This window comes from Oryza sativa, chromosome 1 (assembly GCF_034140825.1).
Source record: "Oryza sativa Japonica Group chromosome 1, ASM3414082v1".
NCBI lineage: Eukaryota > Viridiplantae > Streptophyta > Magnoliopsida > Poales > Poaceae > Oryza > Oryza sativa.
The window spans coordinates 26,195,376-26,266,978 of NC_089035.1; the positions used below are offsets into that span (position 1 = coordinate 26,195,376).

At 44.9% G+C, this 71,603-nt stretch overlaps 5 protein-coding genes across 5 annotated transcripts; 4 read left to right on the forward strand and 1 right to left on the reverse strand.

Moving 5' to 3' along the window:
- The first annotated feature begins 1,810 nt into the window (after positions 1 to 1,810).
- Positions 1,811 to 3,635, forward strand: LOC4326579 (scopoletin glucosyltransferase). The gene has a single exon (XM_015776594.3). It carries the CDS (start codon positions 1,926 to 1,928, stop codon positions 3,414 to 3,416), a length of 1,491 nt encoding a protein of 496 aa, XP_015632080.1. The 5' UTR covers positions 1,811 to 1,925; the 3' UTR covers positions 3,417 to 3,635.
- Positions 3,636 to 13,232: 9,597 nt separating this feature from the next.
- On the forward strand, positions 13,233 to 14,252 carry LOC107277790 (uncharacterized). Its single transcript, XM_015783301.3, has one exon. It carries the CDS (start codon positions 13,321 to 13,323, stop codon positions 13,933 to 13,935), a length of 615 nt encoding a protein of 204 aa, XP_015638787.1. The 5' UTR covers positions 13,233 to 13,320; the 3' UTR covers positions 13,936 to 14,252.
- An 8,768-nt stretch (positions 14,253 to 23,020) lies between these two features.
- Positions 23,021 to 26,548, forward strand: EIF4A3A (eukaryotic initiation factor 4A-III homolog A-like). The gene is made up of 8 exons (NM_001398037.1): positions 23,021 to 23,378; positions 23,663 to 23,903; positions 23,984 to 24,064; positions 24,464 to 24,571; positions 24,684 to 24,803; positions 25,161 to 25,328; positions 25,419 to 25,505; positions 26,157 to 26,548. The coding sequence occupies exons 1-8, from the start codon at positions 23,083 to 23,085 to the stop codon at positions 26,268 to 26,270; spliced, it is 1,215 nt and encodes a 404-aa protein (NP_001384966.1). The 5' UTR covers positions 23,021 to 23,082; the 3' UTR covers positions 26,271 to 26,548.
- A 233-nt stretch (positions 26,549 to 26,781) lies between these two features.
- On the reverse strand, positions 26,782 to 33,738 carry SNL6 (cinnamoyl-CoA reductase-like SNL6). Its single transcript, NM_001398038.1, has 5 exons — positions 33,056 to 33,738; positions 30,618 to 30,793; positions 27,760 to 27,960; positions 27,439 to 27,592; positions 26,782 to 27,331 (listed from the first exon to the last, which is right to left on the reverse strand). The coding sequence occupies exons 1-5, from the start codon at positions 33,333 to 33,335 to the stop codon at positions 27,003 to 27,005; spliced, it is 1,140 nt and encodes a 379-aa protein (NP_001384967.1). The 5' UTR covers positions 33,336 to 33,738; the 3' UTR covers positions 26,782 to 27,002.
- Positions 33,739 to 67,632: 33,894 nt separating this feature from the next.
- Positions 67,633 to 68,975, forward strand: LOC4326582 (uncharacterized). The gene has a single exon (XM_015770529.3). The coding sequence runs from the start codon at positions 67,754 to 67,756 to the stop codon at positions 68,498 to 68,500; it is 747 nt and encodes a 248-aa protein (XP_015626015.1). The 5' UTR covers positions 67,633 to 67,753; the 3' UTR covers positions 68,501 to 68,975.
- The last annotated feature ends 2,628 nt before the right edge of the window (positions 68,976 to 71,603 follow it).

Below are 71,603 nucleotides of genomic sequence, written 5' to 3' on the forward strand. Positions count from 1 at the left end.
GCAGCGGCCAGTGGGATCACCTAGATACAATTATCAAATCACAGCCGAGCTAGTTGCACATATATAAGTTGCACACAGTGATGATAGATAAAATTTAGAATAGAAAATAAAATGAATTCTGATAATTGGAAAAATAAAAATAAAAGTTCAAGTAGGAATATAATTTATAAATAAAAAATGAGAATGAAAAATATTGAATGTTGAAAGAACCATCAGTATAAAACACAATGGTAGTAAATGAAAATAAAGTGGAGAGAAGCAGCGAGCTCATAAAGGAGCAGGCGAGTAGGGTGGCAGTGGTTGATGGGATATCTAAAATTATAAATAAAACCTCAAAAAGATTATATTTGATTTTTAGAATACCTATGATGAATAAGAGGAGGATAACAAACATGTCGTTGAGAACCTCAGTCACGGTGGTTGGCGTCACGGTGGTTGGCGGGACTTTTAGAAGTAAAAAATATAACCAATGATAATCATTTCGATTTTTAAAATCCCACTAACATTAAAGAGCGGAGGAAACGGGTGGGCATTAAAGGAGTATATTTGAGACATTTGATAGGACTTCTAAAAATTATAAAAACGAAACCCGATGAGATAATGAACTCTATAAACTAAAAGGTCCAATTTTTAAATGTTATAAGGAGAAGGAATATAAATCGTGGTAGGTTAGGGAAACAAATAAATAAAGGAGTAAGGGTAGTCACTGTGACTTTTAAAAAACTATAAAATTAGAGACTCTAGGATGACAAGATCTCATAAAGTCATAAGACAACACGATGGCTATTTTACATTTTTGAAGTAAAATCATGTGAATAAATAGATAATTTAGTGGTTGCTAGCTGCGCAATTGTGCGGCCCACCTAGCTAGAAAGTAAAAAATGAATTCCAACAATAGTTATGTTCGATTTTTATAATCCTAATGACAATAAGAGTAGGCGGCAGACGGGTCATAGAGGAGAATAGTGGCAGCGTTTGACAGGATTTATAAAAATTATAAAAAAACCTAATGAGACAATGAACTCTAAAAACTATAAAGTCCAATTTTTAAAGGTTCGGGCTTATAAAAAGTAAAAAAATAAACTCCAATGATGATCATGTTTGATTTTAAAATCTCAATGGCAATAAAGAAGGCAGCAGCGGGCGAGTCGTAGAGAAGTATAGTGACAAAGTTGCTGACGTTTTGGCGGAACTTCTAGAAAGTAAAAAAAATGAACCTAAATGATAATTATATTCAATTTTTAAAATATCAATGACTATAAAGAGAATATTCAACGGATGGCTATAGAGGAGTATAATGATAGCGTTTGTCGGGACTTCTAGAAATTATAAAAACAAAACCGAACAGGACAATAAACTCTAAAAACTATAAGATCCAATTTTTAAAGGTTTCAAGGAGAATGAATAGAAAATGGTAGATTAAACAAGTAAATAAAGAAGGATATGACAGAAGTAACGGGCAGCAACTGGTGTGACTTTTAAAAACTATTAAATTAGAAATACGAGGATGGTAAGGTTTGGTCTTTCAAAGTCTTAAGACAACGAGATAACTATTTAATAAATTTTAAGTAAAACATATATAAAATATATAATTTTATATGGGTACTAGCCGTGCAATTGCGCGGGCCACCCCAGCTAGTTATAGATTAATTAGGCTTAAAAATTGTCTCGCGAATTTGCTCTCATTTATACGATTAGTTTTATTATTAATCTATATTTAATATTTCGAATTAGTGTCAAACATCCGATATAACATAAAATTTAATCCTTGATCCAAATACCACCTGAGAAGGCTTTATAGTCTCCGATGTGCAGTCCAATCCAGCGTGTACCCCGCAGGGTCGCAGAGAACACAAGCTGCCGGTAGATCTAGTAACTCTATGTTGGCCAAAAGATCAGCAGCACGGGCACGCAGCTAGCCAACCATGGCTGTCGGCGAGGGGGAGCAGCAGCCGTTGCACATCCTCTTCTTCCCGTTTATCGCGCACGGCCACCTCATCCCGGTGGCCGACATGGCCGCGCTTTTCGCCGCCCGCGGCGTTCGGTGTACCATCCTCACCACCCCCGTCAACGCCGCCGTCATCCGTTCAGCCGTGGACCGTGCCAACGATGCCTCCCGTGGCACCGGCTCACCGGAGATCAGCATCACGCTCTTCCCCTTCCCCGACGTCGGGCTCCCGCCGGGCGTCGAGAGCGTTCCGGGCATCTCCTCCAAAGCCGAACAAGAGAAGATAGCCGAAGCGTTCCTGCGGTTTCGCGAGCCGTTCGACCGGTTCTTGGCCGAGCACCACACCGACGCCGTCGTGGTCGACAGCTTCTTCCACTGGTCCTCGGACGCCGCCGCGGACCACGGTGTCCCGCGCCTGGCGTTCCTCGGCAGCAGCCTGTTCGCGCGGGCCTGCAGCGACAGCATGCTGCGCCACAACCCGGTGGAGGCCTCCCCCGACGACCCCGACGCCGTCGTGTCCCTGCCGGACCTGCCGCACCGCGTCGAGCTGAGGCGGAGCCAGATGATGGACCCCAGGGAGCGGGAGGGCGAGTGGGCCTTCCTCCAGCTCGTGAACGCCGCGGACCAGAGGAGCTTCGGCGAGCTGTTCAACAGCTTCCGCGAGATGGAGCCGGACTACGTCGAGCACTACCACACGAAGCTCGGTCGCCGCGCGTGGCTCCTCGGGCCGGTGGCGCTCGCCGCCGGCAAGGGCATGGCGGAGAGGCAGGACACGGACACCGACTCCGGCCGCCTCTCGCCCGACGAGGAACGCTGCCTGCGGTGGCTCGACGGGAAGGCGGCCGGCTCTGTCGTCTACATCTCCTTCGGCACGATCGCCCGTCTATTGGCGGCGGAGCTGACGGAGATCGCCCGCGCCCTGCAACTCTCCGGCAAGAACTTCCTGTGGATCATCACCCGCGAGGACACCGACGCATCGGAGTGGATGCCCGAAGGCTTCGCCGATCTGATGGCGCGCGGCGAGCGCGGCCTCGTCGTCCGGGGCTGGGCGCCGCAGGTGCTCGTCCTGAACCACCCCGCCGTCGGCGGGTTCGTCACGCACTGCGGGTGGAACTCCGTGCTGGAAGCCGTGAGCGCTGGCGTGCCGATGGTGGCGTGGCCGCGTTACACCGACCAGTTCTACAACGAGAAGCTCATCGTTGAGATGCTTAAGGTCGGCGTCGGGGTCGGCGCCAGGGAGTTCGCGTCGTTCATTGACCATCGGAGCCAGGTGATTGCCGGCGAGGTGATCGCGGAAGCCATCGGGAGAGTGATGGGTGAAGGCGAGGAAGGCGAGGCGATGAGGAAAAAGGTCAAGGAGCTCCGCGAGAAGGCGAGGAGCGCGGTGAAGGAGGGCGGCTCTTCCTACGACGATGCCGGACGGCTGTTGGATGAGCTGATGGCTCGCCGGAGCTCCGGCACGTCGTGAGATTGCATCCGGGCGGTCGCCGGTCGATACATGATATAATGAAATAATGACCGGACAGCTCTGATGGTTAGTTGGTTACTGAGGCGATTTCATCGTCTTAGGCCTAACAGCATGTATTTTCTCCCGTACAATACATTTGTCATTTGGTGATGGGCATGTTAATGATGGCTTAGACTATACTATACTATACTACTCTGAAGCAAATTCTCTAGTACGTTGTGACTTTGAGAGCCTCATCTTTTCACTCATGCTTATGTTTATTTGAAAATTTTTGAATTTTTAACTTTAAATTTAGAGCTGAGAACACGTATATAAAAGTTTTATTTTTGATTTAAATTTTAATTTTAAGGTTTTTTTCATCGAAGTTTATTTTTCAGCCTTTACTTTTAGATCGCTAAGAACACGTATATAAAAGTTTTATTCATAAATTATTTTTCGTTTGCAAATATGTTGTTTCGCTTATTCCGTGATTACGTGAGTTATTGAGATGTTGACCTACTTTATAGCGGATCCATGTATCACCGTCAGTAAGTAAATTAGAGAATCTCAATCCCACTTTATAATATATGAGAATTTTAATGTTAGACATGACATCTAATAATTTGTCATTGAAAAAACTTAATTTGTCAGCATCGTTTATTTTATTATGATATATTTTATCACTAGAGTTAATTTAAATTAGACTAGCAACTTTGCATATTTACATCAAATTTTCTAATGAGTGGTTAAACTTATATAGAAAAATCAACACATCATTTTTTTAAGAAAACATAATATATAACATTATGTGGACTTTGGATCACTCTTTCGCTGTCATGCATCTCAAAATAAATATAACCCGTACTAGTTTGATGATGGACTAGATTATGACGCGTCTCTTTAAAACCTCGGTGTTTTTAGTAGACTTCATACCACCTTTTGCTGTAATTTTCTTTAAAAAAAACACTACCGAACACTTCGTCATACTCTGTACACTATATTTCTAGGAACGTTGTATCCGTAGTGATGGAAAAAATTCCTAAGAGTTTTATTTCAAAAATATGACATCACACAAAAGTGGTATGATGTATCACAGTATCAGCTACGTCAAAACTGACAGGCTAGGCAAAAGTTAGGGTGTGTTTAGTTTGTGAAAAGAAAAGGTTTGGTTGTCACATCGGATATTTGACCGGATGTCAAAAATGGTTTTCAGACACGACTGTAGCACTTATGGCTAATCATGTAATAATTAGGCTCAAAAGATTCGTCTCGCGATTTTCATGCAAACTGTGCAATTAGTTTTTATTTTTATCTATATTTAATGCTCCATGCATGTGTCCAAAGATTCGATATGATGTCTTTGAGAAAAAAATTTGGGAACTAAACCAGGCCTTAATGAGCCTTGCGTCCACCATTGCTCCAATGCACATCGTTTTCAACTATATATCTACTAATCTAAAGTGTATGGCTGGTCCCTAGATTTGTTTATAGTTTCCCGTACTTTTAAAATGCGCATCTAAGTCAATCTATTAAAGTGTCATTCTGGCCCAACATTGCCACAACCCATCTGGGATTTTACGTGATGCTAATATGGATACCATCTCCTCTCTCTAGTCATCTTCTTCCTCCTTCCTCCTCTCTCTCCCACTCGGCAAGGGCAACTCTTGCACGGTAGCGAGGATGCAACAGTAGCAAATGATGTCGAGCAGAGGAAGATGTTGGGATACGCGCACGCTACGATAGCATAAATCAAAATTTTCTAGCGTATAAACCATGAACTATGCAAGTATTAGATCATAGATCGTTACCACTCGACGCGCCACGCAGCGGAAGAAAGCGCTAATTATATAAGAAGACGAAGAAACCCTCATGAAGTAGTGCGCCTCGATGTAGAGGAAGTAGTTGATCACACTGGCTCGACCTTCTCCTCCTCGTGCGTTCTCCTCGCATACTCTCACGCCGATCAGCACCACAAAGCAGTGGCGTCTCTACCGGTATCCACACGTACAGAGACGGAACGACATGCGCAGATGTGCTAGCACCCGCGCGCGGCTAGGGTTTTGCTCGGGGAGGGGAGTGGCGGCTAGGGTTTCTCACGTGATGCAATACATCTACCGGTCACATCCCTCATGAATATATATGATCCATGACTCGGGCCTCCAAGGCCCGTAGGACTCCTATTCAGATCCCTATCCGAATTAAACTCATATTGGATCTCCATCCATCCCCTTATTCTGGCCCATTAAGCGTGCGACCCAGTAGGTTCATATACACTCGGTTGTAACCCGAAAACTCCTTTTCGGTCCACGTGTCAATAGTGGTCTCTAGCAGAACGTATTGACCCATCGGGCATAGACAAAGATCATATCGGCTGAGCCTCTAGTGTATACTTGTATAAACCCCTTTGCCTCGCGATATCGATTAAGCTCAAGGCTAGATATGTGCCATCCTCTAATATCTCAATCATTCACTCGAACATGTGATAGATTATATAAGTTGTGATAGACTCCTCAATCACCTTTGGCATGGCCATGCACTTTCATAATCTATAACATCGAGGGGCCCAGAGATATCTCTCCATAGAAGGGGGAAATCCCATATTGATTATTCATATCACACTACATGTTTCATAGCATACTCGAAAACTACTTTTATAACTACCCAATTACGGAGTAGCGTTTAGCAGCCCTAAGTAAGCTACTACACATGTTGGGAACCATGATAATCTCAGATCTAAGGGATTGGGCCTATGTGCTGATGGCCCGGCCCAAGCACATGACGGCTCGACAGGGGTTGGGCCCATGCCGGTCCGGCCCGACCGCCGGGCCGTGCCTGGCCTCCCCCCCACCGACACGTTGGGCCGGCCTGGCACGACCGGGCCGGCACGGCATGATGGGCCAGCAGCTAGGCCCGTCACACAAAGAAAAGGGAGTAAAAATGGATATATTATATGCCACGGTCCAAAGAATAGGGATGTAAAATAGACTTATTTTAGCTATATATATGTCAGCCCAAAGAGGAGGGAGAGAAAATAGACTTATTTTAGCTATATATTTGTCATAGTCCAAAGAGGAGGGAGGGAAAATAGACTTATTTAAAAAAAGCAAGATGTGGACCCCCGTTTTTATAACAGGAATCATTCGTGTAATCAGTACCATTTCCCTGGATCAAGTAGTTTGGTACACACGAACTCATAGCTGAAATATCAAGTGCACATACACGAAAGTCTAGTACGAATTATTACATCATAAGCCCGCAGGCACAGTCTTAAATCATCGGACCGAGCGGTCCGAAATACTTCCAAAAGCAGAAATAGATAAGGCAGCGGAATTCAGGCAGCGGCATGCCATTGCCACAGGCAACGACCGTACTAAGACCTACTGAGCGCCATCGTCTTCATCTCCCTCCTGGTAGTAGGCATAGGGATCCTCCGAAGCTTCATCTCCCGCCTCTGATTAATTTTATAGTTGCAAGGGTGAGTACCAACCGTACTCAGCAGGCCACCACAGCAATGATGCACATGACAGAGGAATTCAAAGGATGACTATAGTTCTTTTGCGTAAAGCCAGTTTTATAATTCTTTTCACAAGCCTAAGACCTAGCATAGACTGATCAAGTTTTAATATCAGTGTTCATATTAAACAATGACGGTTCTGTCCACCATCCATTGTGATCCCAAGGATAGCTTCCCGCCATTAAGTCGTCATGGTTTTCTGAGGACGTCCACATTCCCGCCTCTCAGGAAGTGGCTCCATCAGCATAAAAATCATCATGCAATATCCCATCCCACACAAGTTAAAGAATTTAGAGTCTAGCCAAGTGTAACACATGTCCCGGTGCTCAATAACCGCGAGCACGGCTATTCGAATAGATTTGGTTTACTCACACTGCAGTGGATGTACACTTTACCCGCACTCCGCGACTGCCCAACATATGAGCCTCGTCCCAACACATGAGACGCGTCACGGCAAAGCTTTTCGATAACCTCGCATTGGCAGTACCCGCTCCATGAACTTAAATCCTCATGCACTCTAGGCGTCCATGTTTCTAGCAGTGTGAGGTGTTCTGGCGCTCCCGGGAAAGAGAAGTCTCACACATATTAAATTATGGTTCAAGTTAAGTTCTCTCTCACACACACTCATGGCAGTCCTACCAATGGCGACACCGATGTAGGGCACGCCTCTCGGCCCTACCTCAACGGCTGTCCCACCGTAGCGCACCTGCCTCACTCAGGGGTGAACCATCTATGCAGGGATACTGCCTCCGCTCGGCTATCTAATCCGCTAGGTCTATACCCATTCAAGAAGTACGGTTGTACGGGGGTCGTTTCATGCTTAACTTCATGGCTCGGTCCTTAATTGACCGGGGACGGTACTAGCCTTTTCCAGATACCACCCAAATCCTCCGTCCGCCCCAGTCGAAAACAGTTGTTTAATTTTATTTCTCCTTTCACAAATCATGTCATCAACATCATGGCAATGTGGCGCTCATGTCTCTACATGCCGCATCTCAATTACCTTCCCAAAGGTAATTGCCCAAGCATATAGCATTTGATAAATATGAGTATGCATGATTCTAGAATAGCATTTCTAAGCAATTGTCATAGTTGACTAGGGACTCATACGTAAACATGGTTACAAAGATTTAAGGGTAAACAATAATCAAGGCATGGCATGATCACAAGTAGGATGTTCATCATTGCATGCAATTTTATTTGTAAACAAAACAATTTCGCAATTGGGATCAACATGTTCAAGGAATATTGATGACTTGCCTTGCTCAATGTCTTGCGGGTCTTGACCTTCGCTTGGATCCGCAACTCCCTCGGGCTCTATAGTTACGTGCGAAAATTGATTTGAATTCGGTTAGAATTCAAATAAAAATCCAAATGAATCCAAATGAAAGTCGAATGCGAAAGTCGATTTCTTTATATTAACTTTATTATTCGCGAACTAAGGCAAACCCAATTTCGATTCAAACTATTTTGCGGGTATAAATATTTTGTTGTCATAAATTTTTAATTTAATCTACCCGAGCATTATATCCATATAATAGGTTAGAAATTTCTATCGCGAGCTAAATATCGGACGGAATCCTAGAAATATTATACGATTTAGTTTAGTCTATGACTAAATGATTAAATATAATACACGGGTAAAATCCCTAGTAGTTAAACCCAAATTTCTACCGTGAATCGATTACTTATAGGGATTACCCATAAATAATCTATAATAATCCATAAGAATTCATCTATTTGTTTAGTTATTAACTACATCTAAATTATTACCGCGAATTGATTTCTTATAGAAATTGCCAAGAATAATCCATAATTTATATTAAAATTTTCAATTCTACGACTATAATTAATCTATAATTAAATTCCAATTATTTTAAATTTTCTAAACTTCCCTAATCTCCCTCTAATTTCCTATTTATTTCCTTTTTCTTTTTCTCCCTTTCTTTTTCTTTTCTTTTTTCTCCCGGCTCCTTCCTCCTTTCCTCTCTTTCTTTTTCTCTCTCTTCTCTCCTCCCGGCTCCTTTCTTTCTTTTCCTTCTCTTCCTCTATTCTCTTTCGGCTCCTTCTCCCTCCCTCTCTCGTCCTGCCTACCGAGACCGGCTGAGGAAAAGGAAAAAAGGCGGCGGCGGCACGGCTTACTGGCGGCAACGGCAATGGCGGCAGCGCACGGTGGCTGCGACAGCGGCGGTGCACGGCGGCGGGGAACGTGGCACGGCCAAGGCGCGGCGTGGCGCGGCGGCTTCGTGGCGGCGGCGCGGCGGCTCTATGCGACGACGCGGCGGCGTGGAGGCGGCGGCGTGGTGGAGTGGGTAGAGGAGAGGAGGTGAGGATGGAGGGAAAGAGTGGGAATAGTGGGGTTTATATAGGAGCGGGGAAGAGCTCAGGGGGCGTGGGGAGAGGGGAGACGCGACGGCGGCGTGGGGCGCGAGGTGGGGGCGCGCGGCGCGAGGCGACGCGACGGCGGCGTGGCGCGAGCGACGCGATGGGCGAGCGGCAGCGGCGGCGCGCGGCGCAGCGCGGGGCGCATGGCGACGCGACAGCGACGGCGACGCGCGAGTGCTGGCGACGGCGCGCGGCGATGTGACGGCGATGACGACGGCGCGCGGCGCGGCAGGCGGCAGCGGCGCGGCGCGGGGCGCGAGGCGCGGCAGGCGGTAACGGCGCGGCACGGGGCGCGAGACGACGGGACGGCGCGGCAGGCGTATGGCGCGGCGGGGCGCGGGGCGCGAGATGGCGACGGTGACGGCAAAGGGGAGGCGGAGCGGCGCGCGGCGCGCGGGGACGGGACGTCGATGGCGACGGCGACAGCGGAGAGGAGGCAGAGCGGCACGCGGCGCGCGGGGCGCGAGGCAGTTGGCAGAGGAGGGGCTAGGGCTAGGGAGACCACGTCGAACACTTTAGGTGCAATGAACAGTGCCGTTTTCTAATTAACCCGATTTTGGCCCATTTATTATTTAAATTTGATTCTTTAATTCCCAAATTTTGCATAAATGAAGTATACTCAATATTTGTGCCATTCCAATCCATGGATTCATTCTAAATTAATTTATTCCATGTTTTATATATTATTATTGTAATTTACTTGAACTTAATTAGAGTTAATTCTCATTCCATTGCTTTTAAATTTGATGGATATAAATATGGTCGTAATAATATTTTACTCATTTCTATCCTTACCAAATCTTATTTTAAATTGCACTTTAATTATTTACTTTGTCCATTTACTTTTTAGGGTTTATTCCTAACCAATTATCCATTATTCGCGATTTATAAACTCCGAACCCAAACTCCAATAAAATAATCGAATAAAATCGGCATGATGCAATTTATTAAAAAAAGTTTTTGAAAATCCGCATTTTTAGAGTTTTGATTTTTGTCGGTCGAATTTTCAGGGTGTTACACAAGATGGGCCACCTGAGCCTTCGGGCTGGCACGGCCCTGCACGAAGTGCCCCGATCGCTGGTGGGCCGTGCCTAGCAGTGCCTGGGCTGGGCCGTACCGGGCGGGTCTTATGGCCATCTATAGTCTCCATTGTTTTAGCACGTGCTAATACTTAATATGGCATATTCATGGCCACTGATATGTATATATGTCATAGTATATACTCGGTGCTGCTATAATTATATCAACACATTTTCTTGGTAATCACAGTCGATTTTCAGTTCAATTGATCTCGCTTGAGATTCGTGCTATGATTGAAATACCAGTGCACTGAATGTCGTCTTTGCGTGTTGCGTGTGCAGCGTGAAGCCAAAAAATATTAAATTTAAATTTACAATGTAAATACTCCCTCCGTCCCAAAAAAAGGCAAACCGTGGGTTTTCGTGCCAATATTTGACTGTCCGTCTTATATGAAAATTTTTTATAATTAGTATTTTTATTGTTGTTAGATGATAAAACATGATTAATGTTTTATGCGTGACTTATCTTTTTAATTTTTTTCATAATTTTTTCAAATAAGACGGACGGTCAAATGTTGGACACGAAAATCAGGGTTTGTCTTTTTTGGACAGAGCGAGTACATACTAACTATTTATTGTGAAAAATATGACATCATAAATATAGCTACTCTCGTTCTTTTAACATAAAGTTAGAGGGACGTAGGTCAGTGATATACGAGGCCCATTCACATGTTAGAGCGACACGTCCCTTCTATATATACGTGAGATGCGTATCATCGTGTGTGTAACTATTCTTTCTTACATTACATGTAATCGAAAATATTACATGTATTTTAAAACTGTATTAATATTACAAGGACATGTTTTCTAAACCTAAAGGATATATGAGCGCGGAATATATATTTATTAAATAATATAAGTATACTCAGACCGACAGAACATAACCCTATCCGTATCATTCTCCAGCCAAGCTTTAAACCCTTCTCCATTTCCAGTTTCCTCATGGTCTACTCGTCGTGCGGTACACCATTCTATTTTCTATCCCCTTGCGCCTAGCGACCAGCCATTAGTTCAAAGACATTTTGCTTGTATCTGCTCTTCCTCTCCCGCGAAAATCAAGCACCGAGGTGAGCGCCCTCCACTACATCGCTGCGGAGAAGAGAAGGGCGTCGTGAGTGGCAGGTTTCGCCTCCAGGTACTGTACGTATTATTTTCTACTTCTATTCTTCTATCATGGTGTACGTTTGCGCCTCCAGTTTTCTTCCAAATAGTGGGAGATCGGTATGCTTTCGTGCATGTCCTGGCCTTCCTTGGACAGAGACACAGAGTATTGCCGTAAGCCGCGGATGTATCATCTCTTCGATTTGATCGATTTGCCGCCCCGGCCTTTGTTTTGTCGCTGCTTGTTCTGAGGAGATGATGTGTCTTCCATGAAGATGAATGGGGCAACAACAGGACGTGCCTGCCATATTCGTAGGATCATCAGATCATCCTAATGTAAACTAGCACTCTGTTTTTCTCTTTTCATCATCTATCTCTCTCCTGACAGAAAATATCATGTGCTAAGAGTTCTTTGCCATGACAGTGTAAATTTTACACAAGTATACAAAGCCGAACATGCAGAGAATTTCGCTTGTTGAAAATGCAAAAGGTTGATTACACGTATGCTTTTCTTTTCGAAGTATCAACAATTTCAGATTCTGATGTAGGAAGGCGAAGACTATTTGTGTATATAGAAAAATGAAGAATGCTTGTTACATAACCAAGCTTCAACACCATGCCCAGTCTACAAAAATAGAAAGGAATATCAAGGCGATGCGATATTAACTATACTTAATCAAATTAACTGCTCCAGCTCATTGATAGTGAAATTTGAAGACCATGTTCAATGCTCATTCCTCTCTGACCTAACTCATACCATCTATTCCTTTTCAAAAATATAAATCTCGACCAAGTCTTTGGCATCGATCTACGTGCATTGTCAGTGCAAAAAATATATATTAAGAAGGTAATGGAAGTGAAATACTGAAATATCAATATAATTCCATCTAAAAACAGGAGGAGATAATGGCCAGTGAGCACAATACTCCCTATGGTCATAAATATTTGAAATTTAGAATAAGATTACATCAAATGTCAAATGCTTATGACCAGGGGGAGTAATATTTAGTTTGAAGTATGAAAATGAGACATAAATTTATGCTGCTAATAAACTACTATAGAATATTGGTTTGTTAGAACTGTGATATTTTGATGAAAAATGTGCATTGGAATTTGCATTTTAGAGGTGTCTCAATTGACCGGTGTGATACTCCCTCCATTTTTCAAATATTTGTCCGTGTTAATTATTATTGTTTGAACTTTTATTATGGTCAATTTTTGAATGGATAGATTATGATGAATATGGTTAAATTTAGGATGCAATCCACTTTGATAATGTAAGTATATATTTAAGTTATATACTCCATCCATTTCATATTAAAAGATGATTTGACTATTTCCCCAATTAAACTTCTTTAAGTTTGATCAAATATATAGAAAAAAATAGCAACATATACAACTCCAAATTAGCTTCATTTAATCTAGCATTGAATATATTTTGATGGTATGTTTTTTTTTGTTAAAAATATTGCCATGTTTTTCTATAAATTGGATCAAATTTAATAAGTTTGATTAAGAAGACAAAATCAAAGCATAAATATGAAACGATATTTAGAAAATAAGAATGAACAAATTTTAAATACGAAAGTATCTAGTGATGTTTATTTGGACTTTGCAAACAGATGAAGCAGTACCGGTTTGTGGCATGCATTATGATTGTTTCCTCCTGGGCGTCCTTATCTTAGAAAGAAATTAAACCATTAATTTTGGTCTCATCCTGTTACATTACACGCTCTGGCTTATTCTTGGTTGCAGACAAGCTATAGCTCTGCGCCCATCGGTCATTGCCCGTGGAGCCTATACTATATCGCGACATTCCGCACTCTCGGCCGTGCACAAGGTGTCGATGGCGTCGGCGCGGCCGTACCGGTTCCCCGTTCCGGCGGAGGGCGGCGAGCCGACGCGACGCCGCTCCGCCGCCCAGTCGTGCGGGACGTGCGGCGCGTCGGCGGTGGCGAGCTGCGTGGCGCTGTGCTGCTGCCCGTGCGCCGTGGTGGGCTGCCTCACGCTGGCCCTCGTCAAGGCGCCGTACGCGGCGGGCCGGCGGTGCGTGGCCAGGCTCGCCGCCGGCAAGCGGCGGCGGATGATCAGGCCAGGCGTCGCGACGACGCCGCGGAAGACGAACCGCGTCTGGGACCTGGACGACGGCCAGCTGCAGGAGTGGCGCCCCGCCGGCGCCGACGGCGCGGTGCGGGCAGAGCGCAAGCAGGATCGGCGCGAGCCTGGCCGCACCGGTGGTGCAGCCTCGGCAGCGCCGCCGGGCGATGCCAGCGTCGACGCGATCAGTGCCGTCGGCGAGGGCAGCGGCAGGGCGAGGCCGCGGGTGGACACGGCGGAGAAGACGTGGGTGGAGATCTACCAGCTCGGGCACTGGGGGTTCGGCCGGCTGTCCTTCTCACAGCCCCAGGTGATCAGAGGTGACACCTGCGGCAACGACGGCGTCGCTGCTTCCCGGCAGTGATCCGGCCATGGCAGTGTTCATTGGTCTGCATTTGCCAAGATTGAGAGCGAGTTGACTTTGCGGGTTTGTGGCACACGACTCGGTTCACCAGACGGCTGACGTGTGCGCACGTATTTGTGCATGCATATGGTTCGTCCAATGTGCGGCCAAGCAAGGCCAGGTGTAAATTTGAACATTTTTGTTTTTGATTTTTAGGCCTCAATTTTGGTATCCGAGATATCCGAACTGTGGAGGCGATCGCTCTTGCATTGTTGATGATGTTCTTTCTTTTTTATATACTAGCAAAAATGCCCGTGCGTTGCAACGGGTGAAGACTATTTTAATCTTATTATTGTTATATGGTTTAGTTAAGATGAAATTCACTGTATTAAATTCACTTGGATATATATATTTGGTTAGAAAATCATGAGTTGCAATTAGGAGTCCGATCGTCTCAAATTAGCATACGGGTTTTAAAGAGATTTCTTATATGATTCCTTCTGTATTTTTAAAAGTGAACAAACTTAAAAAAATGACTCAAATACGGATTTATATTTCCAAAAGCGAACGAATTTAAAAACCGACCCATACACCGATACACGGATGACGTACCAAAGTACTGGCAAAAACATCTTCAATTTTTATATATATATTTTTTAAAAAGTAGTATAAGTAGAAGAGAAGATTACTGACGAGAAGTCTTTTTCGAGAGAGTCGGACATTTTTTTCTTTTTTTATGGTAGAAGTTTTTTGTTTTTTTTTCTCGGCTTTTTTTTCTCCACAGGGAGTCCGACTTTTTCTTTTAAGTCGGACGTTATTTTTTTTGCGATTGAAGTTTTTTTTTCTCTTTTTTTTGTTTTTTCTCTCTTTTTTTTTACCGCTGGATGAGTCGGACCTTTTTTTTTTCCGAGTGAAGTTTTTCTCCCTTTTTTTTGTTTTTTGTCGCTCTTTTTTTTCCCAACGGACAACGGAAACATGTTTTACTTTTTTAAGTAGTAGTAGATATATACATGTCTCGTGTAAATTGCTATCTGCAGAGTCTTCCATTTGAAGATGTTTATACCGTGTGCACTTGCTAAATGGTATCACACTACTTAGAAAACTGTGTCGATTTAAAAACCAGGCGCGTTTTACACTAAAATGGAACTTTGACCATGGATTTGTGACAATATAAGCCATTGTTGACATAAATTTGCACACACAATCTTGACATAACCATTCTAAACATTTAAATATATAATATGACCAACATTTGAAAATTTGAACTTATGTATATCCGTATGACATTATCCACACGAAAAGACTAGCACCATTCAGAGTGACAGCCATGGCACATTCAAAAAAAAAAAAATCAAGCGTCACGAGAGAGTCCCAGGCCTAGGCCCAAGTTGAATATAAAGCAAAGGCATGGGCCGGCCCATTCCATGTCAGCAATGAGGTTGGAATTTTTTTCATTTATAGATTTTTTTTAATATTTACAGAAATAATCTATCGGCCAAAAAAATTGCAAAAATAGACCCTGCCGCCCCAGAGGTGGGCGGCAAGCTGACGTGGCAGATGGCGGGTTGACCGCGCCGTTTGCCGCCGTCGGCCAAAATTGCAATTAGCCCCTTGCCGCCCATACAAAGGGCGGCAAGAGGCTAATTGCAATTTTGGCCGCCCATAAAGAGGTTGCGCTCGTACTTTTTTCATTTAGGCCCCTTGCCGCCCCAGTAGAGGGCGTCAAGGGACCCAGATGCAAAAAGTACCGCCAAACGATTTTTCTATGTTATGTTAATAATAAATAAAGAAGTATTTATTGGTAAAACTTGTTAATATTGTTATAAAAATGTATTGAAGTTGGTTGTTTCGCAATTTCATATGTTAAGGTATTATTTTGTAACTTATTCGACGTATTAGTACTCGGATAATTAATATAGGCCTATCGCAGTCTCGGTCGTAGAAACATTATATGGACTTAAACAAGGAGAATTAGTAACATGAAGAAATAGTAGTACAATTTGAACATGATACAACTATTTCCATTGCGGTTACATAGATGATATTAGATTCGAACTAGGAGGGAGGTAGTGCAATAGTTGAACACAACGACGATGTAGTAATGGGACAAGGAAGCATGACAGTAGAAATTTCAATATGCCAAGTTGTCCGATAATAGCTAACCGCTACGTGAGGATCCCTCTCCTCTCTCAAACCGCGCTTTAGTAACCCTGTATTGCTCTGGTAGTTCAAGCTGCACAACACGGCTAGGTGGAGTTAGAACCCTTCTGGTGTCTATCCATTCTCTGTATTGACATCTCCTTGGTGGTTCCTGGGAGGAAAGAATAGATGTAAAGCGAGCAAAGTTAGTAAATGTTGTGAGAAAATAAGGATTCATGTAATCAAAATATTCTTACCATGAAATCGTCGTCAAGAATATTTGGACAAACAAAGAACCTTCGACCCAATATTGTAGGCTTTATGGAACGAAGAACCTAACAACGATCACCACACCTGCATCTTGGACGGGCTTCCCATGGAGGGAGTGCCATAGTTAGCACCCGCCAGTCATTCTGTTGTTCACGACATTGTCGTTCATAAGCCGCTTTTCTCTGTAAGTATTGCTCAATACTTTCGGATGCGAAATACTAACGACCTTCTTGTAAACAAGTGGTTAGGTCGAGAACGGGATTTTCTGTATTGACCCACTCAATGTATGCGCAAGCCGTAGTGCGGGTCTGCCGAATAGAGTAGTGCTCACAACGTGGGGCTGCTGCTCCAAGGGAGCGAAAGTGACCCTAGTACGGGTGCGTGGCTGGTCCCAGCGTAGGTAGGCCTGGTACGCCTCCTCAGTGTGTGGCTCTCCCTCGTGGTCCACGACCTCCTCGGTTGCGAGCAACCAGTCCTCAACAAAAGTCGCCAACTTGGCGGGCCAGTCGCCAGCTGACTGCTGACCCTTTGTCACACCCTGAAGTTCCCCCCCTTTTCTTGCTTTAAAAAAAATTGGTTAAATAAATTGCCCGAAGAAATTATCTTAATTAACCTAGAGCTGAATCCCCAGTTAATAAATGCAATTAATAATCGAAAATAGCGTGGTGGAATTTCTCTTGAGTTCCCCATGCTCCAATGCATTAACAAGATTTTTAGTGGAATTTTCAGAGCCTTGGAAATAATTTTAACCAATTAAAATTGAGCAAGTGCAATATTTTTAATCCCAGGAAAAATCCTTTCTTCCTTTTCTTTTTCTTTTCCTTCTTTTTTCTCATTTGGGCCGTCGGCCCACTCCCTCCCGCGCTCGGCCTCCCCTTTGTTGGGCCGGCCCATGCGCCCCTCCCTCCTCTCTCTGGGTCGCCGACAGGTGGGCCCCACCTGTCGGTCGTCTCCTTCCTCCGGCAACCGCCGCTGCCGTCGAAACCGCCCTCGTCGCCGCCACCGTTTCCCGCCGTTCTCTGCGTCCCACTCCGCCCGTGCCGCGCGCCCACGTCGCCGCCCCACTCCTCCGCCTTTCCCGCCCGCGCGCACGCACGAAGTGGGCGGGATTCATTTTGAATCCCACCTCACTCTCTCTCTCTCTCCACCCCATGTCGCCGGCGGTTTCGGCCATCTCCCCGGCCACGTCCGCCCCTCCCTCGCCCATAAAAACCCTCCCCCGAGTCCCCTCTCTCGTTTCCCCCATTTGCCGTCCTCTCCCACGCCCCCTACCGCGCCCGCGCCGTCACACCCGAGCTCCGCCGCTTGCCGCCGCCTTCGGCCGCGCGCCGCCACTGCTAGAGTCGCCGCCGCGCCAAACCGCCGCCGCCGTTAGCTTCGCCGCCGCAAGAGCTTTCCCGGCCGCCGCCTCGCGTCGCCGGAATCCCACCGGAGCGCCTCTCCCCTCGCGAGCCGGTGAGTTTTTCCCTCCCCTCCATCTCCGGCCAGCAATTCAAGCCGCCGTGGTCGTCGTCTCCTCTCCTAACGCCTCTCCATCTTCTCCTAGGGTGTCGCCGCCGCCCGTCCGTGCCTCCGCATCGCCGGTCATCGCCGCCGTGTTCATTCTTCGCGCCGGCCGCCGTGCTCACGGTGAGGAGCTCCTCTCCTCCCTCCTTCCCTCTGTCCCGCACGCGCTGCCGCTCCCTGCGCTCGCCATCGCCTTCGTCCGCCGCCGCCGGCCTGTGCGTCGGCCGCCGCCGCCTCCTGCGCCGTCGCTTGCCGTTGCCGGCTCTCGCGCGCCGCCGCCGGTCACCGCCGGTGACCGCGCGTGTCGCCATCGGCCGCCATGGCTGCCGGTCGGCTTTGAAGCCGAGCCGTGCCTAGCCGCCTTCCCCGCGCCGTCCGATCGTCTTTGAGGCCGATCCGGACCGTCGGTCCCGTGGACCGGCGGTGGACCACCCACGTGGTCCTGGTCCACGGTAGACCGGCCACCTTGAGCCACTGCCCGTGGGGCCCACATGCCGGCGCCCCCTTCCTCTCCCCTTTGAGCCGCTGACCCGTGGGCCCCGCCTGTCGGCGCCGCCCCCCTTGGATGACGTCAGCCCTGGGTATTATTGCGCAATAATTAATTAAGGACTTTTCTTTATTAGTAAAAACACAGTTTATCTTCTAAAATTCATAAGTAATTCATCCGAGCTCCGTTTAAGTCCATTCAAGTCTCAGTAAATCAAGAAAAATGCAAAGAATCCATTAAAAATGGTTTTGTTTCCTGTTTCAGTAGTCTTATAGCATGTTTTGCTTGTGTGCTTTGTTTGTCGCGTAGATTTCGGCCGTTTCGTCGATCCGCGGTTTCTCGAAGACGTTGCTGTGGTCTCATCAGTGCGAGAGCAAGGCAAGTCATGCAATACGTTTGATCATATTGTACCCAATTTACAAATATCCCGCATTTCTATTAAATGTTGCATTCTTTTACAATGTAATGTGGGATGGGTCCTATTCCTCAGCCACATATTGGTTACCTTATGCCATTGATAACTTGGGTATCAAAATGACTAGATGTTGGCTTAGGAAATGCTTAGCCATGCTTAGTTCAACTAGTACACAAATGGGGATCACATTATTACATAGACTTTGTCTATTGGCATAGTTTTAGATTGGTGCCACCACAATGGTGTTAGTAAATTAAAACACACTGAATGGTGGGCTGTGGGTGCATGGTTTTGTTGGTCGCACCCATGGCAGTTAAGGACCGGTTCACGGGAAACCCTGGGAGACTTACCGTGCTTACCACAAGCGGGAGTGGGTAACTGCTTGATCGGAAGTATAGCTCGACCCTTTCCTAGGCACCGGTGGCGAGGGTGGGCGTGATGGAGTTGGGTCGGCCGGGGTGTCCGGTTGTCCAGCTGCCGGATTCACCGCGGCGCAAGAGGGGACCGCCCACTGCCTTTTGAGGGGTGGGGGTGAAACCTTAGCGTGGTGTGGATGGTTAGGGGAGGGTTATGTGGAGGGTCTTGTCACGATTTCCCCCTTTGCAGTATCATGGTGATACTTCGGGGCATGGCGACATGTGTGGAATCGTGTCTTGTGGGTACAGTTGTACACCTCTGGCCAGAGTAAAACTATTCGAATAGCCGTGCCCGCGGTTATGGGCGATCAACCAGATTCACCGTGATTAGTCTCACCCCTAGTTTAGCTTAATGAACTGGTGTAGTTCAGGTGGTTAGTTGGGCCTGTTGCAATGCGGTGTAGCGTTGGACAGTGATTGGTTAATATTGATTAATTACTACAGCTGTTTTACTGCTTTCAACTACTGCTTTGAAATGCCTGCTTTATGCAAAAGAACCCCTAGCTTCCTTTGGTTATATCCTGCATCATACCTCCTCTTCCGGTATGACTTGCTGAGTACAGTGGGTAGTCAGTCTTGCTCTCTTTTCCCTCACACCAGAGTTGAAGTTCTTCTCAGTTGGAGCCGTCGCAGAGAGGTTGGTTTTGTCGCTGCCGTCAAGGATTGCCTGTGGAGTGGAGTCGCCGCTGCTGAAGTCAAGTTTCCCGGTTTAGCTCGCTTTAATCCTTCCCGCTGCATTTGTAATCTTTTATATTTGTAAGACGTGGGTCTGTATGTCAACAATTATCGTTTGTGTACCCTGGCTGGTCCTGGACAGGGATTTAATGCACATTCAGCTTAGAAATTCTGGTTCGAGAATTTCTAGGTGTGACACCCTTGCGCGAGTACCTGCGAATTAATGTGTCATATTAGTGTGAATCGACAGATGTTGCAAATTATTGTGGACATGTAGATTTTAATGCAACAACTCAAAGCGTAGTGAAAGATCTTACCAGTGAATAGCAGCTAGGACGGTCGTCGGAAACGGTACTGGAAAGGGCTGACGGAAGCCGAACTGCCGCATCACGCGGAAAGGGGCGTGAGGCTCAACGCAGATGTCGAAGACCATCGGAACCGTAGTCATCCAGTACGCCTGGTCCCTGGTACAGAGTGTGGACAGACCCAACGGCGCACGAGCCTGGGTAGCCGCGACACTGTAGGGCTCCCACACGACGTCAGTCGGCAGAAGGCGGTCGAACTCCATAACAAACTCAGGATACGACTGCCTAACCTGGACGTGAGCCCATCGGCGCTGCAATACGAGACGATCGATGTGATGTACAATGAACTTAGCAATATGACGCATATGACACATGCACCACCTACTCTGTACATCTTGTTCTTGAATTGCTTGAAGAAATTAGCTCCCATATGACGCATGCACCACCTACTCTATACATCTTCCCACTCACCAGGGTATCCTCGTTCCATACTCCCAAACTGCAACTCTTCTATCGCTCGCAGAATGCCAGCGTGCCTATCATGTATCAGGCACACATTTGGCCTCATACTAACAACTTTTGTTTTAACCAATTTCAGGAACCAGTACCAGCTGTCGGTATTCTCACTCTCAACAAAAGCAAATGCCAAGGGCAAAACCTGATTGTTCCCATCTACCCCTATTGCTGTTAGTATCTGGCCCCGATACTTTCTTGTCAAGAATGTCCCATCAATGCAGAGAACAGGACGACAGTTCACGAATGTCATCTTGCATGCATGTAGAGCTAAGAACGCCCTTTGCAGCACACTCTTGCCAGGATGTTCAATTGAGGGGAATTTCTTCACTGCGTAAGAGCTCCCAGGGTTTCTTTCCTCGATAACACCAAGCAGGCATGGCAAATTGTCATACGAGGCTTCGTAAGTTCCAAATCTCATCTCTATTATTTTCTGTTTGGCCCTCCAGGCCTTGGCATAGCTAATAGTATACTTGTATGTCTCTTCGATGTGTCGGATTATTGACCTTGGTTCATATGTGAGATTATCGATGACATGCGCATACATCTCAGATGCAACAATGCACATGTAATGTTCCTGTGGTATTTCTGAACACCAGGTAGAAAACATGTATGCTTGGTAACGACTGACACTGTCCAATAATCCTTCCATTTCCCCTTATACGCGTGTACTCTCCAGGGACAACCATCTTTTTCCTTAACACACCGAACTTCATATTGCGACCGGTTGGACTTGGCAACCCAAAACTCTCTATGAAGTGACACTGCAAAATGTTTTACCGCCTCCTTCATATCTTCTGCTCTACTATAAATCGCTCCCTGAATAACCTCATTTTCTTTGTACTCCCATCTCACACTATCCTCTTCAGAGACGACCAGCCCAGAAAAATCCTCAGTAGCCCATTCTGCTGGATTAATATCCGTCTCATCATCTGACGAATCACCTTCCTTTACACGCTCGTTGTCAGAATCCTCCCTCTCCATTTCATCCACAATGGCACCGACAGTCTCCCCCTCGTCGGCCACTCCACCTGGTTGAATGCCCACTGGAGCTACTACGCCCTCGTCCTCTCGTGCGTTGACCTCCTCCACAGAAGTCTCATTTACTTCAGCACTTGGTCCCTCGCCATCATCCATGTTCATCTGCACACCTGGATCCTTCGGGTGAACAAACGGAACCATAGCTAGAGGCTACCCGCGTTGCAATGCATTTTCCATATACCATCTCCACACTCGAGAGTTTTGAACTGGCATTAGTTCCCAATAAAAACCCTCAGTTGCCCGACTTACTATAACATTGATTGTTATGTCACTTGTCTGTGGATCAACTCTCAAGCCCCTCATTAACCATCCTTTTATAGAAGGTACACTCCTCTCAGCCGGTCTATCAATTCCCCTTTCTGATACAATAAAATCTGACAGATCTACCCCAGTTGGCCCGTAACGGACGTTTCCTGGGCCATGGTAAATTTGGAATATTTGTTTGTTCGACATATCTGTCAACGAAATAACTAGATCATATTACTCTTTCATGCAATAAACATCTACAACGTAATATCTTCTTGTATATGCCAATGCAACGGTAAAGTATTGATTCCAAACTAGCAGATCTACGTAGTTACTGATATCTACAATACGCACTTCTAGATTAGTACAACTAAAAACCTAAAAAAATAATGCATTTATTCAAACAAAGTTTTAAAAAAATACACACTATTTAACTCAATAGTCACATATAGGATCTATGAATATTACCTGAAATCGACGTCTGAATCCGGCAGGGTTTCGCCCCTTCTTCTCTTCTCCTCCCCTTTCTTCTTTTTTTTTTCACTGGATTTGAGGGGGGAGGAATGAGGGCTGGGGGCTGGGCGGCAGGCCTTTTATAGGCAGTAAGGCCTGCTGCCCGGCCAGAGGGCGGCAAGGGGCCGCCTGCAAAATGGCCGGCTCCGACTGGCTTTTCTGCATTGGGGCCCCTTGCCGCCCCAACAGAGGGTGGCAAGGGTTTTCCTGAAAAAAACCTCCCTCCGTCACCGCCCGTCCCTCCCCCGTTTTTCATGTCAGCTTGCCGCCCTAGAGGTGGGCGGCAGGGTCTATTTTTGTAATTTTTTTGGCTGATAGATTATTTCTGTAAATATTTAAAAAAAATCTAAAAATGAAAAAAATTCAATCAGGTTGCAAGCCCACGCAGAGAAGTCCTCCCCTGCGACGACAGCGACCACACTGGGATGGGATGCGAAGGAGACGTTGCCACGTTGGACGTGTGCAAAGGAAAGCAGCAGATAGAGAACCGTTGGATGGCAGTGGACGGTGGATATTACGTATTGAAACTGCACGGCCGTGACTTTAGTCAAAAGATCCTCTTCCGACCACCCGTCCACCCCTCACCTCCTTCCCCCATCTCTTCTCTAGTTCTCTTCTCTTTCTAGGGTTTCGTCTCCCCCAATGGCGGCGGCCACCACGTCGCGGCGCGGCCCGGGCGCCATGGACGACGAGAACCTCACCTTCGAGACCTCCCCGGGGGTCGAGGTCATCAGCAGCTTCGACCAGATGGGGATCCGCGACGACCTCCTCCGCGGCATCTACGCCTACGGCTTCGAGAAGCCCTCCGCCATCCAGCAGCGCGCCGTCCTCCCCATCATCAGCGGCCGCGACGTCATCGCCCAGGCCCAGTCCGGGACCGGCAAGACCTCCATGATCTCGCTCTCCGTCTGCCAGATCGTAGACACCGCCGTCCGTGAGTACGCCTCTTACCCACCAATCTGACATTTTACTTCAGTATTTCCACTTTTTCCCCCTACTGTGCGATCTATTTTGCTCTAGATTAACTTGCATTGCAGCATCGTGCTAGTACTGTGCGATCTATTTTACTAGGGTTTAGCATAATGTTATAGGTGATGGCTTCCAAATTTATTAGAGCTGTACTGCTGTACACAAATTCTTTCCATGCCTGTTTTGGTGCTGATTATTGTTCACTGTTGTTGTCTATGTTCCCGTAATCCTAATATTGTTTCTCATTATGTAGGGTGCAGGCTTTAATACTGTCACCAACTAGAGAACTTGCTGCACAAACAGAAAGAGTTATGCTGGCTATCGGTGACTTCATCAATATCCAAGTGCATGCTTGTATTGGTGGCAAAAGTATTGGTGAGGATATTAGAAAGCTTGAGCACGGAGTGCATGTGGTGTCAGGAACACCTGGCAGAGTCTGTGATATGATCAAGAGAAGGACCTTGCGTACAAGAGCCATTAAGCTCCTAATTCTGGTTGGTTTACTTTTCATGTTGTTTTTGAAACCACCTTTGGTTTGATCAAATGGTATGAGAATAACATTCTTCCATGACAGGATGAAGCTGATGAGATGTTGGGCAGAGGCTTTAAGGATCAGATATATGATGTGTACAGATACCTCCCTCCAGAACTCCAGGTCAATCTCATATTAAACCTGTCATAAACTTATAGTTTGTCTTGTGTTTCAGTGTTCTATCAGCTAGTTGATTATTTTAATAAGAATTCAGCTCCTGAAGTGTATTGTAATCTATTTTTCATCTCTGGTGCATTTTTCCTTGCACTGTTCCATCCATGTTTTGATCCTTGTAACATATCATCATACCAACAGACTAGCTATCTTGTCTCTGTTTGGATTCAGTAATGCATGCTTTATTATATGCTGATATGCATATGCAGATTTGCTTATTGTAATGCCACCTCTGGCTTCACATGAGCGCAATGCATGAACTTGATGACAATAAATGATGGCAATCTTGGGCAGTGAGGTCCCGAATCCCAATGCTAATGTGCAAGCATATCTTTTTTGTCTGCACAGGTTTGCTTGATCTCCGCAACTCTGCCTCACGAGATCTTGGAAATGACCAGCAAGTTCATGACTGATCCAGTTCGGATCCTTGTGAAGCGTGATGAATTGACTCTAGAGGTAAATATCATCACTTGTTTTTCTTATCAGTTTGATGATCTTCAATATGTATTTTACTTTGTTGGTTCTATTGATCTTTAAATATATTCGTCTTTCCATATCATGTTTGTAGGGCATCAAACAATTCTTTGTTGCTGTTGAGAAAGAAGAATGGAAGTTTGACACGCTTTGTGATCTTTATGATACACTGACAATCACCCAAGCTGTCATTTTCTGCAACACAAAGAGAAAGGTGATATATAGTTTTCTTTTTTGTTATGGTCGTTTCACTGGTACTCTATTATTGTTTTATAAAGTCTGCTCCCTCTGTTATTTGTCTACACCAAATTATTTTGCTATCCTATGGTCATAGCTTCTTTGTAGCTTTTTCAAACACCTCTTTTTTGTGCCATCTAGGCAGTGGGCATTACTCCTTGTCCTTGTCTTTCTGAACTTGTTGATTATGGTTAGAATACTTGTTCATGCAAGCACATGAGTTGATATTTTCTGTTTGCTATTTCCTTACTATGTTGAATTGCAATGTTTTCTAACTATGCTGACTTGTCATTACTGATGTTTTGCTCGATATCCTGGGGTTTACTTTGGTCAGGTTGATTGGCTTACGGAAAGAATGCGCAGCAATAACTTCACAGTATCAGCTATGCATGGCGACATGCCTCAAAAGGAAAGGGATGCCATTATGGGTGAATTCAGGTCTGGTGCAACCCGTGTTCTAATCACGACAGATGTGTGGGCTCGAGGCCTCGATGTTCAGCAGGCAAGTTTATTGTAATGTTTTGTTTGAAGACTATTGATTTTATCGTGTGTGGAGTACTGATTAAGTGATTATTATTTCATTTATTTTCAGGTCTCTCTTGTCATAAATTATGATCTCCCAAATAATCGTGAACTTTACATCCATCGCATTGGTCGCTCTGGACGTTTTGGTCGCAAGGTAATACTGCACAACTTGCAACTCTTTATTCTAACTAAATCTATCCTCTACTTTGTTTGCGAGTTATTCATAACAAGGGAATTTTGGTTCAAGTTTTGTTGGTACTAACACATGTACCATGGTTTTGCTCAACACAATTGCACATTCGCCAATAATCATGTTGATAATAATGAATCAAATGCTTGCACATTTTGTTTTGGCAGTATATGACAAATCAGAGAACAAGAATTCTGATTTCATACTGTTCACACAGAATGAAATATTGAGGAGCCGCTACACTTTTTTTTTTTTGCTAAAGAATGGCACGTGGTTAAAAAATTGTTGGCCTATGACATGTGATGCATTATGTTAGTGTTTTGTGGCAAGCCAATCGTGTGATAACAAGCCAAACACTAGGCTAAGTTGGTAAACCTCCTTACCAAAGATGTGGTAAAGTGTGGCTACCAACCAAACACCTGTGTACTCCAGTAAACCGAACAGCTGACCACATTTATCTAGATTCTAGAAACAACTAAACAATATTTACTCTGAATTCCAAATGTTCCGTGAGATTGAGGAAAATGATTTCGAGACAGATCCATGTCCTGGCATTAGAAATCATTTGATTGGGCTGATGCTAAAGACCAAAAACATTTTCCTTGCATGATGTAGGGTGTGGCCATCAATTTTGTCAAAAAGGAAGACATCCGTATCCTGAGAGATATCGAGCAGTACTACAGCACGCAGATTGATGAAATGCCAATGAATGTTGCTGATCTAATTTGAGTGCTGGAGTGGCGCTACCATGTTTGATCATCTGGTCTGGCAACAACTGAGCTTGTTTGTTGTGATTTTGGTTGACATGCTTTGCCGTGACTGTATTGCTATGGACTTTAAAGGGTTGCGAGTCTAATACTAGTGATTGGTTTCGTTCCCCTCTCTTGTGACATGATCTGTATATAATTTTAGTGCCAGCTCATGTAACACTATGATTGCATTTCTGCTCAGAACATGAGACTTGTTCGTTATATTTATTGCCACAAGGATTTGATGATGATTTTCTCGTTGAAGGTGTGGTGGTATTTAGATCTTCTGTGTGTTGTGATCTCAAATGTTTTTGTCAAAGTGTTTCATTTGCTCCAGTTCTTGAAAGCTTTGTAATGTCATGCTCGATGTTGCGATTATACTGGTAAATGGGTTTATTGCACATTTGCACCCGTAGGTAGGTAGGTAGGTATTCGTTGAAGTAAGTAAACATTATTATGCGTTTTTACGAGCTTTTGTATGAATCATTAGATAGCCAAAAAATGGGGCTCGATCAAGCTTTATTGATGCATCAAACAGCCTACAAGATCGCACTATGTACATGATGTCACACACTCTTCTTCCATCCATCCACTACGACTTCGTCCTCTTGCACCCTTCAGGCAAAACCCAACCCAGATGATCCATCATTGGTGCAGTGCTGCAAGCCATTGCACGGTGGTGCTCGCCAGTTTGCCTAGCCTAGCTAGATATCTAGTCGAATGCGACGGAGTAGTAGTCGTCGTACGTGCACCGCCTTCGGGTGGACATGAGCCTCGCCAGCTTCTGCCTGCACAGATCGAACCTCGCCGGCCGGTCGCCGGAGTCCTGCGCGGCCGCCGCCGCCGCCGCTCTGCGCGGGATCCCCAGCTGGCGCTCCAGCTCCGCGAACTCCTCGGGCCTCTTCACCACGTGGTCGTAGCAGATGTACCTCCCGCCGGCCGTGTTGTCGCCCATCGCCTCGTACACCCGGACGTGCGCCTCCGCCACCGTCTCCACGCTCGCCGTCGCGAGCAGGCCGTCGGCGAGCATGGCGCGAGCCCCTGTCGACACGCAAGACATGTCAGTGTGTACTGCACAAGCACAAAGGCACACCATGTTCCTTTCTCCGATCGTAGTTTACATGCTCGTATCGAAGCCTGTAGTGTACCTTTGAGGTAGGCGATGGAGGCGGTGGAGTTGCGGCGGCGGAATCCCGGACCGGTGACCAGCGCCGGGCAGACGGTGACCAGCTTCAGGTCCCTACCCCTGGCTGCCCTCCACGCCGTCTTCTCCGCTGCCGTCTTGCCCAGTGCAAACCACAGCTGAAAAGTTTATCCAGAAAGTCATTAGATTGCACAAATTTTCCACAAGAAAAAAAAAAGATTCAGTTGGTGGGTGATAAAATATGCTTATGCATCCACCATTGCAAGTGCGCTTCCGTGTCACTGAACAAACCCTCCTTTTTTTTTTAATACAGTAACAAACTCACCTTGTTGTCACGGCAGAAGCTCTCATCGCTCCAGCAGTTCTCGTCGATGATGGTAGGAAACCGTCGGTCATGAGGGTAATTTTGCCTCCATACACATGCTAGCAACGACGACGTGAAGACGCATTTTCTGACGGACTCTGTCCTCACGCACGCCTCGATCACCTGCTCTGCTGCTTTCGCCTCCAAGCTTGCCATATGTTTCTGTTCGAGAGTTGGACATTAACAGGGAAAAAGTTAATTACACCGCCTCAATCGTACGCCCAATCGCTACTAAACAACAAATTACCATGACTACACAAGAATTGACTACCAGGAATGATGGGTGAGAGCGAACGGTCCACTAGCGAAAATCAGGCCCGTTCACTTTGATGCTATTTTCAACCATACCATTTTTTTAATGTAAAGTTGTTAAAAAATATCTATATTTAGTTTGTTGCCAAATTAAGTAAATACATAAGATATCCTGCCAAAATTTTCGCAATATTGTCATCTTGCCAAAATTTTGGCAATACCAAAATTTGGTAAGGTTTATTTTAGCTACAATAGGCTCTTACTGCAGATAAATGATAAACACTAGTGTGATTGAGATACCAAACGTAGGGGGGACTACCTATACATTTGTTGACAAATTTTCTCCTAAAAATTTGACAGATGTAATTATAATACAATCATAATGTAATTACACTGTAACATATATGTAATTACACTGTAACTTGCATGTAACTACAGTGTAACTTATATGTAAGTTTCACATAATTTTGAATTGTTAGATCTATTACAAGATTTGTTTTGGTGAGGAAGAAAACAAATCATAGTACACACATATGTGAAAGAATTTGTTCCCACGACCTCCATTTTATCGAAATAACATATTACGGAGAGATTTTTGAAAGTTACATACAAGTTACACTATAGTTACAGTGTAATTACATGCAAGTTATAGTGTAATTACACTACGATTGTACTGTAATTACATCTGTTAAATTTTTAGGGGAAAATTTGTCGACAAATATATAGCAAAATCGAACGTAGGGCTACTTTGAAACGCATAAATTTTACAGGATTTTCATTGAACCAGTTCATTTCCTCCAAATTGCAGCAAATTTCTTCCATTAAAAAGAGGTTATATTGTGTGGAACAAGAATGGTAAAAAAAATAAAGGTATTCAAGAACAGTAAAATAAAGCCTATTACTAGCATACTCCCTCTATTGTGCATTTCACAATATAAGATTTTATAATATTGCCTATATTTATATATATGTTAATAAATCTAAAAGAGAGGGAGTATATATTGTTGCAGAGTAGGACGCAACTGGATGGCATCTCTGTTCTTTAATCGCCTTGGTTACACTAAGGTCGTCATGATTCTGACGGCTGCTTGGAAGTACCCAACCGAAGTGGATTCGGTGGTTGTATTGTCCAACTCTTGCTGCAATGCGGACTCTCATCACACTCAGATACTAATCCTACCTGATTACCCGTTCTTATCAGATAATAAACCCGGTCCCCTGCTATGGACAAGCGATTTTCTGTCAATGAATTAGGTGACGGAGTTGACAGGCGTGCGCCCACCAATGCTGTGCTCCGGAAGCTCTACTTCATGGATCAGATAGGTGCAAGACCATCTGCATAGGCAGGACTACCAGTTACAACCTGCTCCCATCAGGAGGACTTCAGGTTTGGCAAAATGTCAACGAAAGGGCGACAAGGAGGACTGTCCAGCCTCAAGATCCTCTCCCACCCTGCCTTTGGCAACAAACAAGACATTGGCTCGTAAACAAAATAATCCTTGAAGGTACGAGTTGGTGATTGAGCCTTTTTCTATAAACCCTTTTTTTATTAAGTCTGCTCGAAATAAGGCTAGTTTTATGGCATCTGCCGCTCTTCACATCAGTCAATAGTACTGGTTTGTCATTTTTGAAATCTTGATACTACTGTACGACCAATGGAATCGACAATCAGCAAGGTCTCAGTTTTTAAGTAACCATGGAAGGTATAACCGTTAACATCTGTGATGGACACCGCAGCGCCCAACGTTTCTAGATAACGGGTACCATAAACTATTTGGTGTCTCTTGGGAGGAGAAGCCAAGAATGAGCAGAATCTTCCCCGTGTGGTACACGAACTACAGAGTCTCGTCACTCGGTCTTACAAAATCTTTCTGAATTTTGAGGCATGAGTGCCTCCACGTGCAGTACCAAAGGCCATGTACATGTAGATGCAAACTCTACAGCTCAACTGTACAAATTTCTCTGGGCCAGATGTCTGAGGCTCTGTGATGTGCATGCCATTAATTACGAAAATGATCTATGTCCATTGGCTTCAAAAATTCCCGAACGCCGTTATGTGTCAATTAATTGCTTGATTTCCAGAAGTTCAGACTGTTACTGGGTCCCCACCACATCACCACAAAGAAAATCGCAATGTTCCTTTTACGAGTTATTTTATGGTGTATCAGGAGGTATCTTTTTTTAATTGTAAAATTTAGTGTCTTCTAGTAAAATTGTAGTACTTCTTGATACCTTCTTAACGACCATAAATAATATTGCTCTTTTTATAGTACACCAAACATTCAACATCAATCTTTGATGTTCAGTTGCGCCTTGAGTTAGAATGTTAGATGGAGCATATATACTCTGTTTTCCGCCATTCTCTTCAAGTTCACTCTGTTTTGTTTGCATGATTTTTTCTATATTTTACTAACCTAACTTATTTAGTGACTTCTATATGACAGCATTAGGGAACACATAACTAACTTACTTAGTGACTTCTGTGACAGCATTAGGGAACACATAACATAGGTAGGTGTAGTAGTTGCGAGGATCTTAAGGTTAGGGACCGAGTTTGGTGCACTCACCGTGTAGCCGGACATGCCCCCCGGATCCACGAACGCCGAGGTGTGAAACACGCCGGCGCATCCGTCGAACGCCCGGTGCAGGCTCTCGGGGTCCGTCACGTTCGCCATCACCGTCCACACGCCGTCCCGGCCGTCCTCGCCGAACATCTCCATCTCCCTCAGCTTGTCCAGGTCCTCTGCGATGTAGCAAATAGCAATAAGCCAAATTATTACACGTCAAGATTACGATGGTTGCATGAATACTCACAAAAAAAAAGAAGCCATGTTGCTTTAATAAAATAATAGCGATGATGCCGTGTGATTTTACTTTCTGTTATCTATCATTGATAATTGTCCGATAAGGATAAGAACGTTTTTGGAACGGTACTTTATCAATAATCTCGTTCCATCCTTCTCACCTGACTCCATTTGAAAACCAGAAATATGAATCATGTTCCACTATTATAAGCATAGCCAAGCAGCAGGTGTGTTTCCAACTATTCGTAGCTGGCTGGGAAACCGGAGAGAGGATTTTATCTTTTTGATATTCTGAAAATTTTCTTGCCCATGGTTTCTTATCCGCGATGACTTAGAGAATGGTAGTGATAGCATAAAGATAAAGGCATGACTTCTACAGGATTTTCACAAGAATTAGTTCAACTCCCGTGATATTCCTCTATTCCAGTGGAGGCCTAATGGACCAGACATGTTGTTCCAGATTAAGATTGGAGCTAAGCTATCATCAGATAAATTTTCCTAATGGCCCTTGGGTGTAGACTGTTGAAACGAAGCTATCAGAAGTCCAGCACCCACTTATAATTAGTATCAACACTATTTGTTTGTCGAAAGGTTCTCTGCTTTCTTGCTAGGGAATTGAAGGGAGCAGTACTGAAAGATTTTGGTTCAGGGGAAGGATTGGATTTGTTAGCTGATGTGAAGGATCAGAACGCGTAAAGTATGGCTCAACTAAGCAACACAAAGCTGACTAATTAGTGGCGCAATGTTAAAATGGGTATCCGAATTGGAGCACTGGTTGGTTGAAATCTAATCATGATGTGGTAGACCTGAAGATTTCTACCTCGGGTCAAAGAAAAATGGTGCTGCCAGTGGAAAAAAAAATTCTGCGTACGTCTCTGCTAGTGTTTGATTTGTAGATTGTTTCATCCCCAACTGGACGAGTCGTATAGGAGACTTTGAAACTACGATCAATTTCCTCTTTCCAAGAAACCGGCTGACCACCAGAACAAGAATAAAAACCGGCGAAAAGTTTAATGTTACGCCATAAGCATGAGCCCATTGGTATATGGAGAAAGTCACAATCAGAATGTTTTGAATGCATCCAAAGATTGTGCATATAGCACGAGGAAAAAACGAATGCGAGAATAACTAACTACTACACGAGGAAATCATACGCCCGGTAGCTTTATATATACGAGTAGTCAAATGTTCAACGCTGATCGATCATAGAGATGGTTGCGTACGTCTTAAACTAATTCAGTCTAGCTACCACCTCCCATCAATCCTACTCCTTGTTAGCATTTGTTTTTTTCTTCCGTTTTTCCTTGTGTGTGGCGAATTAGACATAAACGTATATGTTCCTCTCTTTAGCTTTCGCACGTTTCTTTCGGTCTGTCATTTCCAAGTAGGTAATTAAGTTGGTTATATTCACCAAAGCATAAAAGCAATCATCATTAGGTATACTCTCACGGCTACATGCACACTGTGCATAGGAAAGTGGCTGCCATACCACCCACCAGCCCGAGCAGAGCATTATGCCAATATTTTTTTTTTTAGTTTGGTCTCTATTCGCAAATGGATATACACCGTCAAAGAGCGTTACGCCATTATCCAACGAAAGCAAATTCTACTGACGGGAAGATGCAGCGTAGTAGTTCCTAGCTACTCCAAGCTAGCAACCGGTCTATGGAGATGTGACGAAATGGTGACCGGACTGCAGGTAGCACACCAAACCCGCAGTGCAGCGGTAGGTGGCAAGGTTCCATCCCCAACAACACTTCGGGAGGAGACGCAGAGTATCTGCTAATCCGGCTTGAACAGCAACTAAGCTTGGTTTATGCTGGGAAGTCGCTTGCCTTTTGTCCAAAAACGAGTGGTAATTAAGATGGATTGGAAGACTGATCGGCTCAATAAGCTGGTAGAAGTAAAATCTACTGCTGCGAGATAAAGTCCAGAAATTGGATACAGCGAACTAGCGAAGGGGTACGTCATGCTAGGCACGAGCGTTTTTGTTTTTTCATGTTTGTTTTTTTTGCCGAGGTATATAAAATAATAAAAATACGTGGAATGTATTGGCACAAGTGGCCGGGGCTTTGAGATACATGTGGCGACCGGGGCCCACATGTCGGTGACACAGAAGCGAAACAGCCAAACAAGGCAAAGGAGGTAATCGAACAGGTAAACGGTAAAAGATGTGGGGGTGAGCTGGATTTGGAGCTGACCTTGGGTCTCGAGGGCGAGGCGCACGGTGTAGCCGTGCCGGAGCAGGCGGTCGACGACGGCGAACCCGACGAAGGAGATGCCGCCCGTGACGCAGACGGTGCGCGGCCCCGCCGCGCCCCCGTCGCCGCCCGCGGTGCGCTTGACGTCCGCGTCGCCGGCCGAGGGGCGCCACCCGGCCGCCGCCGCCGCCGCCGCCCCGCCCCCGTGGCCATGCAGCAGCGCCGCCCGCATCTCCTCCACCTCCGCCTGCATGCTCTGCGTGCTCCTCAGGACGCCCATGACGCCGCCACCGCCGCTGCAGCCGCCACCGATCCCTATCAACAAATATGATCTCTCTCTCTCTCTCTTTCTCTCTCCCCCGGAATCCCCAATCCGCGCCCGCGTGTGCGTGATCGAGTGAGAGCGCGCGCGCGCCCTGCCTGCCTCTCCCCTTCGGTGGGGTGGGTGCGCGCGGGGAGACGTGGATATATAGGATAGGTGGGGGGGACGGACGCGCGCGGCTGCGCTAGCTAGCAAACCGGTTGGCGTCGCGCGCGGTCAGCGATGCAGCGAAGTGACGGGTGGAGGCGTGGCCATGTATGTGGTCGCGCGCAGTCACGGTGCTTGGCTCGGGCGACGGATTTGGGGGGTTTTTTGCGTGTATCTACTGGTCAAGCGGGGCCGCGAAGCTGGGGCTCGCGCGAGTCGCGAGGGCGAGGCCGCCGCGCGGTAGTAGGTAAGCTGCGCGGCAGGGATCGCGTGGCCGTCCCGATCCGATGGAAAGACCTCCACACATCAAACGGAGCGATAGATTAACACATAATTAATTAAATTTTAGCAATAGAAAATTTAGAATTTGGATTAATATGATTTTTAAAGCAACTTTTCTACATAAACTTTTTGTAAAACACGCACCGTTTAACAGTTTGAAAATTGTGCGCGTGGAAAATGAAGAAGATGAGTTAGGAACTTAGATAAAAGAACATAACCTAGGGAAGTCAAGTGAAGGGAACTCAACCAAATCACTGATCTCCTCTCCCGACCAATTCCCTTCTTCTGTTGTACTCCCCTCGTGGCCCTGTATACGCGACTGGTAAGCCTGGATCGTTGCGGCGCGCCTCCTCGGTTGTTGGCTCTGGGCATAGCCGCAAGGACGCATTGTAGCGGATAGGAGGCGATCACTGGTACTCACCGATCCAGCAGTAGTTGGAGTACTGACTTTCGAGTCACCGCGATCGGCAAACAGAATGCGCACTCCCGAACAGCGACAGAGAGCTAAGCTCTCGCGGGGCAAGGGGACCGTTCTATCGTTGTCGGAGCAGATCAACGAATCGTGGCAGTGCGGTCTCATCGGCTCTGTGACTGTGCACGCCGGATCGCGCTATGCATGTGGGTCCTAGCTTTTGGGGGGGTAAAAAACGACCTACAACGATGCACCACCGCGGGGCGCTGTGTCGGTGGCACGCACGCATCGGTCGGACGACGGGAGTGGTTTCGCGAACGAGGCCACGGAGCTCTCCACGACCCAACTGCGCCGGTGTACCGTATCGGTGCACGTCTGCACGGTGAAACCCGGGCGGAGGAGTGGAAGTCTGAAGCCTGCACGTACTGAAAGCGATATCATACGCAGTGGAAAGATGGGATATGTCGGTCAGTCCAGCCATTTAATCGCGTAGTACAAACCTTAATCCGGAGAACTTTTATAATGTGCACGATCCCAAACTGACAGTACAACTGGTGTGGTTACCCTTTCCAGTAGTACCATTTAAAATTTCCGCTAATTTCAACTGCTTTCTCAATTCAATTTTCTTTATAGAAAAAAGGGTTACCAAAAGTTCATTGGTCATATTAACATCAAAATTTGGTATGATTCAGTTAAGAAAAAAAAAACCGTTTGATAGATAAAAGTTTATTAGATAAGGTTGAGTTCAAGGAGGAATTGTGAGACCACGGCAAAAAACAGTTTTGTAATTTCTTAGTATATACTTCTTCCGTTTCACAATGTAAATCATTCTAGCATTTCCCACATTCATATCGATGTTAATGAATCTAGACATATATAGAATGACTTACATTGTGAAACGGAGGGTGTATCTCTTAAATTTGTAGGATTAGTTATTTTTCTTTTTTTTAAGGAAACTAGTATGGTGGCCCGCGCAGATTGCGCGGCTAGCATCATTATATTTTCTCTCATATGATAGCATTTATGTTTTCTCATTATATTATTCAAATATATTAAAATGACAACATAATTTTAAATTTTGCAATAACTTTACAAAACTATTAATGTGTAATATTCATATTATATTTTATATACGTGTTAGTTATTAATTATTTTTAATATCAAATTTTAGTTATTTGTAAATTATATATATTTCTATATAGACTCTAGACTCGTCTTTTAATATTTCTTTTTTTTAATTCCGAATTTTCTATAAATTGTATTTCTATATAGACTCTATGCTCTTCTTCTAATATTATTTATTTTTATTTCTGAATTTTCATATTATATTTTATATACGTGTTAGTTATTAATTATTTTTAATATCAAATGTTTAGTTATTTGTAAATTATATATATTCCTATATGAACTCTAGACTCATCTTTTAATATTTTTTTAATTTCGAATGTTCTGTAAATTGTATTTCTATATAAACTCTATGCTCTTCTTCTAATATTATTTATTTTTATTTCTGAAATTTTATTATTTCTAATTGTATTTCTATGTGGACTCTAAACTCATCTTTCAATATTCTTTAATTTTTAATTTCGAATTTCAGCTACTTCTAAATTGTATTCCTATATTGACCTTAAACTCTTCTTCCCATGTTTTTTTTTATTTCGAATTTTAGTTATTTGTAAATTATATTTTTATACAGACTCTAAACTCTACTTTTAATTTTATTATGTTTATTCCAAATTTTAGTTAGTTTTAAATTCCTATATGGACTCTGTCGGTGACATGGGACCGGGAGTATCATGACTAGAGGCTTGGGCAGCCGCGGTCACCCACGTGGCCTGACCCCCTCGGGGGGGTCGGGCCCGGGGGAGACGTGGCCACCCCCTCCTCTGTCTCCCCGAGGGGTCGGGCCGCTCCTGTTTCGGCCCCGAGGGCTGGGGCGCCCCGACCCCCTGTGGTATTGGCGCCACGTGTGTGGGTTAGGTGGGCACAGCGGCTCTCACCAAACCACATTTATTGCGGAATGGACAAGCGCGCCACGCCGCATTTAATGCAGCACGGCGCACGCATATCCGGTCCGTGACCGGTCGCAGTGTGTGACCGGTCACAGACCGGTCAGATCGCGGGTTAGGTGGCAGCAGGCGGCCTGTCACACGCCTCGCCCCGTCCCGTCGGAATGATGAGAGCCTCTTGGCACTCGTCCCTAGCTGGAGCCGGCGTGGTAACTCCTGGAGTTAGCACGTCAGTCCCGGCTCGATTCATGCCAGGCTTCATCGCAACCATTGCAAGGAAGTCACTGTATGAAGAAGGGCAGATGTGCGGCATGCTAAACTGACGCGTGGTGGAGAAGAATGACCGGTCTGTGACTGGACTGACGCCGGTCACGTCATCGGCAGACAACCGTGCTCCCACGTTGCATCTGTTTCCGGCGGAGTGGAGGTAGGTATGACCCATCCCATCGGAGGGTCATTCAGACAGCGGCCATTGCAGATCTCCGCCCATTAATGAAGAGATGACAGGGTGATCCCCTGTGTCCGACGAGTGACGGCGCTGGGCATCACTCAAGGACAAGCGGTGATTTAGCTTCCAGGCGAAGGCGCGAGTCAAGATTTGGTCAAGATAGGGTGGGTCCCCACCCAAAAGAAGAGTAGGTAGAAGTGGTGCATGTGGTATCCCCTTGAGATATAAAAGGAGGACCTTGCCCACAAAGGAAGGGGGACGACTCTGAGAAGACTGGAGCTTGGAGGGGAGATCGAGAGAAAAAAGAACCAGAAGAGAAGGAAAAAGAGGGGTTCTAGAGCTTGAACTCTCTTGCTCTCCGGCTCTCTGTAACTCTTTCTCACACATATCCACCAGAACACAGGAGTAGGGTATTACGCTTCTCAGCGGCCCGAACCTGTCTACATCGCCCGTGTCTCGTGCGTTTGCTCTCTCGCGTACATTCCACAGATCGAGGGTGAAGAACCTCACTCAGCGCCCCCGGCCGAACCGGCAAAGGGGGGCCTGCGCGGTCTCCCGGTGAGGAGCCCCACGCTCCGTCAGACTCTATACTCTACTTCTAATATTCCTTATTTTTTTAATTTCGAATTTCTATTTTTTTTCTTAATTGTATTTCTATATGGACTCTATACTCTACTTCTATTTTCAATTCCAAATTTTAGTTATTTCCTAATTGTATTTCTATATGGACTCTATACTCTACTTCTAATATTCCTTATTTTTAATTCCGAATTTCAATTATTTTCTAATTATATTTCTATATGGACTCTATACTCTACTTCTAATATTTCTTATTTTTAATTCTGAATTTCAGTTATTTCCTAATTGTATTTCTATATGGACTCTAGTCTCCTCTTCTAATATTCCTTATTTTTTAATTCCGAATTTTAGCTATTTCTAAATTGTATTTCTATATAGACTCTGTTTTTTCTTTTTCAGTTATTTCCTAATTGTATTTCTATATAGACTCTAGTCTCCTCTTCTAATATTCCTTATTTTTAATTCCGAATTTCAGTTATTTCCTAAATGTATTTCTATATGGACTCTAGTCTCCTATTCTAATATTCTTTATTTTTTAGTTCCGAATTTTAGCTATTTCTAAATTGTATTTCTATATGGACTCTGTTTTTTCTTTTTCTCCGATTAATGTGAGAATTTCTAGGCCATGAGAGCGAACGTGGAGGCTCCTTTTTCTATGGACTCTATTCTCCTCTTCTAATATTCCTTTTTTTTTAATTCCGAATTTCAGTTATTTCCTAATTGTATTTCTATATGGACTCTAGTCTCCTCTTCTAATATTCCTTATTTTTAATTCCGAATTTCAGTTATTTCCTAATTGTATTTCTATATGGACTCTAGTCTCCTCTTCTAATATTCCTTATTTTTTGATTCCGAATTTTAGCTATTTCTAAATTGTATTTCTATAAGGACTCTGTTTTTTCTTTTTTAGTTATTTCCTAATTGTATTTCTATATGGACTCTAGTCTCCTCTTCTAATATTCCTTATTTTTAATTCCGAATTTCAGTTATTTCCTAAATGTATTTCTATATGGACTCTAGTCTCCTCTTCTAATATTCTTTATTTTTTAATTCCAAATTTTAGCTATTTCTAAATTGTATTTCTATATGGACTCTGTTTTTTCTTTTTCTCCGATTAATGTGAGAATTTCTAGGCCATGAGAGCGAACGTGGAGGCTCCTTTTTCTATTCCTTTAATAATATAATAGATTATCTCATGTCTGATTTGGACTTGTACAAACCTGAGGATATAAATATGAACACCCAGAGTCTTAGTCGTGAGATGAATACAATCATATTTCGGCGCATCGTCACCCTAGCCATAGTTTCGATGGGTTCTTACCCTCGAGCAGGGCTGCATCGGTTAAGTTTGATCTCCAGCGAAGGGATAAGCCCTGTCATCCTGGTAATCGTATCGGTACAATTAGAATTTTCCCGTATTTCGCTTGATATTCTGACTAGTCTTTATAGTCGTCGGTTTATCTTTGATATACCAACTTTTGCTAAGGCTGTATCGCTTCGATCTCTTGGTTCGATATGGTATATCCATCACGTTTACATAGATCTATCTATTACATTGTTGCTAATAAGTTTAATTCTACTAAATCAATAAGTTTAATGTACTGTTCATTGGAGTTTTAACCGATGAGTTATCATTATTCAAAGCTTCAATTAGCAGACATATCGGCTTAGTTAGCCGATATACATTTAAATCTACATGTATTAGACATTAAGCCAATGTATGTTTTAATCATTGGACCTGCATCTATCATATTACACTATATCTATCAGTATTGGTTGATTTATTCATTGGTTCAATTATTCATATCATCATGGTTAGTTGCATGATAAAACTAACTAACACGCTTTGAGCCTAACTTTTATGACCTACATTAGACTTAAGCAAATCTCTTACACCTCTGTGAGTTGGACAAAATTTGTGGCAACAAAAAAATTGAATTCCCATTGAAATTCTTAGCGATAATTAAATCGGAAAGATTGAAACTCCACAGGTAGACTTCCTAAAAATTGTAATTTGATTTTCTATCTTTCAGATGCACAATTTATTTTTCATTTATGTACAATTTTGAAATTTTCAACTACAACCATTTTCAAATTTTTGCACCGATGGGCGATATCTTTCTCGAGGTCAGCAATGAAAAAAAAAGTGGAATTTGTGTGGTGCCAAGCACGAGGGTACCAGTTATGCTTTGGTCAGCAACAAGAAATTAGTAACACTCTAAAAGTCATAGGAGCACTGGTGCATGCCAAACTTTGTGTGGAGATTATGGGTATCCCATATCTACACGGCGATGGTATTTGGATTGGGTACCGGATACTTAATGTAGATAGAATATCTTATCTGTATTTCGGGTTTGTTTCTTAACTTGTGTATCAAGGAAACACCCTGAGATTTAGTCGGTTACGACTGTATTTTACTTGTATCTTCATATTCCGTTAAGAATATAGATTATCTTTTGTAATCCGGACTCCTTCCCATATATAAGGGGGGTCCTGGCGCCTCTAGGGGCATATGTTGATTTTCTCCAAATCATACAATCAATAATACACTCGGCGGATTCATCCCCGGACAGGAGTAGGGTATTACTTCTTTTATAAGAAGGCCTGAACCTGTATAAATCCTTTGTCTCCAAACCCATACACTTTTCTAGCTTGATAGCCACCCCCTTTTATTATTGCCGAAATCTAGTTTCGACAGTTGGCGCGCCAGGTAGGGGTAGCGTCAAGCTTTTCGCCGATCAGTGCAATGGGTCCTTTCTCCGGCATCGACGACCTCGTCTTCCCACCCGGGCAGACGTTTCGGTTCGGCAGCCTCGACTTCGTCACCAACAACTTCGGCAAGATTTCTCTCCTTGACTCGGAATCGGACCAGTCGGGAGAGAACCGGATCTCAGTCCCGTTTGGATTCCCAAACGCGGCTGAAACCTACTTCAAGACCATCTCAATCGAGTCGGCTTCAAACCACTCGGCTGAGATCGCATCTTCTCCAACGACACCAGATCAAGATGATGGGGCTTACCCACCAGTCCTGATGAAGCTCCCCGACGATTTAGCGGCCGTCTCCACCTCGACAGCGTCTTCATCCCGTAGGCCTAGGCGGAAGTCGGCTCCAACACCGATTCCGCCTAGCTTCAGGGAAGTCGGCGTCATCCTCCAGCCACTCGGCACGGTTTCGACGGATCAGCTAGATGACTACAACAGCTCTCCCACCGTCGACTCACGTCCTACTGACATCGTGGAGTACGACGAATTTAGCTCTCGCTACAACGACTTCGACGACTACGACGACTTCGACGGAAGCCTAGATGACAACTACACCCCTCTCTACTTTGGCGTTTTCATGGCCAATAATGAGACGGAGGAGCAACGCCAAGCCCGGGAGACTGAAGAACGTCGCCGACTGGAGGAGGAGCATCAAGCACGAGAACAAGAACGGCTACGGCGTGAGCAGCAGGACCGTGAGCGGATCGCCAAGGAGGCTGAAGATCGACGTCAGCGAGCTTTGGAAGCAGGGCGCCGAGCGCGTGATCTCATCGGCCAACAAGACGTCGAAGGGACACCGGTTTTCCGCACCCCTCAACAGAATGCGGTTGCCGCGATCACCCTCCTCGACACCCTCCTCAACCAAAACGAGCTCAATCGTTCCGACCACGTCGTCAACATCTTGAACCAGACGAAGACCATGATCGCGGCTTCGGTCCCAGTTAACTCCGAAAGCGTCCACACGCCGACTGGCAGCCGAGTCCCCCACTTCCGATCTCATGACTACCGTCATCCAAGCCTCAGCATCACCGGCGCAGGATCCAACCGCAGGAGCAGGGGTCACGACGAGCGGTCTGTTCACTCACCTCCCGACCTTCATAGGGAGCGCCGAGTGGAACGGCCTCGCTCACCACCTCGTCGCCGCCCCATCGATCTTCGCGACACAATCATACAGCGCCGAGCAGCTCGAGGCTACCATCACTCACCGGACCGCCACGACGACGACCTTGACGGAGTAGCAGCCTTCACCGACGACCTGCGTCGAGTGGATTGGCCAGCCGGCTTCAAACCGACTGGAATAGAGAAGTATGACGGCACCACTAACCCCGAATCGTGGCTTACCGTCTACGGTCTCGCAATCCGCGCAGCAGGAGGAGACAACAAGGCCATGGCGAACTATTTACCGGTGGCTTTAGCAGATTCCGCCCGATCTTGGCTCCATGGATTGCCCCGTGGTACGATCGGATCTTGGGCTGAATTACGCGACCACTTCATCGCCAACTTCCAAGGCACCTTCGAGCGTCCTGGCACACAATATGATCTTTACAACGTTATCCAGAAATCCGGAGAATCCCTTCGAGAGTATATCCGACGATTTTCTGAACAACGTAACAAGATCTCCGACATCACCGATGACGTCATCATCGCCGCATTCACCAAAGGGATTCGCCACGAAGAATTGGTCGGCAAATTTGGGCGCAAACCTCCCAGAACAGTCAAGCTCATGTTCGAAAAAGCCAACGAGTACGCCAAAGCCGAAGACGCCGTCACCGCATCGAAGCAGTCGGGTCCCAGTTGGAAGCCGAAAAATACGCCGGCTACGGGAGGAGGTGGAAGTAACAATCATAAGGACCGCAAGCGTAAGCCTGAGGAACTTGTTGCAACCGCCGCTCACTCTTCTCGACAGCGTTCGCGCGTTAACACCTTCGACAAGATCATGAACTCCCAATGCCCGCATCATCCAAACTCCAACCACGTGGCCAAAGAGTGCTTCATCTACAAGCAGTTCGCGGAGCAGTACACCAAGTCTACTCGGAAGAACTCCGACGAGGAACAAAGCACGTCAAGGAAGAAGGACGACGGCGACACCCCGGCTGGATTTCAAGACCACCGCAAGGAGCTCAACCATATCTTCGGCGGCCCCCTGGCTTATGAGTCTAAACGGAAGCAGAAGTTGACTGAACGGGAGATCAATGCTGTTCAGCCCGACACGCCCCAGTATCTTCGATGGTCAGAGATTGCAATCAAGTTTGACCGCTCGGATCATCCTGACCGAGTGGTCCACCCGGGGCGGTACCCCCTGGTACTAGACCCAGTGGTCCGTAATGTCAAGCTTCGCAGGACCCTCATTGATGGTGGCAGTGCACTCAATATCCTCTTCGCCAAGACCCTGGATGATATGCAGATTCCTCGCTCCGAGCTAAAACCAAGCAATGCGCCTTTTCACGGAGTAATTCCAGGATTATCCGCAACTCCACTCGGCCAGATCACCCTCCCAGTCACTTTTGGCACTCGGGAAAATTTCCGCACAGAGAATATCAGCTTTGAAGTCGCCGATTTCGAGACAGCATACCATGCCATACTCGGACGCCCGGCGTTAGCCAAGTTCATGGCCGTCCCGCACTACACTTACATGATGATGAAGATGCCTGGTCCCCGTGGAGTCCTATCCCTACGGAGCGACATCAAGCAAGCCGTCACATGCGACAAGGAGAGTTGCGACATGGCCCAAACCCGCGAGATGGCGTCTGCCCAAGAGGAAATCCGACTGGCTGCAACCACGGTGAGCGAAGGAGAAGTGCCCGCTGCCAAGATTTCAAAAAGTGGAGAAACCGAAGCCGAGACTAAAAAGATTCCCTTAGACCCTTCTGATCCTACCAAAACTGCTGTAATAGGCGCCGAGTTAGATTGTAAATAGGAAAGCGCGCTCATCACCTTTCTTCAAAATAATAAAGATATCTTTGCGTGGAAACCTTCGGATATGCCCGGTATTCCCAGAGAGGTGATTGAGCACTCCTTACATGTCAAAGAAGACGCCAAGCCTATTAAACAACGACTCCGCCGATTTGCACAAGACAGGAAGGATGCGATCAAGGAGGAGTTAACCAAGCTGTTAGCAGCAGGCTTCATCAAAGAAGTCCTTCATCCCGACTGGCTGGCAAACCCGGTTCTAGTTCGGAAGAAAACAGGGCAATGGCGCATGTGTGTTGATTATACCGACCTCAACAAGTCTTGTCCCAAAGATCCTTTTGGGTTGCCTCGCATTGACCAGGTAGTTGACTCAACCGCCGGCTGTGAGCTTCTCAGTTTTTTGGACTGCTACTCGGGGTATCATCAGATCCGACTGAAGGAATCCGACTGCTTGAAGACTTCATTCATCACGCCTTTTGGTGCATACTGCTACGTCACCATGCCGTTTGGATTAAAAAATGCGGGAGCAACTTATCAACGTATGATTCAGAGATGCTTCTCAACACAAATTGGCCGCAACGTTGAAGCCTATGTGGATGATGTAGTCGTCAAGACCAAGCAAAAGGATGATTTGATCTCGGATCTAGAAGAAACCTTTGCAAGCATCCGTGCTTTCAGGATGAAATTGAATCCTGAAAAGTGCACCTTCGGAGTACCGTCAGGGAAGCTGCTTGGTTTTATGGTGTCTCATAGGGGCATCCAAGCCAACCCGGAGAAAGTTACTGCTATCCTCAACATGAAACCGCCAAGCACCCAGAAAGATGTTCAGAAGCTGACTGGATGCATGGCGGCGCTCAGCCGATTCGTTTCAAGACTCGGCGAGCGGGGGATGCCCTTCTTCAAGCTACTGAAGAAAACAGATAATTTCCAATGGGGACCCGAAGCACAGAAGGCCTTCGAAGATTTCAAACAACTCCTCACCAAGCCGCCGGTCTTAGCTTCACCACACCCGCAGGAGCCGTTGTTGCTGTATGTATCAGCCACCTCCCAGGTCGTGAGCACAGTCTTGGTTGTCGAGCGTGAGGAAGAAGGTCATGTCCAGAAAGTTCAGCGACCAATCTACTTCGTCAGCGAGGTCCTGGCCGACTCCAAAACGAGGTACCCTCAGGTTCAGAAGCTGTTATATGGTATTTTAATTACTACCAGGAAGCTGTCTCATTACTTTCAAGGTCACCCGGTAACGGTGGTCACATCGTTTCCACTCGGCGATGTACTGCACAACCGCGAAGCAAATGGGCGGATTGCTAAGTGGGCTTTGGAGTTGATGTCCTTGGACATATCATTCAAGCCTCGCACTTCAATCAAGTCTCAAGCGTTAGCTGATTTTGTCGCCGAGTGGACCGAGTACCAAGAGGATACCCCCGTGGAGAAAATAGAGCACTGGACCATGCATTTTGACGGGTCAAAAAGACTTTCGGGCACTGGAGCTGGAGTGGTTTTAATTTCCCCAACTGGAGAAAGATTAAGCTATGTGCTTTGGATACACTTTTCGGCGTCCCACAACGTCGCCGAGTATGAAGCCCTCCTTCATGGGCTACGGATTGCAATTTCCCTAGGGATAAAGCGTTTAATAGTTCGAGGCGATTCACAGCTGGTTGTTAACCAAGTTATGAAAGAGTGGTCCTGCATTGACGACAACATGATGGCATATCGACAAGAGGTACGCAAATTGGAAGACAAATTTGACGGACTCGAGCTCAGTCACGTTCTTCGACACAACAATGAAGCCGCCGACAGACTTGCCAATTTTGGATCCAAGCGTGAGGCGGCGCCCTCAGATGTTTTCGTCGAACACCTTTATACACCGACAGTACCTCACAAAGATGCTACTCAAGTTGTGGGCACCCATGACGTAGCTATGGTTGAAGCCGACTGGCGAGAGCCCTTCATACGATTTTTAACTTCTCAAGAGCTCCCTCAAGATAAAGATGAAGCCGAGCGGATTTCAAGGCGGAGCAAACTTTATGTTATGCATGAATCTGAGTTATACAAGAAAAGCCCTTCAGGAATCCTGCAACGCTGTGTATCTTTAGAGGAAGGGAGACAATTGCTGAAAGACATACATTCTGGGATATGCGGAAACCATGCTGCTGCACGCACCATTGTCGGCAAAGCTTACCGGCAGGGTTTTTTCTGGCCTACTGCAGTGTCCGACGCCGACAAAATTGTGCGCACATGTGAAGGTTGCCAATTTTTCGCCAGACAAATTCATCTACCAGCTCAAGCGTTGCAAACAATCCCGCTGTCTTGGCCGTTTGCGGTTTGGGGGCTCGACATGGTTGGCCCGTTTAAAAAGGCAGTCGGCGGTTACACGCATCTCTTTGTGGCCATTGATAAATTTTCCAAGTGGATTGAAGCTAAACCGGTTGTCACAATCACAGCAGATAATGCTCGCGATTTCTTCATCAACATTGTGCACAGATTCGGAGTACCCAATCGGATCATCACTGATAATGGCACACAATTCACCGGCGGAGTTTTCAAAGACTTTTGTGAAGACTTTGGAATCAAGATTTGCTATGCCTCAGTAGCACACCCAATGAGCAATGGACAGGTGGAGAGGGCCAACGGCATGATACTTCAGGGGATTAAAGCTCGAGTTTTTGACCGGCTTAAACCCTATGCCGGCAAATGGGTGTCACAGTTACCATCAGTACTTTGGTCTTTGCGTACTACGCCCAGTCGGGCCACAGGCCAGTCACCTTTTTTCCTTGTCTACGGGGCAGAAGCAATGTTGCCGAGTGAAGTCGAGTTCGAATCTTTGCGCTTCCGTAATTTCCGAGAAGAACGCTATGAAGAAGACCGAGTGGACGACTTGCACCGACTGGAAGAGGTCCGCGAAGCAGCTTTGATTCAGTCAGCTCGGTACTTACAAGGGTTGCGACGTTATCATAATCGCAATGTTCGATCTCGTGCCTTTCTAGTCGGCGACCTGGTTTTACGGAAAATTCAAACCACACGAGATCGGCACAAGTTATCTCCTCTATGGGAAGGGCCATTTATTATCTCTGAAGTTACCCGGCCAGGTTCATATCGACTTAAGCGCGAAGACGGCACTCTCGTCGACAATTCTTGGAACATTGAACATCTTCGTCGTTTCTACGCTTAACTTTATCATTGTATTTCCCTATTTTGACTGTCAAACATCAAGTTTTCTCCTTGAAGTTGTCAGTCGGGGGCTATCATCATAATAATGGAGTGTGATTTTTTATCAATTCAGTTTGCTTACTTGGTTTATCATTGCCTTGTTTGGTTTTTCTACTTAGTTTGCGAGGACTGAAAGTTTTTAATAGCTTCTTTGGGTTTTAGGCTCAACAAAGCTTAGCAAAAACTTTTAAGAAATCAAAAACTTCGCAAGAATCATCAAGCACAGCATAAATACACCAGTATCGTACAAATTGAGCCTCCATGTATTACATTCAAACTCAGTCAGAATCAGTCCTTTCATCATCAGAGTCTTCATTACTCGGTTGGAGGTCGTTGTTGCGAAATTGCTCTACAACATCGCTCGCAATTTTGTCAGCCGCATTTTGCGCACTGCTGATAAGATCAAGGGCAGCTTCTTCACTTGTCCCGTCTGCAAATCCATCAATGGTGTCGACTTCAATTCTCGGGTACAAGGATTTTGTCATCGCCAAGGCCATGCCAGCTCCCATACTTCCAGCTTTCTTGATATTCTTGAAATATACTTCCGGAGCAACACTCAGCTTGTCAAATATTTCGGTTGCGTCGAATGCACTCGGACCACCATTATTGAGGAACATGGCTTGGATAATTGGTGCAGCGGCATTGGCGACGTTATCCCTTGCTCCTTCAAGCCTCTTGATCTTACCAACCAAGACGTCAAATTGGGCTTGCGATTTTATTTTGCGATCTACAAAACACATTTATGATGAGGATTTATTGCATTATAAAGAGAGAAGCTCAGATTGTCTGCTAGCGGTACCTTCAACTTCCTTTAAGGCTGAGTCCCTTTGCGCAGCCAGTTCTGTCTTGTCTCTCTCCAGGGCTTCAATTTGCTTCGCCATCTGTTCCATCCTGGCGGCTTGCGCTGTTTGAAATTCAGATGGTTGAGGATGCAATTATGACAGCATAAATCAATGGAACAGATCTGGATGATTACCTTTTGATGAACCACTCAGCTCGAAGTTGGAGTCCTGGAGCTGTGCAATTCTTTCCCTTAATTCCTTCTCCGTTTTCTTGGCATACTCCTTGGCCTCGTGTAGCTGTTCCCTAACGGATTCAAGAGTTCCCAAATGTGGAACCAGCTTTTCTAAGGTTGTAGTCTTGGCCTCATTACGAAGATGGATTCTCTGCACGGTGGTTCATGGATTAGTTTGCTAACAAGAAAACAAAGTTATTAAAGGCAGTCACCCGGAGGACTTACATTTACAATACGAGTGGCTTCTCCGAGCGCTTTCTTCAGCTGGCACACTTCTTCATCTTCTTTTTGACGGTTTATGACTATACCGGCGGCTTGTGAGTTCTCGTCCCACCATTTGATCAAGATAGGAGGACGAGAGTCGTCGGTTGCCTTTATGCGAGGGATTTCCTCTCCGTCATCACCTGATGGTCCTGATGCGTTTCCAAGACATTAGACGGATATACTGAGGTTATTTAAATCGCCGTTGTTTGAGAAGACAACTAACCTGAAGATGTACTTAGCTGAGCGTGAGGTGATCTTTGTTCTTTACCTGAAGACCCAGCTATCGAGTCGTTACCAGCCTCTGGTCCTTGCGAAGTCGTCGTCTGCGCTTCTACTTCGGGGATCTCTTGATCAGGGCCTGCGTCCGACTGGTTTCCAGTCGGGGGCTCTTGAGTTGTTGCCGTTTCAGTTGTTGCCGACTGGTTTCCAGTCGGCGGCAGGTCACTCGGATTGGTCCTATCGCCCGAAGTATGGGCGCCAGTCGGCTGGCCTTCAGCAGTCGGCTGGTTTTCAGCAGTCGGCTCGGGGTCCTTGGATATATTTTGCTCTGTCATGGCAGGATCGGGGTCTTTTCCAGATGGATCTATATCAGATGGTTTCCTGCAGAGTGTTGTTTCAATATTCAGCATTATTTTCATCGGAAAACATTCCGAAGCGGAATCATACCGAGAGGTCTGATACCTGGAAGATGTTCTGATCTTTGGCATTGCACGGCCAGCCAGTTTTTTCCTGGGCATGGTACGCTTTGGGGGTTTATTAGGCGAGCCCTTATCCCCAGATTTATCATCGTCGCCTTCATCGTCATCAAGTACCAGCTTCCTCTTGCGAGGACCTGTTTGACCAGTCAATTTGGAGGTCTGAGGTTGCGGATCTGGTCTGATCGTTGGCCCTCCACCTCCCTGAGCGGTGTGTTGGCGAGGAGACCGGCGCTGAGTGACTGGTGGATCTGACTTCATCAATGCATATTCCTGACCAAGATGCCTCCATAGTTAGTCAACTCAGCATGAAGATAAAATTATGTTCTGATCACGGTTTGAGGGTTTCCGATGCATACCTGTGGAGGCGGATTGAATGCATTATATGGCACAACTGGCAGTTGGTGAGAGTAGTTGACTACAATTGCATTTGAGAAGATTTTATACATCCTCTCCTTCATGATTTTGAAATCCAGGGAATCTGGTTCTTCACGGTTGGGATCATGTTTGCCGTCGAACTCGAATGCTGTGCGGGATCTTTCCTTGATTGGCGCCAGTCGGCATTTTATGAAGTGCCGAGTGATTTGCTCTCCCTGTAAGCCTTGTTCTTTAAGATTTAACATACGATCCAACAACTCCAAGGCTTGTACTGCTTCATCTCCGATTGGAAGAGAGTTCCAAGTATCTTGGTACACTGGAGGAAGACAAGAGTACCCGGGAAGAGCAGGCTCGGGATTCTGAACATAGAACCAGTTCGCATGCCATCCTTTGTTCGAAGTCTTGAAGGGCATCGAGAAATATTTTTGGCTCAGAGTTCCTCTTAGTTGGAATCCTGCCCCCCCGACTACACAAGGTTTGTTCTTGTTTGGTTGGGGCTTGAGGAAGAAGATCCGGCGGAATAGGGCAAAGTGAGGTTTGATCCCCAAAAAGGCTTCACAAGCATGGACGAAATTGGCGATATGCACTATGGAATTCGGGTTTAGGTGATGCAAGCTGATTCCATAGAAATTCAAGATCCCACGGAAAAATTTTGAGGTCGGAAGAGCAAAGCCGCCGTAGAAGAAATGCGAGAAGACCACAATCTCATGAGTATCCGGAGACGGGAAAGCCTCACCGTGCGCTGGTCGCCACCCGATGATCTCCTTGGCAGGGAGAACGCCGTGCGCCACCATCTCCTTAAGATTCTCCTCCGTTACGTCGGATGACGCCCATTGGCCTTCGAAGCTTTCTCTCTCTTCCGCCATTGGTTTCGCTCAAATGTGCTGATTTGATTCGAGGGATGGCTTGGGAGAGGTGAGGGATTGAGGCGGTGGATCACGGGAAGGATTTTGATGCACTTTTCGAAGGTGGATTTGGCCGGAGTTGTGAACCCTAGTTCGCCGGCGCAACTTTGCACTGTAGCAGGGAGTGGGGAAAATGGCGAGAGTTCCGGCGGGGAAGACGAAGCGTCGCTTGGATATCGGATTTTTCAGTTAAGGGTATCGGAGGTGCTAATGGGCCTAGGCCTGAACAGTACTTCAGCCCAATACTTTTAACAGCGTGGCCCATTGTGTTCCTTAGGGACTTAGGCATATTTTGCTTTGGCAATATTATGCGCACAACAGTGTTGCCCAATGCTGATGAAATCCTTTTTATGCGGTCATATAATTCTTTGGAATTATTGCAATGCAAATTAAAAAGGTGCCCGACAGAAAGGCGTTATGCTGTTTTTGCGAGCTTTTTTAGGCTACAAAAGCTGTTTGGGATTAACTAGGAATGACTTGTTTTTATTATAGTCATTTCCTTGGCGTCTTATATGCCTGTTTTTATGGTAAATAGTCATGGCCTAGGCTATTCGACTTATTTATTACCATAATCTTTATAATACTTGATGGGTAATCTTTGGAGTTTTTATATTCGGATGCCTGTCGAGTGTGTTCATTCGTGAACCTTTTAGAGTGTAAACCACTCAGATTTCTTTTATTGTGGCTAAAAAGCAGTCGGCTAGCATGCCTATTTAGGCGCCGCGTACGCTTTTGTCATATAATGCACGATTGTGTTATTATTTTGTCTTTCAACTATATGTTTAGTTTGTTAACTAATCACATAGTTGGGGGCTACACCTAATTAGGTGCATCTATTCGATGCACCATATTCTTTATCTTTTCGCCCTTTACAGTCTTCGTCTTCGCTACTCGGCAGGCCTTGGCATGAATAATTTGAAGCACTCGGATTACTATCTTTGAGAAGGCTATGATGGTCGACTGCAAAGGACTCGGGGGCTACTGTGGAGATTATGGGTATCCCATATCTACACGGCGATGGTATTTGGATTGGGTACCGGATACTTAATGTAGATAGAATATCTTATCTGTATTTCGGGTTTGTTTCTTAACTTGTGTATCAAGGAAACACCCTGAGATTTAGTCGGTTACGACTGTATTTTACTTGTATCTTCATATTCCGTTAAGAATATAGATTATCTTTTGTAATCCGGACTCCTTCCCATATATAAGGGGGGTCCTGGCGCCTCTAGGGGCATATGTTGATTTTCTCCAAATCATACAATCAATAATACACTCGGCGGATTCATCCCCGGACAGGAGTAGGGTATTACTTCTTTTATAAGAAGGCCTGAACCTGTATAAATCCTTTGTCTCCAAACCCATACACTTTTCTAGCTTGATAGCCACCCCCTTTTATTATTGCCGAAATCTAGTTTCGACACTTTGATATGGAGATTAGAAAGCAACTGATTTGTAACAATAGTCTGGAACTAATGAAGTGTGTAGAGAGAAGAGGACAAGAGGATGGTGCAAAAGGGACAAAATGAATTGAGTAAGCCTTTGCCCAATTCCAAAGGTGAGCGTGAATAACCCTAGTACAAAAGCGATTTTCGTATGCGGTCAAAAGCGATTTTCGTGTGTAGATCTTCCAACCGTCTGTAAGGAAGTGTCCGTAAAAATCACGCGGAAATCAGATTTTTCACGTGCGGGATGGTTATGTCGACCGCACGCAAAAATAAAAAACCCAAAAAGAAAACTAACCCTAAAGCTGCCGCTGCCGCCCTCCTTGCGGTCGCCGTCTCCGTCGTCGTAGCCGGATTCGCCGCCTCCCCACCGTCCGAGCCGGCCGGCCGCCCACCGCCACCGCCAGATCCGAGCGAGGGGCTGCCGCCTCCGCCGGATCCGAGCGGGGGCGGTTGTCCGCCGCTGCGCGCACGCCGCCGAGCCACGTGGTGCCGCCTGCTGCGCCCGCCGCCGAGCCGCGCGCGGGAGTGAGAGAGAGGTGAGAGAGGATAGAGAGGTGAAAGAGTGAGATAGAATAGAAAGAATAAGTATGAGGATGGGTGGATAAGGATAAAATTTTGAAGTGTCGAGGAGGGAAAGAGGAGGAAGAATAGACTTGTAGGCAGGTCTTTAAGAGATCCGTACGTGAAAATAAGCTTTCGCGTGCGGTCCTCTTAAGGGTCAGCACGTGAAAATGAAATGCCGATTTTTACGTGCGGACGTGAAAATGGTATGTCTATGATCTAAATAGCTCATTGTCCAGAAAAATCATTTCTTTACTGGTGGCAGTACGCAGCTCCAAGCCTCCAACGTCCAAATGCATAGGTAATCGATCGATCTCCTTCCCTTAAAAAAAAATAATTGATCGATCTCCCAAGTCCAAGCATGGTCGGCGTGAGCTTAGCGCTGGTATACGTGAAACACTGAACTCCTACATCGTAAGCTAGAATGACTAACACGTCGGCTGGGTTACTCTGCTTCATCTCTACCACACATACGTGGCATGCGACCATGCTCCATTTTTGTGTGCAACACGTTTTATTTGGCTCGACGTACTTCTGGTGTCGGACGGACCACGCGCGCGGCCGAATTATCTACAACGGTGTCGCAGGGTCGTAGCCCTGGGAACGGCCGTCCACCCTCTGTTACCTTTTCAGCCGCACCCGTTCCCTCAGCTAGACGCGCGGCACTTCGCTGGGACACGTTCCTCACCATCTTTTTACTGAGGCACCGAGCCGGGAGACACATTGCGAGGGTGAGTGTCCCTTGGCCACCACTCCTACACCTAGAGTTCCTCTTCCACCCCTTGCCTCGTCGTCGTCCTCACGACTCGTGAGAGGGCGGCGGCGCTAGGACCGGCGGTGGAGGTGACGCCGGGGGTTGGCGGCGTGCCAGAACTGGGAGAGAGAGGCGGTGAAGAGGAGGTTCGTCGGCGACGGCGACGATGAGCTCTGTCGGCGACGGCTGGAGGAAGAGAGGGGAGCGGGAGGAGGGCAACTGGGTGCTGCCCTCGCCGGCGAGCCGCCCCGTTGCTGCCCGAGGCCAGATCTAGCAAGCCCAGACTGGATCCGGCCACCCCGCCGCCACTCCTCTCGCGTGGTCGCTGCTTGCCGCCACTGCTCGATGTCGGGGGAAAGGGAGGCACCGCTGCCACTCCGCTGCACTGCTCGATGCCACCGCCGTCATTCGTCGCGCCGCTCAACGCCGCGCGCCGTCCGCCGCCGCGACCTGCGACCACCCTGTGCGCCACTCGCTGTGTGGAGGGAGAGAGAGAGGCAACGACGAGTGGAAGGAGAGTTGCGGAGTCGGTGGCGGGCGCGACGGAGGCGGCGACAGGTAGAGGGAGAGGGGCGGAGTCGCCAGAGAGGGAGAGGGGCAGAGTTGGCAGAGAGAGAGAGGGGCGAGCGGCGATCTGGATGACGTGGCTGGGGTGGATGATTTTCTCGAGGGCATCGGTGGGCTGGTGGGAGGGGTATGGAAGTAATTTGTCATCTATGGTCTTTTTGGCTGTGACACCTGTCTTGGACCCTAGATTTTAAAGAGTCTATCCAAAGACACTCTCCATTGGAAGATAATTATCGTAGAGAGTGCTCTCAGGTAGTGAGGGTATTTAAAAATGGCTTATATTATAGATGCCCTTAATATTCCCAACAAACATACAAACGTTACTACGTACGTACACTGCTTTCATACTCTCAACGGTCACACGTCACGACCTGAGAAAGGATCGATCTGGCAGTAAAAGTACGAAACCGACGGATGAAATTGTCAACGCGAAGGCTAGCACTGTCAATGCACAGTCGCACACAACAACAACATATCGACACTGGGTGTGTTTAGGCTGTCAATGCACAGTCGCACACAACAACAACATATCGACACTGGGTGTGTTTAGGCTGTGTTTAGTTCACACCAAAATTAAAAGTTTAGTTGAAATTGGAATAATGTGATGGAAAAGTTTAAAGTTTGTGTGTGTAGGAAAGTTTTGATGTGATGGAAAAGTTGGAAGTTTGAAGAACTATTTTGGAACTAAACACGGCATTAGTTCCACGCTAAAATTGAAAGTTTGAAGAAAAAAATTGAAAGTTTAGGGCTGTGTTTAGTTTCTGAAATTGAGGAGAAGTTTGGGGAAAGTTGGTAGTTTGGAAAAAAAGTTGAGAGCTTATGTGAGTAGGAAAGTTTTGGATGTGATGTGATTTAATGGAAAGTTGGGAGTTTGGGGGAAGTTTAGTGTGAACTTATGTATGTAGAAAAGTTTTGATGTGATGGAAAAGTTAAAAGTTTGAAGAAAAAAGTTAGTAACTAGACACGGTGACTGTTCGAAGCCACATAAACATAGTAGTACTAGTACGTACTCTCTCTGTCTCAAAATATAAGTATTTTTTAGACTTCGACACAGTCTTCGAAATGTTAGTTTGACCAACAATATCTTTAAAAATAAAATATTTTAAATAAAAATGATTATATAGTATGATATTTTTTTAATGATAAATCTAGTAACATCAATTTTACATTATTGATCTCTTTTACTTTTTTAAAGTTAAAAATATTTGACTTTATACTATGCTAAAAATGTTTATATTTTAAAACAGAGGGAGTACCAAACTTATTGAGGAAAAAAATGTTTCCCAAATTAAAGCCTCGGTATATATCGATTCTGCCCCCGTCTTTACATACACGCATGCTTGTTACGACAACAAATTGGCAACAGCCTATTTTGACGCTAAAACAGCCTCACTGGCAACTAGCAACCATGGCCGTTAATAGGAGCAGGCCGGAATGACTCCGGTAATAGGTTATAGGTAGGCAGGTGGAGTAGTGGTGTTTTGTACTCCCTGGGTAAAAAAAAAAAAATAAATGATGTGATATATTCTAGTACAATAAATCTGAACAAATATATTTAGATTCGTTGTAATATAATATATCATATCTAGTATAGATTGGTTTTTTATATGATGGAGTACACGGGTTGTCACTAAAGGAATAAAAACAGCGGCCGTGGGGCTGTCGCACAGTCGCAGGAGAGACTGTACTAGTGCTCGCGAGCAGATTGAGCGGGGAGGGAGGCCGCAGAGGTGGGCACCGTGTAGGCGGCGGCGGCGGAGTAACGGCTGGGCTTATGTCAGAAAAGCCCAGCCCAGCCAGGAAGCAAATTTGCAAAAGGAATAAGTCTATTTTGTCTTCCTCATCTGTTGCTCTTGGTTGAACTTGAATTCTATCTCAAAACCACAAAACCGGGTATAACACCTCCACTAATTTTAAAAACCGGTCCAAATTGACTCCTTAAGTGGTTTCGAAAGCGGTTTTGGTGACATAGCAAGTTGACTTGGTCTAAGTGTGTTGACGTGGCAGCCCATTATCGAAAGAGTTAAATATAGAAGTGGGTAGCCCCATATTTCAGCGACACGCATGTCTGATGTTTCTCCTCCCTTCTCTTTATTTCCCCTGCATTTTCTGACTCCAATGGCGATGGTGAGCTCTTCCATCAATTTGCCCCTATCCCATGTCTCCAAAAACGACAATTCGCTGGAGTGAAGCTTGCCCAGCGGAAAGCAATACACGGAAGGAGGAGGACTTGCCCCATACTACGCTTCCATCCGGGAGCTCATGACCAATCTGATAAGAACACCAAAAAAAAGTCATGAACATCACATGAATATGGCAAATTAGGATAGTTGCTGAGAAGTGAGAAGCTTAATGCATGTTCTGTTAGTGTTCTTACTCCCTATTCGGCCAGAAGAAGAGTGGTCGAGCCAAAAGACACCGCCGGGGCGAAGCATCAGGTAGACGCCGTAATGGTGGGGCTCTGCGCCGCCGCCTGCTTCGGTTTGTACCCGTCGAAAAACTGCGTGGTGTAGTCGTTACCGTCGAAATCGCTGAGGACGAACGACGACTTGGACAGGTATGACTTGCACGGGAAGGAAATATAATGGTTAGTGAGGTGGTCGGAGTTAATGGAGGCTCGGCGCCGGCAGCGAGGTGGGAAGTGGTGGTAGAGTTACATGAGACACAGATGGAGGGCATGAGCTGCTGGAACTACTGGATGCGGGTGTTGAGGGGCCCGTTGTTCCCGATCTTGTCGCCGATGCCGAGGGACTAGAAAATCCATGGTGGTGACGCCGATGATCGCCATGGTCGCGCCTCGCCAGAAGTCGAAGCCGCCCCTGGGCAGAAGCGGCAGCCTAAACTTCTCCGCAAGGTCGTCCTCGGCGCCGAGAGAAGAGAGGAGAGAGAGAGGCGAGGAAGAAGAAGAGATGAGATAGAGGTCGCTGACACGTAGGTCCCATTTGCTGACTCAGCGAGTCAAGTCAACTGTGGTCAACCTATCACATCAGCAAAAATTGCTTCCCAAACCGCTAAAGGAGGTGATTTGCACTGGTTTTTAATGATGGAGGAGGTGTTGTATCTGGTTTTATGGTTGAGGGAGGCGATTCAACCATGGGCAAGAGATGAGGAAGGCAAAATGGACTTATTCCTTTGCGAAACACAACTAAGACCCAAGAGTAAATCTAGAAAGGAATAAGTCTACTTTGACTCCCTCAATTACAGCACCCATCTTATTTGTATCCTCAATTGAAATACCATATATCTTGACCTCTTACTATGAAAAGTGGTGAAGATTGACTTCCTGAGTGATTTTGAGGGTGCTTTTTTCGCTGACTCAACATGTGAGACCCACTTCAGCGTCGACTTCTGTCTTTTCTTTCCTCCCTCTCCCTGTCCCTACAAAATCACACGGCGACTTTAGGCGAAGCGGTGGCGGCGTGGCCTCGAGGTGGAGCGCGGCCAAATACTAAGGGCCTGTTTGGCACAGCTCCAGCTCCAGCTCCACCCCTCCTGGAGCTGGAGCTCAGCCAAACAGTTTCAGCTCCACCAAAACTGGGAGTGGAGTTGGGTGGAGCTCTCTCACAAAATGTACTAGAGTTGTGGAGCTGGGTTTAGGCAGCTCCACAACTCCACTCCAGACTCAACTCCTGGAGTTATATATAGGAGTTGGAGCTGTACCAAACAGGCCCTAAGCGGTGTAGCTTAGGAGATCAAAATCATCACCCACTTCACCAGGTCGGCGACACCGGCACCAAATTGAACGGAGAGCAGAGGGAGCCATAACCCAGGCCTGCGTCGTCGACCGTGCCGTGCAACAGCCCTGCGACGATGACAACAAGGCCCGCGCCGACCTCCGCAAGCAGTGCCACTGCCACCGTCTCCATGCAGTACGTGCTGCATGTAAGGGTCACCACTCGCGTGCAATCTGAAGAAACCAAATGCCAAAGACAAGCAGCTCGGTCGCTTCAACATCTCAAAAGCTAACGCATAGACAAAACGAAGGAAGCAAGAGGATGGGACAAAGTCGAACATATCTGCCCGTGGTGAGCCGCCTTGGTGGCATTGAAGGCCCTCCTCACGAACTCGTCGATATAGTGTTGGAATATAAAGTGAATTGTTCATCTTTTCCTATCAGATTAAGCTCTTGGGTTGAATTGGTTAGCGCATGCAACTTAATATGGTATCAGAGCTAGAAAACTCGAGTTCGAATCCTGGTTGGTACGCAATTAAACAAAAATTACAGCTCACTTCTATTCCACACTAAGGCTTAAGGGAGGCTCGTGTAAGGGAGAGTGTTAGAATATAAAGTGAATTGTCCGTCTTTCCCCATCAGCTTGAGCTTTTTATTTGAACTATTTAGTGCATGCAACTCGATACATCGCGCATTTGATCGCATAGGATATCATCGGCGCCGACGCCATCGCCTACCCGCTGGAGAGGAAGGGGTGATGATGGAAAGAAGAGGATGACATATGGGCCCACACGCCAACTCACTCGGTTAGACTAGGTCAATGATCCACGTCAGTGAAAAACCACCACCAAAACCACTAAGGGAGCTATTTTACAGGTTTTAAAAGTTGGATAACCTATTTGGTATTTTGGTTCAAGGAAATAAATCAGATTGCATCTGTATTGAGGGACTTAATGTGGACTTATTCCATTCGGAAATCATGTAAAGAGGTCATCATTAGGGGAAGCCCATATGTAAAAGTTATGCTGGGCTGTTACTCAGACACGTAACCCAAGAATTCAGACTTGCAATTTCAATAATTTATTCATGTCAAAATTGCTTTTCGGTGAAAAATGCTTTTATGGATAGAGATATTCTCCAAAATACAAATTGATCCCATTGTCATATAATAAAAAAATGAAAAAAATATAAGTACTTTAAAATTAGAGTGAAAATACACTATTGATAACTGATACTCCCTCCATCCCAAAATATAAGAATATAGTACCGGATAGGACATTTTCTAGTACTATGAATCTGGACAGTCTGTTTGTCTGGATTCATAGTACTATAAAATATCACATCTAGTTTTAGATTCTTATATTGTGGGACAGAGGGAGTACCAAAACTTGCAACTTGGTGTAATTTATTCAATTCGTTTTGCAAATTACTTAAACGAGTCACCTGTTTAATTTGTCGTCTTTTTATTACTTCTCTAGAAACACTGAAGTTTGCTATGCCCATCAGAACTTTCAGACTTGCAATCTCAATAATTTCAGGTAACAATTGCTACCGTCATAAATATGTTACTCTCTCCATTTTATATTTTTCTAAATTTAGCAACATTTAAAATATAAAATTAGTTTCATTAAACTTAGCATTGAATATATTTTAACAACATGTTTGTTTTGTGTTGGAAAAGCTACTATATTTTTCTATAAGTTTGATTAAATTTAAGTAAGTTTAACTAGAGAAAAAAATAAAAACAACTTATAATATGAAATAGAGAAAGAATATATTTTATTAAGAAAAAACCACACAATATTCATGTATCCAATCTAATCTTCTTCTCTCTTTTTTTTGAAAAAAAATATAATTGATGAATGTAATCTCGAAAATTTGACCTGATGTATGCCTAAAGATATTTTTACGATCACTGGTACATATATACCCAAATTTATTTATCTTTTTGTTCGAATTTCGTGTCGATGTGTTTCGCCTTTATACATGCATTAATTTGAAAGGGACTACAGTAAATCATTTTCAGAAAAAAAATAACGATTGCCCAATAATTGTGTTTCTACTGAAAAAAAAATAGTACGGCCTTCTCTTATTCATTATACATGACTCTACTGAAAAAAAAATTAAAAAGCGCAGTTCATCCCAAAATTGCTATCTGTATATCCTCCGTTCATATTTCTCTGGATCCTGATGAAAGAGAGTTCTGAATATCCGGTTCTTAGAAAATTCTAAAAAAAAGGGCATATAATCAGCTCCAACTGATCAACCACGCCATGGTGTTTCAATTGCTTCTGGATGACACATCTTTCCATAATTCCATCGATCATATTCGCGCGTGTTCTTACTCCTCTGCTTTTCGCTTCGCCTTGCTAGAACTAGAAGGGAACGCTAGCTATCTAGAACAACTAGAACTAGATCGGTCAAAAAAAAAAAAAGAGATAAACCCAACCAAGAGAGATCGACTAGAAGGTCTAATAACCCGTTTACTTTAGAACGAAGCAGTGCGAGCACCGATCAGCAAGAAAAACCCCCATGAGCCATTGTTTACTCAGTTGACACTGGCTAGCTGGCGTCCACCAGCTGAACTAGAAGCCGCAGTGCTACGGAATGTGAAGCAACTTCCTCCTGCCGGCTGCCGCTGCAGTGCGCTTCTTGATCCGCAAGGCGCTCGGTCTAGGTCTTCGTCTACGTCTAGAAGGAAAACTACTTGCGTGACATGAAACACATCCCCGGAATATACTATTACTCCATTGACAAAATAAGAACGGGTAATATAATTAAAAGATTGTGGTGTAGTCTTCAGAGAAGGAAAAGAAAATTAAAGATTGTGATGTGTTTCCCGTATTTCTACTGGTAGGAGTACGACCCATGGAAGGTTCTGCTCTAGTATGGCGAGGTGGGACCCTCGCCGTTTTGTCAAAGCTCGCCTACTACTTTATCCACTCAGTTGAGCCAGCTGCTCCTATAGAATATTTCAGTTTGTCGGATTTGCCGGAGTTTTGTTGGCTAAACAGGTCAATTCGAAAAATTCTAGCGTCAGTCCTGGCGCAACAACGATCCATGCTCCTCGTCTTTGGCTGTTTGGCACGGACTGGTAGGTAGAATGGTAGATGGATGCAACTTGCACAGATCAAATGGGAGGCAAAACACCAAGTGCATCAATTCTAATCAATTACTCCATATTTTAATGTATGACGTCATTGATTTTTTAATCAATGTTTGATTATTCGTCTTATTTAAAATTTTTATGTAAATATTAAAAAATATATGTCATGTTTAAAAAACATTTGATAATAAATCAAGTCATGATAAAATAAATGATAGTAACATAAATCTTTTAAATAAGATGAATGGTAAAATATTCATAAAAAGTCAATGGCGTCATATGTTAAAATACAAAGGGAGTATATATCAACCAGTAGCTAGTTTGGCCGCACGCGGTAGGTTAGTTTCTCCCCCCATAAAACATTACTACCACTTCTAGTTCACTAATTGCTGTATCTAATCACGTGGGCAGGGGAATTTGTCTCGATTTTAGTCTCATTTTTTAAAACCAAATTCGTTTTCTTAGTTTCAACTACTAGTAACATGTCTATCCTTGCTAGGTCTCCACTGACCAATTGGGTGTACTCGCCCATCCGCAAAAACACACAACCACCAACGCTTCTGGATTGCTGCCCTTTTTTTCTTCCTGAGACGATCGTGACATTATTGCCTGGTCGGGTCTAGAATTCCAACTTCCTAGTTATTACTAGTCGGGTAGTCAAATGCATTGCATCTGAGACGAACTGGCGCAAGACATTCCATGCACGCTCGCACGCGTGACAGGTTTATGATACGGCCTAACTGCTTACCGGAGCATCAGTCACCTGATAAACGGAATCGGCGAGAAAAGCATGGAATTATCCACCACCTCCGCCGCCGCGACAGACCGGCGCCGGAGGGGTGAGTGGTGGGTGCGAGTGGGGTGGTGTAACCGTGCAAGCGACTATCCGGCGGCGATATGATGGCCTAATCCCCCTACTAAACCCATGTGGACTGATGGCGATCGATTGATCTGTGACAAGAGATACATGCCGAATCCATTAATCAGGTTTGTGTGATCGGTTTGGACTGGTGCCTCAGAATCGCTTGGTTTGGTTGGACAAACAGAAGCGACAACGGGGTACTTTTTGTGCAATTTGGTGCTGCGCTTCCTTTCTGAATTGATGCTATAGTGGGTGACGAATTTCTATTGTACAGTATTGTTTGAACAAGTTATGCGTGTAAAACGGTTTGGAGAGGAAGGGGAGGTCACATGTCTCGATTATCTATATTACTCTAGAAGATTAAATTGGTAGTGAAAATTAATGAGTAGCGGATCTGTTAATTACTACTCAATAATTAACATGGGGATCACGAAGTTGGTGAATGTTGTGCTACCACCTATTCCTACCATGAGTTGACATTTTTTTTAATTGCACACAAGATATAAGAGCAAAAGGACCACCACCACACAAGCACGTCACACTCACACATCTGCTAACACATGCTCAAAAGACGAAAAACAACGGCATATCCTTGATCACACTAAATTCTTATAAAAAAACGTACTCACTTGTGTATAATGTTTATGAACATCAAGATTTAAACTTTAATAGATGGAGTCAATGTACCCATAATCCCATCTTCCGGTGCTTCCCCTATGAGTTGACATTTAGGATCCACTAAATAATGCACCATCCATTTCCAAAGCTGTGGAGGATGGGTGGAATCATATTCAACCTGCTCCTTAAACACATGGGTATTTAGTTAGTAGGATTGTAGGAACATAAGAAAACAATAATCAGCATTGTGTTAGAGTTATTGATTGGCTATAGATGAAGTTAAAGAAATTTATGCTTATATTAAATTTGTTGTTCCAAACTTGTAATAGTGTTTCGGAGAGTCCCTTGTTGATATGGACAAATTGTAGAGAGAATAGTTGACTCTGTTTTTATATGTGCCCTCATATATTCAATGTTATTGCTAAAAGAAACTTTCCACCCACATATTGACCACATTTGTTTTAACTAGAGAAGGGATTTACATTTTATATATATAACTAGTTGACTATGCTTTTATATATGCCCTTGTATATTCAATGTTATTGTTAATAAAAATCTTTCCACCCACATATTATAAAAATAGATCGTGAGCCAATTATTCAATATATAGCTCACAAAAATAAGCTAGGTTGTCCAATCTATATAGAATAAGTGATAATTTTTAAGATTTTTATTTAAGTACATCTTTTAAAAATTGAAAATAGTTTCATTCTTAATTAAACCTCAATGCCATGTCACTCAAAAACTGCTTTGAATTTGGTCAAACATTGAAATTGAATGGCGTAATGCTTAGGGGCCTAGGGCTGAATACTGTCCGGTCTTTCAAGTTTATGGATGAATTTAACTTAGGACTTTCATTGAAGTTTAGAGATGTCAAATATTGTTTTTTTTCCTTTTCATTACTAGAATTGTAGTCCTGGGACAAAGTTTTTTACACATTTCTGATATCTACAAACCATTTTGTTTTCATAACAGCATTGAGATTTTGTATGTTGTCTCCCCGCAAAAAAAAAAAAAAAAGAAGAGATTTTGTATGTTGTCGTCTCAGCGGAGTGTCAATCCTCTTACACACACCATTAAGAGTAACACCCAGAGTATCATCTAAAACCACAACTCCAAGAAGAAAAGAACAACAGACATACCACAACGAACAGAACATACCATAGTTGTGAACACCTCCTACAAGGAGCGTTCTTTTCCCGGCCTTTTAAAAAATAAAAAGGGACACCACAACAGAACAGAAGTCCTTGACATTCTTTGTTATTCCAACCTTCTGGTTATCAATTTTTTTTCTTTGAAATGAACAGCACAAGATAGTTCGAGTTTCACGTATTAATACAGCAGGAGAAAAATATAAATATGTAATTCTAGAAGACCATAGACAGGGAAAAAAAGAGAAAAGAACAACCACACCGCGCGTCTATAACACCCGCTACGAGAGCGAAACTGGAGATCTTCGAGACGACACCTCCAAGAGACGACACCTCCAAGAAGAGAATGACAACACAAGATTTTTACCTGAAGAAAGTAATTGGGAGCAACAAGAAAATGCAACAACACCCCAAGAGAAAAGCAGCATCGGCAGGCGTCGTCGCCCAAATTTTCGTCCTTCCCAAGAACTAAAGTCCTGCACACTCCGCAGCCACCACCATCGAAAACCTTCAACGCATGGCTACCGCATGGGCGCCACGACGCCAGCCGATCGTTAAGGGGGAGCTCGACTCTCGACACGCTCCAGCTCCATCCGCGCAGTTGGGTTGGATGGGGAGAGGGTGAGAGAGAAGAAAGGATCCCCTCTCCCCCACACTAGCCTGCCCGACGCGGCCATCTTTTGTCAGCAAAGGCGACGTCGCAAGAGGACAAAAGCCTAGATTGGGGCCCATGAAGGACCGCGGCTCCCCCTTAACAGAACAAGCGCCGACTCCGCCATGATCCTGTTGTCCGCGTCACCTCGGGCCACTAGACCGTTTCGCTGGCGCCTTGCCACCCTCCGTCACAGTGCTCCCGCCATCCAAAACGTCGCGGCACTAGAACATCCACCGAAGCACGATGCTCTTACCCCTGATCCGGTGGAGGGGATAGGGTCTTGTCCGGGGAGAGGCCGAACACCCAACACGCGCCAAAATTACCATGTCCAGCGCCAGCATATATTTGATAATCCTGGTATCCATGATAGTTTATAGTTAAAAAAACAATAAAAAATTACTCAAAAATATTTTTTTAATTTATCTGAACTTGGTGGGATTACTAGGCATTTATCATTATCTCACCCCAGTAAGCCAGAGTGCTGTGCGGAACCAGCGTTAAAGAAAAGCACGCTGATTACACACCTGATCTAGCCATATCTTGATCCATAACATTCATTCATATTTTTTTTCCTTTGGTCTATGTAAAACACAGAGCGAGAGAGAGAGAGAGTGTGTGTGGATTATATCAATGTAAGACATATTAACCACTTAGATTATGAAATAAGGACTGTTAAACAAAGGGATTATACTGACTAGTTTAGAGTGTGAAACATATGTGTGTGTGTGTGTGGTACTACTATCTTTGAGTTAATTAATTTTAAGGATCTGCTCTGATTGGAGGATTGGGACAATAGTCAATATTTAAGATATGGTAGCATGTTACCAAATTAATCAAGCTGGTGCATAGTCAATGAATAAGATTTAACATGAAAGCGATACTAATAGCTGGGAGGTGTACTTCAGGAATAGCCCTCCGGAATCTTGCTATTTAAGAGTATTAAACGTAGATTATTGACAAAACTCAGGCCATAACCCCTAGGCTATTTTGCGAGACGATTATTCGTCTCGCAAAATAGCCTAGGGGTTATGGAATCGGTTTTATCGGTAATCTACGTTTAATAATCTTAAATAGCAAGATTCTGAAGGACTATTTAATAGCCCGGAGGATCCAAACAAGGCTATAACAGTAACACCAATCCGAATGACACGGCGAGAGAGCTAGGGAACCTTCCATCACGTGAATTTGGATGCTAGACTGCTAGAGTGTGAGAGGCAGAATTTGCCTTACAGTTCAATATTAGTGCTGATGCAAATCCCTCTCGCTGCATATTAAACTGTTTTATTTACAAAATAAGGACCACACCTATGCATGGAACATGAAGTATACAGACAGATCTAGAATGCGAGGCCCACATGTAGGGCCCCTTTGAATCGCAGGACTGAGAAAATGTAAGAATAGGAAAAACGTAGGATTTTGATAGGAATGTAAGTGTAAAACAGAGGATTGCAAAACACAGGAATGACCATTTAATTGAACCACAGAAAAAACACAGGAATTGGATGAAAGAGATAGCCTCAAAAGAAAGTTAGTAAGAGGTCGAAGCTCTTGCTAAATTTTTTCCAAAATCTCTATAGGATTGTCCATTCCATAGGAATTTTAAAGGATTGGATAGGATTCAATCCTTTGTTTCAAAGGACTTCATAGGAAATTTTCCTATAGAATTAAAATCCTTTAAAATTTCTATGTTTTTCCTCCAAATCAAAGGAGACCGTAGTAGTATCGCGTAGTAGAGGATTTGCTGGATCGGGGGAGTAGGACAAGATTCAATATTTTAATTGGATTGCAATGCGTTACCAAATTAATTAATCAGTGGTCAGTGTACAAATTTAACAACATGAAAGTGATACTACTGTTTTGCACCGAGATACATATACAATCATAACACGATGATAGCCATGAGACGTACCTGACATAATAGCTACCGATCGAGTGACATAGGCTGTGTGTTTAGATCCAAAGTTTGGATTCAAACTTTAGTAATTTTCCATCATAACAACCTATCATATACACACAATTTTTCAGTCACATCATCTCCAATTTCAACCAAAATACAAACTTTGCGCTGAACTAAACGCAGCCATATACGGGAAGCTACCTGGCAACTCGCATAACGCCAACACGTAAATTTGAATCCTACAGCATTCTCTCCATCTCAAAATAATTTTATTTTTATCTACTTCACACATAACAATACAAAACTAAAAAAATAAAATATTCTTATTTTATCAAACTCCGATGCAATTCTTTCTCACTTTATCTATTTTCAATGTATTTATCCTATATATTTATAAACTCCGATACAATGATTACTCACCAATAAAATTATTCAGGGACAAACAAAAGAGATAAAAATAAATTTATTCTGGACGGAGGGAGCAGTAGATTAATAAGCAGAATTGATTGTTACGACAGGAGCTATATATATACATTTTGCTCTTTCATTATCTATAAAAGAACACACGATTGACAAAACATCGACGCGACCGTCACGGCAAGCCACAGGCGAAGCGGCACGATGTAGAGGTGCCGAAGCAGAACGCGCTCCCTTCTCTCAGAAGCTTTCTACAGATTTACGCGGCTTAACCCTCAAATAAAGCGAGATCAGAGGCGTGATTTCCTCATTTAATAGCCTTCCAATGAAACTGAACCATTTCTAATCAAGAGACTTTTCCAAGTTTTGTCTCTACTGTACAAGTGTACAGTGATGTACAGATGTGATAGATAGCTTAGCTGGGGCTTTAACGCGGTGAGACTTTGATATATACTCCTTTCATCCTAAAATGACGAAATTAGACTCATCTTAGGCAGTTGTCTGGTCTCATTCTAGATTATACTCTCTACATTTTATATTATAAGACTTTGTAGTATTATCCACATTTATATAGATTTTAATGAATCTATACACATATATGTCTAGATTCATTAATATATGTATAAATGTGAGCAATGCTAGAAAGTATTATAATATGAAACGGAGGGAGTAATATTTTAGGACGGAGGAATCATCTAGCAATTGAACGGAGCTCTCGTCGACTCGTTCCTCTTTCAATCGATTACATCGAATTGAGTTTTACGAAATGGGTGTACAGGATTCAGTGCTACCACTCATGCAGACGACAACAAGGGGGTGAGACACCCTCACTACGCCCAATTAGGCGTGAACCAAATGAACGAACAACGCTACTTCAGCCCCACATCTGTAAATGTCGTCGTCACCATCAACTTCATCACACAATTGCCGAAAATGATTCTGATGAAGCATGCTAGAAGAGGTCGGCTTAGGCAGCTAGTATTAGGGGTAGACAAAAAGCCTCAAAACTCGGGACTTGGATAGGCTTGTAGTCAGCTTGGATCGGATGAATTGGCTTGGAGCCATAGTTTTAATTAGTTAGCCTTTTAGCTGTAAGCTTAACGAGCTACCTCGCGAGCTGCTCGTTTAGCTCGTCAGTACAAGATATCACCATACTTTTATATACTTAATACTTTCTCCGTTTCATATTACTCCCTCCGTTTCACAATGTAAGTCATTCTAGCATTTCCCATATTCATATTGATGCTAATAAATCTAGACATATATATATATATATATATATATATCTATCTAGATTCATTAATATCAATATAAATGTGGAAAATGGTAGAATGACTTACATTGTGAAACGGAGGAAGTATAAGACTTTCTAGCATTGTCCACATTCATATATATATATATTAATGAATCTAGACATATATGTATACCTATATTTATTAACATCTATATGAATATGGGCTAGAGCTTAGTCTAGTAATTACATTAAAACTATTTATATTTAGTGAATTCTTTATTATTTGATGTTTATTATTATGGTAATATGTAATAAAATGATAAATTTGAAATTATCAATATATAATAAGAAAGATAAATAGCTCGGTAACAAGTCTAACGAGCCAGCTTTTGAGCCGAGCAAGATAGCCTTTTAGCTCGTTAACGTTAAAATAACGAGCTTGAACAAGTCAAGCTGGCTTGTTAATCCACCCCTTAAGCAAGATTTAGGGTCTGTTTAGGGAGCTTCTAGCTGCTGCACCTTCTTCTAGAATCTCCAGGTCCCCCAAACAGTCCAGATTGCCACTCAAATTTTGAGAGTCCAAAAGCTGAAAAACCCAGCTTTCTAGATTCTCAGAAGTTAGCTACCAACCAGCGGATTCTCAGAATCTTCCCCAACCTAGGCCTTAGAGGCATCGAGGATGATTGCATTTTGGAGTTGTTCCAGAATTTCGAGACGCGGGTCGAATGGAATATGAACTTGAAATGATCATGACCATAGCTACTCGCAGAATTCTTTTGCCCCGATTCGGAGAATGGCCACGCGTCCCTCGCCACGTCCGATTTCCTGCTGGCCACGAAACCAAATAATCCCCCCCCCCCCCCCCCCACGAGATGCGTATTCCGAAACCGTACAGACGCCGGCCTGCCGCCCTGTGTGATCCTACGAACCGACCGAATTAACTCCCCAGCAGCTTCCAGCTTGCTTGACAAGCAACCACGTCGATCGACCGTCCGTCGTCACGTCTCGTTGTAGGCAACCGCCAAGCCTCTTCCAGAAATATCGTACTAGTAGCAAAACATGTGTAAAACCGAAAAAAAAAAACAAATAACCCCCGTTCACACGGAAACGGGAACCTTGCCAACGGCACACCGCGTGCCTCACGAGTGACGTGTTCCGTCGCCACCTCGAAGCCCAAACAGCGCAGCGCAGGCAGGGCATCGAGATAAAAGCAGCGAAGTGATGAAGGCGACCTTCGAGAAGGTCGCGTCCCCCCTCGATCGATCGCCTATATAAACGCCACGCACCGTTGGCTGACTAGTTATTAGTTGGTGATCGCTTGGGGCAGCTTCCTTCCTTCCCTCCCAAAATCCACCTCACAACCACACGAGACGAGAGCCAACCGCGACGCATCGTCACATCACAGAGGAGGCGGTGGCCATGGAAGAGAGACCTCGCGATCGCACCGTCGAGGAGGCCGCGGCGTTCTCCGGCGATGAGTCCGATGGGGAATTCGAGTTCCCGTTCGTGAGCAGGGAGACGGACGCCGGGGGCGTGGCCGACGAGCTCTTCGCGGACGGCCGCATCAGGGCGTTCTACCCGGTGTTTGGCCGCGTGCTCGACGACGTGGCGGTGACGCCTGCGGCGGCGGCGGCGGAGGAGCGGAGGCCGCCGCTCGGGAGGCTGTTCCTCGAGGAGGGGCGGACCTCGTCCGTCGGGTCGACGTCGTCGTCGTCGTCGTCCACGGACATCGCCGAGCTGGACGGCGTGTCGCCCGACAGCTACTGCGTCTGGGTGCCCGGGTCGTCGCCGGCGTCCTCGCCGTCGCGCCCCCCGCGGAAGAGCGGGTCGACGGGGTCCATCGCGCGGTGGCGCCGCATCAGCGAGCTCGTCGTCGGCCGCAGCCACAGCGACGGCAAGGAGAAGTTCCGCTTCCTCTCCGCGCCGTCGTCCCCGGCCAGGGATCACCCCAAACCGAAGCCCACGACGAAGGGCGGCGCCGCCGCCGCCACCAAGCTCCACACCGAGCTCGACACCATCGCCGCCGGCCACCGGCTGTCCTACTCCCCCAACCACAAGGCGCACGGCGGCGCGACGCGGCGGACGTTCCTGCCGTACCGCCAGGATCTCATGGGCATCTTCGCCAACGTGAACGGCCTCAGCCGGACTCACCACCGCCCCTTCTGATCGCCGGACACAAGCCGTCACCGTCAGGGCGAATGACCACTTCAACTCAAAAAAGTGAGAAAGAGAGATTTCGAGTTTGAATTCTCCGGGATTTGAAGTTTCGAACCTTTGACTTGAAGCCTACTGCAATTTGAAGTTTGTGTGATTAGCGTAATCTATAGCTTTGCTATTGCACGGGGGATTAATGAAGTCAAAATTGGAGGCGTGAAGTCAGAACAGGCGAAATGTGGGGGATTCGCTGAGGAATACAGCTCTGCAAGTCGGTTTATTGCGAACGACATGTGAAGTTGTGAACGTGGTAGGGAATCACACACGGGGAAGTTGTGAGAGAAAAAAAAGAAGAGCTTCCATGTGATTATTTGTACTTGTACATATGTGTATGTGTATTATTGGATATGTAGATTGACAGGAGTCGTTTTTTTCCCCCTTGTTTGCACAATCTAACTACTGGAGTAGTTGTGTTGCTTTTTCTGCATACTTTGTTTGCCCTATATTTCTTTCTCTGTTGGGTTTCCGACAATGATTGGGCGTGCGATTAGAATAACTTGTGAATTTTCGCCTAATGAAATGGTATGAAGAGCTACATGCGACTATACGAGTAATTGATTGCATGGAAGGTGAACCGCATTCATGCCACCAATTGTTTCAATCATCTCGTGATCATCTAGAACATTGACCTTTTTCCCTTTGGAATTGACAGAACTAAAAAAATCAGGCGATATTTTGTTTGCTAAGAGCAATTTCAATAGTATAGCCAACTGCTGACTAAGGCCTGTTTGGTACAGTTCCAACTCTTAAAATTAACTTCAGGAGTTGAGTATGGAGTGGAGTTGTTGAGCTGCCTAAACCTAGCTCCACAACTCTAGTATATTTTGTGAGAGAGGTCCACCCAACTCTACTCCCAGTTTTGGTGGAGCTGAAACTGTTTGCCTGAGCTCCAGCTCTAGGAGGGGTGGAGCTGGAGCTGGAGCTGTGCCAAACAGGCCCGTAACAAATCATCTGTAGCTAATCTAATAGCCCATTCATTCAATAGTTACGTATAAAAATATACTACACCATTAATACCAGGTCCTACCTCTCATACACACATAACGTCTTGGAGTCCGTGTTGCAGTCGGCTACAAATCTGTAGCCTGCTTTCTTCTCCCTCTTCTCTTTTCTTCTCGATACGTGGTTATAGCTTGCTTATAGTTTGCTATTGTATTTGCTCTAAGATTCAACAGGCATGTACTTTTATTTTATTTTTTTTTCTATTTTTGCTCTTTTCAAAGAACCCACTTAAAGTAACTGTCATTCAATTATATACCGACATCTTTGGCTCAATTTTCAGGTCTGCTTTAGTTCCCAACTTTTTCTTTAAACTTTTAACTTTTTTATCACATCAAAACTTTTCTACACATATAAACTTCCAACTTTTTTCTTCAAACTTTCAATTTTAGTCAAACTTCTAATTTTGACATGAAACTAAACACAGCCAGTTGTTTTCCCCGAGTGTAATTGCTCTCTCTCCAGATGTAAATATGCTTCAACATTTCCTTATCTTCTCTTTCAAGTAGATAATAAATTATTTTTATTCTTAATTCTCTTATACATTGTATATTAGAAAAATAATATATTTTTTCGAAAAGAAGAAAATACAATGTAAATTTTGAAACTTACCATGTAACTGCAGAGTAAGTTTTGAACGTTATATAGTATAATTCTAATATAAGTGGATCTTCAAGAGTGGCTATTTTTCTATCAGAATGCACAAATTACATAGCCATATTTATGTTTCACTACAACAGTATCTATAATCTCTACATTAAACTGTTCAATCGAACAATAGATCCCATTTGTTAGACTCTCTTTATTTATTCTTCCTCTCTCTCCATCTAGATCTTTCCCCTCGCCAACCACTCCACCCTGCCTCACTAGTGAGACGTACGCTGGATCGAAGGCCGACGGCCGCGATGCTGATAGCATCATTGCAAGATATGCAGCAGATCATGGTCCCCATCGGTTGATCTAGTCTTATTATAAGCCATAAGGCTTTTTAGCGATTACAAAATGATACGTGAGTAAAACTTTTGTATATATGTTTTTAGTGATTGAAAAGCCAAAGTTGAAAAAAACTATGTTGAAAAAAAATCAAATTCAAATTCAAGTTTTAAAATTAAAATTTTGGTTTTGGCTTATAAGCCATAAGGCAAACGATGAGGCCCCATGTTGACGGCGGTGCTTGGCAGATGGGTGAACGGCCGGATATAAAAAGCGTTGGCGAGGAACCGAAGCTGCCTCAGGTCGTGGCACCCACCTTTTGGCAAAGCCGGAATAGATAGCAAGCTAGGGGGAGTGGTTTGGCTATCAAAATAGCATGTTGCTTGGAGACATGTTTCTCTATAGACTATATGTTTGCCAAATTTTGACATGGAGAGTCAAACAACAACTCTCCTGGAGTTACTTAAAAACTAGCAAATGCTAGCTTGAAAAAAAGTTACTTAAACATGTCACCGATAACCCATACCTCCATTAGCTTTTCAGAAATGACCAGAGGAGCCTCTTTTGTTCAACCCTCAAGTATAATCCACCTCTAGGAAAAAGCAACAAAGAGTACGGCAGTTTGTGATGCTTACAGATCACAAACTATGAGTCCTATCTATTCCTAACAGTTCCATTAATCTAGGCGCATGATTAATTTGAAAAGTTGGGTTCTAAGCATGTGAATGTTGTACCCAAAATATTTCACATTTCGTGGCATGTGAATTAACCACTTGATTGTGCACCCTCATTTCCAACTCTCCATTACTACGGGGAGACGGGACACCCTGACCTCCCCGGAAAAGCGGAGCCCCTCGTCCTATCAGACGGAGCCTGGACATAGCCCGGACTCTAATCCGTCGCCTGTTGCTTGCTCCCGACTTCTGCTGCAAAACGAGCGCTGCTGCATCGCGGCATGCGTCGATGCATATCTGAGCGCCTGGTCAGGCAGGTTCCACGGCTGCTACGGCATCATCCAGATGATGCAAACAGCCTCTCAATCCAGGGAGGAAAACACAGAGCGTCCCGATGTTACAGCCTGAAGAAAGAAAAACAGAGAAGTGGATACTCTTGCAGTTTTCCC

What these genes read in the sequence shown, in the direction of transcription:
- LOC4326579 (XM_015776594.3), top strand. Translation starts at nt 1,926, where the DNA reads ATGGCTGTCGGCGAGGGGGAGCAGCAGCCGTTGCACATCCTCTTCTTC.
- LOC107277790 (XM_015783301.3), top strand. Translation starts at nt 13,321, where the DNA reads ATGGCGTCGGCGCGGCCGTACCGGTTCCCCGTTCCGGCGGAGGGCGGC.
- EIF4A3A (NM_001398037.1), top strand. Translation starts at nt 23,083, where the DNA reads ATGGCGGCGGCCACCACGTCGCGGCGCGGCCCGGGCGCCATGGACGAC. An exon ending in GTGATGAATTGACTCTAGAG is followed by an intron (nt 24,572 to 24,683) that starts GTAAATATCATC and finishes TCATGTTTGTAG; the next exon opens with GGCATCAAACAATTCTTTGT. An exon ending in CTGGACGTTTTGGTCGCAAG is followed by an intron (nt 25,506 to 26,156) that starts GTAATACTGCAC and finishes TGCATGATGTAG; the next exon opens with GGTGTGGCCATCAATTTTGT.
- SNL6 (NM_001398038.1), bottom strand. Translation starts at nt 33,335, where the DNA reads ATGGGCGTCCTGAGGAGCACGCAGAGCATGCAGGCGGAGGTGGAGGAG. An exon ending in CCTCGCCCTCGAGACCCAAG is followed by an intron (nt 30,794 to 33,055) that starts GTCAGCTCCAAA and finishes GCTACATCGCAG; the next exon opens with AGGACCTGGACAAGCTGAGG. An exon ending in CTCCATCGCCTACCTCAAAG is followed by an intron (nt 27,332 to 27,438) that starts GTACACTACAGG and finishes GCGTGTCGACAG; the next exon opens with GGGCTCGCGCCATGCTCGCC.
- LOC4326582 (XM_015770529.3), top strand. Translation starts at nt 67,754, where the DNA reads ATGGAAGAGAGACCTCGCGATCGCACCGTCGAGGAGGCCGCGGCGTTC.